Below are 60948 nucleotides of genomic sequence, written 5' to 3' on the forward strand. Positions count from 1 at the left end.
GGAAAACAAGCAGGGGAAAAGGTATTACAGGCAGAGGCAACATGTGCAAAGACCGGAAGGAAGGAGAACACCCAAGTGGCTCAAAGAACCCTCAGGAGTTTGTTGGGACTAGAGGAGCTTCAGGTCCAAGTTAGGACCTGATGAGAAACAGGACTAGGGAAGCAGGCTGGGGCTGGTCCAGGAGTCTGTCAGACTAAGACATTTGTATGTAAGTGTTGCAGAAAAATCAACACAGGGAATAATATGTGTAAATTTATACCTCATGTTGCTGTAGCAGGCAACGTAAAAGGTGGACTGGAAGGAGGAAGGATAGCTGGAAGTAGTTAGCAGAATCAGGGAGAAACAGCGAGTGTGTGAGCCAAGTGGGGCTGAAGGACATCAAGAGATTTGGGAGACACGCAGGACGTAGAATCAATAGGGCTGGCGGCTGATTGATCTGTGTATTAGTGAGAATTCAGAGGAGACCCCACATTTCTGGCTCAAATAACTGGGTACACACAGTGCCTCATGGTGAGAAAGTGAGTAGTAAAGGCAGTTTTGGGGGAGAGGGGATGGGTTTGATCCAGGACAAGGAGATTCAGCGTCTTTGTAGAACACGTAAATGCATGTTCCTTGGAGGCAGAAGTCAGGAAAGTGGTCTGGGCGGAAGATGCTGATTTATCGTCTCCAAAGCGGTGATGGTTGAAGGCTCTGAGATGGACGTGCACACCCACCCCAGGGAGAGTGCGGAGCCCAGTGCCTTCACCATCTTTGTGAGCCCTCTCTTGTCCAGAAAGAATGTTACAGTGAAGGTTTTAAAAAAATAAAGCAATGTGAAGTTATTTCTATGTAAACTTTGCAAATCAAGCTAAAAGTGACCTTTTTAAAAAAGATTTATTTATTTGAAAGAGTTACAGAGAGAGGGAGGGACAGTGAATCTGTGGATTCACTCCCGATGTTGCCACAATGGCCAGGGCTGGGCCAGGCTGAAGCCGGAAGCCAGGAGCTTCATCCAGGTCTCCCACATGGGTGGCAGGGGCCCAAACACTTGGGCCACCTCCCACTGCTTTTCCCAGACCATTAGCAGGGAGCTGGATCAAAGTGGAGCAGCCAAGACATGAATCAGTGCCCACATGGAGTGCCAGCACTGCAGATGGTGGATTTACCTGCTGTGCCACAACAGCAGCCTGGAAAAGTTACGTTTTTAATCAGAGGACTTAGGAAGGTAAAGCCAGTGGGTGTGGAAGGCAGCCTCCCAGACAGCTCTCAATGCTGTGCACCTGGGTGTCCCACGCTGTGTTGTGCTTTCCTGCATTCTTAGGGGAGACTAGGGCAGAAGAGAAGGCATGTCCGTGGCATCATCTACCCTGGGGAAGCAATGTCAGGGGCAGCCCAGAGACAGGCCCACATAATGAAGAACCCAGACCTCCAGCCAACAGTCCTATGTGTGCCCGTTTTGGAAGCAGATCTTCCAGCTCCTGTCGAGCCTTCAGATGAGACAGCCCCTGCTGACCTCGGATGGCAGTGGGGCGAGAACTCTGGCCTGCAACACCCGGCTCAGGTGCTGGGACTGCTGCCACTCAAACAACAGGTGAAACAATGAACGAATCCTCAGTAAGGCAACGAAGCACTCAGCTTTGAAGCCACCGAGTTTTGGGGTAATTTGTTACACAACTATGGAGAATTATGTAAACTAGGACACAGTAATTTGTATAAAGTAATTTTATGTCTTATTTTCATGAAAGTAGAATTCTTTATGACTATTTCAGTCCTTTGATTTAATATTCTAGTTGCTATCAAAATAATTGTAGATTTTATTGCCATTCTTGGGACATAGCAGATCTTAAGTAAGTTTCAAATAAATTTTAATTTTGTGAAGTTCTATTCCGTGGTGTGGAGAAATAATTCAGTAGCACAGCATCCTAAATGTTTATCATTTAGAACAATATATAGTAGCAAGCTGCTGAATTTTAATAATAGCTAAAAAATTGTACTTGTGACAATTTCTTAGCTAAAATGATGATTGCTATAAAGTGCCTTATCATTACTTAGTTATTTCTAATTTATTTCACTATAATAGTTACTTCTGTTAATTATTTACGATAAATAACTATGGGTTGTTATGTCACAATTGTGGATTTAAAATGTGAACTCAGCAATGTTATCCCCATAGAGTAAAATGAGAAATGAAATGAATTGCAGCATGAAACACCAGATGTAACCAGTACATAATATCAGGAAGGGATTTGTTGCTCACTTTGTGCCCATCACTGATTAACTCAGTCACCCATGAAAGGAACAACTTATTTTGAAACTCAGATCAGTTAAGGCCAGATAAACAGTCCCTTCCTCCTTAATGAATTCAGCTGGCATTGTTTCTGTTTACCCTGTTAGAACAAGGCACTTTACTTCCATGTGCTGGGAACATTTTATATCAAGGGAACAAATTATCATCTTTGGAGGAAAAATGCCAAAAAAAAAAAAAAAAAAAAAAGCAAGCCTAAGGACTAAAGGTGTGTCTGATGGGACTAGCATGGTGATCATGCAAGATACACACCAGAACTCGTGTACCTGGTGGTCCTGAGGGTACAGGCTGAGACAAGGTGGAAAGCTGGGTGTGCTGCCCCTTGTCCTGTGGGAGGGGTTAGAATGGCAGTGGGACTCAGCCAGATCTTGAGCTGGGGCTGTGAGCATGACCCTCTTGACCCAAGATCACTGAAAAGCCAGAAGCTCCTGCTGACCTTGAACCCAATTAAAAAAAATATTTATTTCTTTGAAAGGCAGAGTTACAGTGAGAGGAAGAGAGACAGAGACAGACAGAAGTCTTCCATCCCCTGGTTTACTCCCTAAATGGCTGCAACAGCTGGGGCTAGGCCAGGCCAAAGCCAGGTCCCCCCGTGTGGGTACAGGGGCCCAAGCACTCAGGCCATCTTCTGCTGCTTTCCCAGTTTCATTTGCAAGGATCTGCATCAGAAGTGGAGCAGCCGGGTCTTGAACCAGCGCCCATATGCCCATATGGGATGTTGGCATTGCAGGCCGAGGCTTAACCTGCTATGCCACAATGTTGACCCCCCTCCCTTTTTTTTTTTTAAGATTATTTATTTGAAAGGCAGAGAGACAAAGATATGCCATCTGCTGGTTCACTCCCCAAATAGCTGCAATGGCTGGAGCTGGGCCATTCCAAAGCCAGGAGCCAGGAACTAGGCGTCCCATCCAGGTCTCCCACATGGGTGCAGGAGCCCAAGCACTGGGGCCATCTTCCGCTGCCTTCTCAGGCCATTAGCAGGGAGCTGGATCAGAAGTCGAGCGGCGGGGACCTGGCCTGGGTCTCACATGAGATGCCAACTGTTGCAGGCAGGGGCTTCAGCTGCTGTGCCACAGTGCCAGTCCCACCAAATTCTTCAAAGGGACAATTTGGGTGTCTTAATGAGAAAGCACCGCAGTGCTGGCCTCTGTGAGGCTCGGGGAGCAACTAACAAGGCACTAACAAGCTTTGGGGAGCCCCGCAGAGCGCTGGGCCAGGCTCCGCGTGGTCTGGGGGCTTGCGGGAGGCTGCAGAGCTACATGCGCAGGCGCACCCCGTAAGGGAAGGCGCACACGGGTTGCAGCCAGTATCCCACGCAGCGCCAGGCAGCCCTGCCCACTGAGCTATTCCGGGCGCCAATTCAGAGAGGAAGAGGAGGAGGAAGGGAAGGAGGAGGTATTTTCTTGAAAGGAAATCCCCTGGGAAATAAACTTAACATGCAGTCTTAGTGCAAACCAAAGTGGAAATGCCTTTTCCAGAAGTTGGTCAGGCCTGCGACACCTTGGGGAAGTGAAGGCTTGTGCCTGGCGACGTCAGGGCTTGGCACCCAAGAGCTGGGCAGCAGGCACCTGCCCGGAGTGAGCACCTGTGAGTGCTTCCTACCCACAGACAGCAACGTGTGGGGGACTCCCAGTCCAGAGAGGACGCAAGATGGTGACAGGACATCTGGGGCAAGTGAATTAGCAACATTTAGTACAAAGGGGAAATGGATGGAGGTTTCCGATTGGTTTAAGGTCAGCCAGAGGGACCAGCGTTGTGGTGCAGCAGCTGCCACGCTGTGAGCTGCCAACTGCATTACCAGCATCCCCTATCGGAGCGCTGGTTCAAGTCCTGGCTGCTCTGCTTCTGATTATCCAAGTGCTTTGGCCCCAGCCGTCCATGTGGGAGACTCAGATGGAGTTCCAGGCTCCTGGCTTCAATCTGGACCAGTCCTAGCTGTTGTAGCCATTTGGGGAGTGAATCAGCAGATAGAATATTCTTTCTCTCTCTCTCTCACTGTTACTCTGCCTTTTAAATAAATAAATAATTTAAAAAAAAAGCCAACCAGAACATTCGAGGTTGCTTTTTTTTTTTTTAAAGATTTTATTTATTTATTTGAGCGGTAGAGTTACAGACAGTGAGAGGAAGAGACAGAGAAAGGTCTTCCTTCTGTTCATTCCCCAACTGGCCGCAGCTGCCAGAGCTGTGCTGATCCAAAGCCAGGAGGCTGGGGCTTCTTCCGGGTCTCCCACATGGATGCAGGTGCCCAAGGACTTGGGCCATCTTCCATTGCTTTCTCAGGCCACAGCAGAGAGCTGGATTGGAAGAGGAGCAGCCGGGACTAGAGCCAGCACCCATATGGGATGCTGGTGCTGCAGGCAGAGGATTAACCTACTGTGCCACGGTGCCAGCCCCCTTGAGGTTGCTTTTTTTTTTTTAATTTTTATTTTTTGACAGGCAGAGTGGACAGTGAGAGAGAGAGACAGAGAGAAAGGTCTTCCTTTGCCGTTGGTTCACCCTCCAATGGCCGCCGCGGCCGGCGCGTTGCAGCCAGTGCACCGTGCTGATCCAAAGGCAGGAGCCAGGTGCTTCTCCTGGTCTTCCATGGGTTGCAGGGTCCAAGCACTTGGGCCAACCTCCACTGCACTCCCTGGCCACAGTAGAGAGCTGGCCTGGAAGAGGGGCAACCGGGACAGAATCCAGTGCCCCGACAGGGACTAGAACCCGTGTGTCGGCGCCGCTAGGTGGAGGATTAGCCTATTGAGCCACGGCACGGGCCCAACTTGAGGTTGCTTTCAACACTCTCTTTGTATGTCCTAACCTTGGGTGTATTAGGCGTTTGATAAAACTCAAGGGATTTGTGGATTTGGAGCCAGGTTTAACTGTGACCCCGTGAAGGTGAGCATTGAAGTAGACACGGGTGTATCAGATGCCTTTTTTGTATCCTCCACATTCCTTCAGGCTCGACCCTGATGTCACTCATGGCTGGAACATAGTTGTGTGTGGGCTTTGACTCATATCTTGCTGACAGCACCTCTCTGCACGTGTGAACTGTGTGTGCGCCTCTTTCCTTTTCTGCTCAGGCCTTCTCAGCGCATCGTTTGGGATGATAGCAGGTGTTGGCTCTGCATGCACCAAGGTGAAACCTACTGGCGGAAGGAGGCGGGCCTCCTGCATCACCCTGGGGAAGACTGCTGCCTGCCGAACAATGTAACTGGTCCATGGAGTGCGTCAGAAATGCATCCCTGATATATTGAGCCAGTGAGATTTAGGGGGTGTTTATGTACATGCGAGCCTACCCCAATTAACATACCACTGTGCACCTCTGGGGGGACCTGTTATGTAACTAGGATGTGAATGAGCCCTTTTGTAGCCGCCTAAGACGTAGCCTGCATTGCCTCACAGTGCCCCCTCTTGCCTCAGGGAGAGAGAAGCTAGAAATTCATTTTCCCAGGTCCCTTGCAGTTAGATACAAAACCTAGCCTCTGCTCTGCAGGTAAACATGTGCCAGAAGCTCTGGGAAGTGAGACCATGAGGGGCAAGTGCCATTTTTCTGATGTTGATAGTGGTAGAGACAGCCAGGTTCAGGGACAGAAGTAACAGTACTTTTAATACCTAATGCACGGCCGGCGCCGCGGCTCACTAGGCAAATCCTCTGCCTTGCGGTGCCAGCACACCGGGTTCTAGTCCCGGTCGGGGCGCCGGATTCTGTCCCAGTTGCCCCTCTTCCAGGCCAGCTCTCTGCTGTGGCCAGGGAGTGCAGTGGAGGATGGCCCAGGTGCTTGTGTCCTGCACCCCATGGGAGACCAGGAATAAGTACCTGGCTCCTGCCATCGGATCAGCGCAGTGCGCAGGCCACAGTGCGCTGGCCGCGGCGGCCATTGGAGGGTGAACCAACAGCAAAAGGAAGACCTTTCTCTGTCTCTCTCTCTCTCACTGTCCACTCTGCCTGTCAAAAAAAAAAAAAAAAAAAACAAAAACAAAAACAAAAACAAAACAAAACAAAAAAAACTAATGCATATAACTCAATGTGATTGGCAGGGTCTTTGCTGGTATGGTTCCCCTATGGTTTGGGGCTTTGCTCCTGATTCTATAGGCTCCAAGCCTGATCCTCATCCTACAAATTCTGTGACCTACATTAGAGACCATAGTAAATTAATTTTCTTAACAATTAATTTTCTTAATAAATCAATTTTCTGCTTAAATAGCTAAATTGATGTACTACTTAGAGTTTAGGTTCAGAAGTTCCACAGAGAAGACTAAAATTTTTTCTGTGATAGTATGGGTAGGGACTGGCGTTGTGGCACAAAGGGTTAGACCATAGGTTGTGATGCCAGAATCCCATATTGCAGCACTGGTTGAGTCTCAGCTGCTCTGCTTCTGATCTAGCTCCCTGCTAACACGCCTAGGAAAGCAACAGATGAAGGCCCAAGTACTGGGACACTGCCATCCATGTGGGAGACTCAGATGGAGTTCCAAGCTGGCTATTGCTGCCATTAGGGAATGAACCAGAGGTCAGAAGATCTCGTTCTCTCCCCCTCCCCCCTTCTCTGTTACTCTACCCTTAAAATAAATAAAATCAGTCTTTCTAAAAAAAATAGCACAGGGTTGACAGGGTGGTTCCACGGTGTTGGCAAACTTGCTGAGTCACCAGCCCTAGTCTGTTGCTGTTGTCTGCCAGCACAGTGCACGAACGTTCCGGTGTTCCCAGGCAGAGAAAGGAGGGGACGTTTGCCACCTGCCTTTGAGGGCACGACTCAGAAGCTAAGTGCATCACTTCCCCTTACATCCCACTGACCAGAGCACAGTTAGACGGCAAACCTGCCAGAGAGTCTGGGAAACAGGGTCTTTATTTTAGGTGGCCACAGACCAGCTAAAATCTAGGAATGTTACCACTGTGGGAGAGAAAGGGAGAATGGATGCTGGAGGAAAACTAGCCATTACTGCCCCAAATATGTTTCATTGTTTGCCACTAAAAACGTGGATCACTTAGAGAACATCTGGTGATTTTGTTAAATTATAGAACTCAACTAAACTCTTAGGCTTACCTTTCTCTCTTATTATTTTAAATAAATTGATCTTCAGAGAAGAAGCAGACTAGATGAAAATAATTTGTTTAGGATTATTAGTTTATTCCCTTTCAATCATCCTGCATATTTATGCCTCACTTATTTAATTGTATCTCTGATGACCTCACTGCCTTCAATGTTTACAACTCTTCATTGGCTTTGCAAGCCTTCCAGAACTAGCATTTGCAAAGGGTCTAAAGTAAGGAAGGACATAAGAACTTTAGGTCTTGGCAAATAACTCGGTGTGACTGCAGCATAAGTAGGTCTTGGCAAATAACTCGGTGTGACTGCAGCATAAGTGGGTGAGAAACACACTGGTGAGAGGTGGGTCTCCCATGTGCATGGCAGGGAGCAGGTGCTCTCCGCTGCTTTCCCAGGTGCATTAGCAGGGAGCTGGGTTGGAAGAGGAGCAGCCAGGACTTGAACTAGCGCTCTCATATGAGATGCTGGCATTGCAGGCAGCCGCTGAACCCACTGCACCACAATGCCGGTCGGTACTCTAAACAACTTTAATATGTGTACTTCCAGGTTTAAATGGGTATATCTCAAATACACAGTGGCACTTGCCTCCTTTTTCACTTTTGAAGGCATTCTGTGATTTGCAAACTGAGGTCATCTTTTTCTGCACATTCAGAAAAATCAATACAGTATCAGTGTGCAGCAGACAGCATTATCAATCTTTGGGTCCCCAAGGTTACATAAATGTTATCTATTTCTAACCCATTGTTATCTATGTCTCCTCTGTTGATTATTCTTCCTCCAGATGATCCAAGTTTTCCTTTTTGCCTTCAAACACACTATTTTCACCTAATTCATTTCTCACCTGCATTACCATAAGCATTGCCTCTTTGGTCTCCCTGAGTCTCTCCATTTAAACCGTCTTGACTGTTGATGCGAGACTGTTTTTTTTTTTTTTTTTTTTTTTTTTTTTTAATTTTTGACAGGCAGAGTGGACAGTGAGAGAGAGAGAGAGAGAGAGAAAGGTCTTCCTTTGCCGTTGGTTCACCCTCCAATGGCCGCCGCTGCAGCCGGCGCACCGCGCTGATCCGATGGCAGGAGCCAGGATCCAGGTGCTTTTCCTGGTCTCCCATGGGGTGCAGGGCCCAAGCACCTGGGCCATCCTCCACTGCACTCCCTGGCCATAGCAGAGAGCTGGCCTGGAAGAGGGGCAACCGGGACAGAATCCGGCGCCCCGACCGGGACTAGAACCCGGTGTGCCGGCGCCGCAAGGTGGAGGATTAGCCTATTGAGCCACGGCGCCGGCCTAGAGACTGTTTTTCCAAAAATGCTGTTTTCCAGCTGTTAGTAAGGGAAGGTAAGACAAGCACATTGAACAGAGAGCTTTGACTCTGGCTAGCAGAAGTACATACTCCAGAGAAATCTGTCCTTTCAGTGAGAATACGCCATCTCCCTTTCCTCATCTAACCTGTCACAGTGAAGAGAATATGATGCAAGTCACTTAAAAAAACAAGACAGAGCCCAGGCTCTCTAAGAAGGGCTGCGGGCAACTCTGGCCTGTCTCTCACATCAGTGCATAGCTGCAGGCCACAGAAAGGAGACAGAGCTACACCTCCAGGCTGCAGTGCAGAGGGCAAGACAAATGGGGCCCAAATGAGAAGCACTCACGCTCAGGCAAAAGGAAAGGCAGGCCAGAATTGCCTACATTAAGCAGTGAGAGGATGAGAAAGATACTGTACTGTGAAAATGGGAAGTTACCTTTTGTCAAAGGAGACAGAAGCAAGTGATTAAGAGAAAAGTGATGTGGAGCCCGCTGTGGAATAAAATGTAACTCAGAGAAGAGAAAGAAATTCTTTAGAGGGACTTCTCTTTACGACAACTCAATGAAAATATGAATTCTACAAAATAAGAACCAAAAAACAAAATTAATACAAAGGAATGATAAGGAAAAAAGAAGACTTCAATTCTGTTAAAAACCAGAAGAATGCTATGGTAACTGATAAATTCTGTTTCTTATAGAGGCCCGTTCTCATAGCCAAAAGAGACCAGGGCCCTGCTCTTCAGTGGCCCCGGGATTTCCCAGGGCTCAAGCAGACAACCTAATGAAGAGCACTTGGACATCGTCAGTGCTCCGTGCTAGCCCAAGGACACCACAACCCTAAAATCTGCTCTTGGAAATAACAGCTCCTGGGCCCCAAGGAAGCACACAGAAAGCTGGGAAGGTTTGGTGCCCCTGCCAACATCAGAGGTGGACACTGAGGATGTGAGCTGAAGCCCTCAGGAAAGATGGAAGAGCAATTAATTAGCGCATCAAATCCTTAGCGCCAGTTGGCATAAATCCAATAGTTTCTTGGCTAACTACATATCGTTTCCCAGTAGGCCTCTCATCCATTCTGCCATTTCTCTTTGTATCTACTTTGTTGGCTTTGAAGATACTAAAAAAGTAGATCATTATTCACAAGTGTTAGGCATGTGATGCTCAATATTTTGCAATATTAAAGAACATATGACATATTCTTAATATGTACAGACAAGATATAACATAGGCAAGGCAGGATTCCAATTCCTTACATTGGTGATGATATGGACATTGAATATTAAAACTACAAATTAGGGGCAGGTGTTTAGCCTAGCAGTTAAGGAGGCCAGTTAAGATTCGCGTGTCACTGTGATACCTGCCTCCATCTCCTGTCTGTAGCTTCCTCCTAGTGCAGACCGTGAGAAGCAATGGTGTCAGTTCAAGTAGTTGGTTCCCACCCCAACCTGGGGGACCTACACTGAGTTCCTGATTCCCGGCTCTGCCTGGAGCAGCCCTGGCCATTCGGGGCATTTGGGAAGTGAACCAGCAGACAGATTGGAGCACTCTCGATCTCTCTCTCAATATCTCTGTGTGTGTGTGTGTGTGTGTGTGTGTGTGTCAAATAAATTAATTAAAAACATTTAATACCTATAAATTAACTTTGCAATATAAAAATATTTGCTATGTATTAAATTTTAAATATAAGATGTCAACTTTAATTTTTATATAAAATTATCATTTTTTCATTGTAATTATTTTGACTTTTAGTTAACAAATTCTAATGTAGACGAAAAATATAGAACATTAAAGTAATTTACATTTTTTATATTTACTTTTTATGTAAATTGTTTAAATTTTACTCAATTTTTAAATATCTTTTAGATATTTCCTATCCTAAGAAGAAAATTTTCATTATGCCAACATAATTAGTGATTTTGCTGACATTAAGGGAAAAATGTAATTGCATGGGATAGATGAAATATATGAACTACAAAAGTTTTTATTTGATTTGATTTTTTATTCTTAAAGGTTTGTTTTATCCTTAAAGATTCATTTATCTGAAAGGCAGAGTGGCAAAGAGGGAGAGACAGAGAGACAGGGTTTGCTCTCCAAATGGCTGCAACAGCCAGGTCTGGGCCAAGCAGAGACAGGAGCCAGAACACCATCTGGGTCTCTGATATGCTGGCAGGAACCTAGGTAATTGGGCCACCGTCTGCTGCTTTCCCAGGTGTGCTAACAAGGAACTGGATCAGAAAGTGAGAAGTCAGGACTCAAACTGGCACTCCGATATGGGATGCTGGCATCCCAAACAGCAGCTGGCATCCCATAACAGAGTGCAGGTTTGAGTCCCGGCTCCCTGCTACTGCACCTGGGAAGGCAGCAGAAAATGGCCCAAATCCTTTGATTCCTGCCACCCATGAGAGAGACCCAGATAGAGTTCAAAGCTCCTGCTTCGGCTTGACCCAGCATTGGCTGTTGTGGCCATTTGGGAATTGAACAAGGGGATAGAAGATCCCCTCTTCTCTTCACTCTCTCTCTCTCTAACTGCTTTTCAAAATAATAAACAAATCTTTAAGAAAAAAAAGGAAACGTGGACTCCACAGGTTGAAGGGAAATTTCTTTTTCAAGTAAGATTTGTACGGAACGAAACACTTGAGGAAGAGAACTGGGTGCTCCCAGCCATTCGTGAATCCTCTGCGTTACCGTGGCACTGGCCAGTGGCGGGATGCTGCCACCCACCTTGTGCTCTACCCTAAGCTTTCATTTCTCACAACCCCTCCCTTGTAACAGTTGGTCCTTATCTGATGGGACTGGTGGACAGGCTAATGTGTTTAACAGTATATGTAAAAGAAGCGTAAATACGGCTCAGCGTGAGTGTCTAGAGGCCTTTGCTGGCGCAGGTGTTGTCATGCTGATAACACCCAGAGGTAGCCTTCCCTTCCAGTTTCAGGGCTGTTTCCTCAACCCTGAACTTGCAGCAGTCTGACTTCCACCTAAAGGAAGAGGGAGGGAACCGCAGAGAGAACCCCTCAGCGTCTCTCAAGTTCCCATCTCCGTGCTCAATGAGCAGAATTCTCATCAAGACTTCCCCTCCTGGGGAAGGGAGGAGCAGGAGCAGCCCTCTTCCTCTCCTACTTTCTTTTTCATGGATTTAAAAATTATTATCATGGGGGCCGGCGCTGTGGTGCAGTGGTGTAACATCCTAGCCTGAAGCGCCAGCATCCCATATGGGCACCAGTTCAAGATCCCGCTGCTCCACTTCTGATCCAGCTCTCTGCTATGGCCTGGGAAAGCACTAGAAGATGGCCCAAGTCCTTGGGCCTCTGCACCTGCATGGGAGACCCAGAAGAAGCTCCTGGCTCCTGGCTTCGGATTGGCGCAGCTCTGGCCATTGCGGCCATCTGGGGAGTGAACCATCAGATGGAAGACCTCTCTCTCTCTCTCTGCCTCTTCTCTCTCTGCCTCTTCTCTCTCTGTGTAATGCTGACTTTCAAATAAATAATCTTTTAAAATTATTATTATGAAACATTTCAAGCATACAGATAAGTGTAGAAGTGATGGAGCAAACACCTACCTACAAGCATATTTCAAAAAATTCTTAGATAATGGATTGGAAAGATAAATTTATTTTGGTGCAAAAAATTTTGAAATCCATGCATACAGGGGATCTTCAAAAAGTTCATAGAAAGTGTGTATCATGAAAAGAATATGCATGGATTTCAAAGGATTTTTTGCAACAAAATAAGCTTACCTGTTTTTTAAAAAAAAGATTTTTTTATTTATTTGAAAGTCAGAGTTACACAGAGAGAGAAGGAGAGGGAGAGAGAGAGAGAGAGAGAGAGAATGTCTTCCATCTGCTGGTTCACTTCCCAATTGGCCGCAACAGCCAAAGCTGTGTCAATCCGAAGCCAGGAGCCAGGAGCTTCCTCCAGGTCTCTCATGTGGCTGCAGGGGCCCAAGGACTTGGGCCATCTTCTACTGCTTTCTCAGACCTTAGCAGAGAGCTGGATCAGAAGTGGAGCTGCCAGAACTCGAACTGGCACCCATATGGGATGCCAGCACTGCAGGTGGCGGCTTTACCCTCCATGCCATAGCACCGGCCCCCAAAGTAAGCTTATATTTTAACTGAAATTTTCCACAAAGTTTTTGGAAGTATCTTTATGCCTGAGACTGAGCTTAAGATATAAAAAAAAAAAAATCCCTGTTTGGCTTCATCCAGATCCCCTTCCTTTATTCCCAAAGTTAGCTATTTTGGGGTGACAGTATTTCATGAGTTCAGTCACCAAACGCCCGCAACAGCCAGTGCTTGGCCAGGCCAAAGCCAAGAGGCCAGAGCTCAGTCCAGGTCTCCCATGTGTGTGGCAGAGATCCAAGTACTTGAGCCATTACCTGCTACCTCCCAAGGTGCACATCAGGAAGAAAATTGTAATCAGCGGCAAATCTGTGACTCCAACGTGGAATGCAAGTATCCCAAGCAGCATTGCAGCTGCTGGGCTCATCAGTGAACATCCGTGTTCATGATTCCTTGTGTATATGTAAGAGTTCGTTTTGTATATCAACTTGGGAATGAAGTGTTGGGGTTAAAATTGAATTCATCTCCAAGTTTAGTAGATACTGCTAACTTGTCCTGGGAAGTGGCTGCACCAAATAGCACTTTCATTAGCAATTCGCCGCTGTGGCCATTTTTCTGCATCCTTGCAAGACATGATGATACTCAAAAGTATGATGCTGTCACACGTTTGAGGCTTGACCCTTCTGATGAGTGTAAAGTGCTGGGTGTCTTTTCACATCTTCTTGGTCATTCTCCCCTCTTAGTTGCTGCTGATAGCCTTAACCCATTTTTCCATTTTCATGAGTTTGTAGGGATTCTTAGATACTCCTGACACTGATATTTTGTGTGCTGTACATGTACAAATAGCATCTACTCCCTGTGACTTGACTGTTCCTGTCTTTGTAGATGTTTCTGTAGCTTGCTGATTTCCAGTGGACTCAAAGGAGATCCACAGTGGTACTCAATAAAGCCAAGGGTCGCAGTAGTGATGACAACAAATTCTGGCTAAGTCATGATTCTTCCATAGCTGAGTGTCCTTGGAAAAGTCAAGTCACTTCCATCTGGGCTCCGCATTAATTAATGGAAGGGTCTGTTGGAGTGCTCTCCCTAAGCACGTGCCCAGATAGATTTGCCAACACGTGATCAAGGTCTTGTGCAGCAAGCAAGCAGGCATCAGCAGGGCCTCTCTGCCCTGCCGCACAGGCACCATGCAGGCTGACGTGTGTAATTGGCCCCGAGAACCTCGACTGCCCAGCTCTCCTCTGTGACTCACAGGCACATAAAAGGCGCTGTTGTAGAAGGTTCTCTTGCTTTTCCAAGGATTGCGAGTGAGCCTTCTCCCAGATGACTTTGCTGCTTCAGTGTGTTCACTGGTGTACTTAAAAAGATAGTTTTTAAGTGTTTTGATGCAATGAATTAAGCCACCACCTGTATCACCCACACCCATAATCAGAGTGCCGGTTCAAGTCCAGACTGCTCTATTTCCAAGGCAGCTCCCTGCTAATGTACCTGGGAAAGCAGCAGAAGATGGCCCAAATGCTTGGGCCCCTGCCACCCGCATGTGAGGCCTGGATCGAGTCCCACACTCCTCAGCTCAGCTCATGCCTAGGCTGTTGTGGCCATCAGGGAGTGAACCAGCAGATGGAACATAATCTGTTTTTCTTCACTCTGCCTTTCAAATAAATAGAAATAAAATTTTTAAAAGTCAAAAAAATAGGGGCTGGCGCTGTGGCTCACTTGGTTAATCCTCCGCCTGCGGTGCTGGCATCCCATATGGGCGCTGGGTTCTAGTCCCGGTTGCTCCTCTTCCAGTCCAGCTCTCTGCTGTGGCCCAGGAAGGCAGTGGAGGATGGCCCAAGTGCTTGGGCCCTGCACCCCATGGGAGACCAGGAGGAAGCACCTGGCTCCTGGCTTCAGATCAGTGCAGCACTGGCCGTAGCAGCCATTTGAGGGGTGAACCCATGGAAGAAAGACCTTTCCCTCTGTCTCTCTCTCTCACTATCTATATATCTACCTGTCAAATAAAGAAAAAAAGACAAAAATATTTTAAATTTTTTAGTTATTTTTAAATATTTATTTATTTGAAAAACAGTGACAATAATCTTCCATCCACTGACTCACTCCCCAAACGTGCACAACAGCCTGGCCTAGGTAAGGCCAAAGCCAAGAGCTGAGAACACCATTCGGGTCTACCATGTGGCTGGCAGGAACCCATGCCCTTGGGCCATCATGGCTACTTCGCAGGTGCATCAGCAGGAGGCTGGATTGGAAGCACTGAGCAGCCAGGATCCGAACCAGGCACTCCAGTATGGAATGCAGGCATCCCTAGCAGTGGCTGAACCTGCTGAACCACAATGCCTGTCCCAAATTTATTTAACTTTTATTAAATTGAAAGGCAGGAAGACAAGGAGAAAGATAGAAATAGAGATCTCCTCTTTGCTGGCTCACTCCCCTAATGCTTGTAACAACTGGGGCTGTACCAGGCCAAAGCCAGGAGCTGGGAACTCAACCTGAGTCCTGCATGTGGATGGCAGAGAACCCAGACTTGAGCCAACACCTGCTGCCTGCCAGGGTGCACATTAGCAGGAGGCTGGAATCGGGAGCACAGCCAGGACTCACACTCGGGATCTCTGAAAGGAGACGCAGATTTCCCAAGCAACATCTTAACTGCTGTGCCAAACACCCACACTGACAAAGGATATTTTAAAAGATACAAATAAGCAGCCAGAGGAAGAGAGATAACGGATCTTCCACAAGCTCATGGAAAATGGAATTACAAAGGATAAGTTTATTTTGATGCAAACATTTTTGAAATCCATGAATTGGTATACTTCAGTGAACCTTTAAAAAAATTTTTGTATTTAAAGACAGAGTTACAGAGAGAGAGAAAGACAGAGAGAGAGAGAGAGGGGAATCTTCCATCTACTGGTTCACCCTCCCCACCCCCCAAATGGCTACAACAGCTGGGAACACCACCTGAGTCTCCCATAGAGGCGCAGGGGCCCAGGCACTCGGACCATCTTCCACTGCTTTCCCAGGCGCATTAGCAGGGAGCCGGATCAGAAGCAGCGCAGCTGGGACTTGAACGTGTGTGGGTAGGAGCTGCTGGACTTGCAGGTGGGGCTTGATCCACTGTGCCACAGCACTTACCTCATCAGTGAGCTTTCTGAAGTAAAAAGGATGAGGCCTGGAAGGGTCCCAGGCATAGGAGCTTCCGACCCTGTGGAGTTGGTGTGCACTCACCTCTCAGAACACGGATGTGTGTGGTTCACCATCCTTGAAGCCCCCAACTACCCACAAGCTCCCCTCACCCTTTACTTTTAACCTATCTATTCCGTTAGAACTGATGTGAGTTTCTTGTAGACAACGTACAGTTAGGTCATGGTTCCTTCTTTTTGCTTGTTTTATTGTAATGCATTCTGACAGTCTCTTGCCTTTTCACTGGTACGCTGAGCACAGGACAGATCCACCCACTGCTTGTCTTTGAAGAAGTTTATAGTGTTTGCATGTGGTCTACAAAGCCAGAGTTTTACTATAAGGCAAGATTTAGACCATTTACACTTAATGTAATTATTGGTATGTTTGGGTTTAGGCTTATGATTTTAGTATTTGTGCTCGATTTGTTCCCTCTGTTTTTCATTCTTCAATTTTTCCTTTCCTGCCTCTTTTTGAGTTAATTGAACCTTGTTTAGTACTGCATGCTATCTATTATGTGTTTTGACTTTATCTCTTTATATTGTATGTTAATAGATTACTCTAGGAATTACACTAGGCATATTTAACTTTTCTAAATCTGCTTAAAATCAGTATTTTAATATTTCAAGTGCAATATAAAAACCTCACTACCGGCCGGCGCCGCGGCTCACTAGGCTAATCCTTCGGCTTTGCAGCGCCGGCACACCGGGTTCTAGTCCCGGTCGGGGCGCCGGATTCTCTCCCGGTTGCCCCTCTTCCAGGCCAGCTCTCTGCTGTGGCCAGGAGTGCAGTGGAGGATGGCCCAGGTGCTTGGGCCCTGCACCCCATGGGAGACCAGGAAAAGCACCTGGCTCCTGGCTCCTGCCATTGGATCAGCGCCATGTGCTGGCCGCAGCGCGCTGGCTGCAGTGGCCATTGGAGGGTGAACCAACGGCAAAGGAAGACCTTTTTCTCTGTCTCTTTCTCTCACTGTCCACTCTATCAAAAAAAAAAAAAAAAAAAAAAAAAAAAAAAAAAAAAAACCTCACTACCACATAGGTCTCTCTATTTTGTAGTTGTTGTGCTTTTATCTTGTAGTTGTTATTTATCTATAAACATTAAAAATGCCATGCAGGGGCTGGCAGTGTGGTGTAGCAAGTAAAGCCGTTACGTGCAGTGCTGGAATCCCATACGGGCACCGATTCTAGTCCCGGCTGCTCTACTGCGATCCAGCTCTCTGCTGTGGCCTGGGAAAGCACTAGAAGATGGCCCAAGTCCTTGGGCCCCTGCACCCGTGTGGAAGACTTGGAGAAAGCTCCTGACTCCAACGGATGGAAGACCCCTCTCTCTCTCTCTGCCTCTCCGTGGCTTTGCCTTTCAAATAAATAAATAAATCTTTAAAAATAAATAAAGTAAAAACACCAAGCATGTTATAATTTTTTTTCCATCATGATACTAGTCTGATTTTTGTACTGTGATGGTTTGCCCAAGGTAGGTTAACTTTTTTTAAAAAATATTTTTATTTTTTATTTGAAAGGCAAAATGAGAGGGTGAGGGGCTTCCACTCCCCAAGTGGCCACAACGGCCGGGCCTGAGCCATTCTGATGCCAGGAGCCGGGAACTCCGTCCAGGAGTTTTTTTGGCAAGTTTTCCACTGCTTTCCCAGGCACATGAGCAGAGTTGCATCATATCAGAGCAGCCAGGTCTGAAACTGGTGTTCCAATATGAGATACAAGTGTAGCAGGCAGCAGCTTTATCCACTCTGCTACAACACAGGGGTAGGCTGACTTATAAAGAAGAGTCTTATTTTGCCTGGGGGTTATGGAGGTGTTACCTCCAGGGGCCTTAGCTGCTGATGGCCTGTCGCTCCCCCTCTTCGTGGAGGAACGACACCAAGCCCTGCCTAGGCTTCACATCCGAGTCACGGCACCATTATGTCGCTCCCCCTCTTCGTGGAGGAACGACACAGGACCCTGCGCTGTTCTTTCGTCTGCTCGGCCCTCCCCGGGTTTGCTACTATCCCTTCCACCTCCGTGGAAGGGCAGTTCCCCCTGGCCACATTCCCCACTTCCGCAGGGGAGCGGCACACCGCCGGCCGGTTCTCTCGGGGGCTGCACCGGTGTTCCTTCAGCTAGATGTTCCCCTTAGATGTTTCTGGTGCATGCCGTCTCTCTCCTCCTTTATAGTCCTCCTCCGCCAATCCCAACTTGGCTGCCCACACGCCGAGTACGCTGCTCTCCAATCAGGAGCAAGTCCTACAGTTTATTGGTTGAACTGGAGGCAGCTGGGTAGAAGCTGTTTTCTTCTCTCCCAGCGCCATATTGTGGGAGAGCAGATGCATAGAATAAGTCCTAATTCCAGTAACTTAGTCCAGTCCGGATTGCTCCCCACAATGGCCTTCTGTGGGGCAGAGTCCCATGGTGGCACAGAGATGAGCACTCATGTCTATCAGTCTGTGGACTTCTTCTCTCTCTCCTTCTAAAGCCCCCCGGGATTCAGCCATGATGAGTCCATGCCATGACGAGTCCACCCAAATGATCAATCTGTTAGTCATTTCCCAAAGGCCCACCTCTCAACACCATAATTAGATTAAGTTTCATCCTAGTACCATTAATTTTTCTTTTCTTTCTTTTTTTTTTTTTTTTTTTTTGGACAGGCAGAGTTAGACAGTGAGAAAGAGAGAGACAGAGAGAAAGGTCTTCCTTTTCCGTTGGTTCACCCCCCAAGTGGCAGCTACGGCCAGTGTGCTGCAGCCAGCACGCTGTGCCAATCCGAAGCCAGCAGCCAGATACCTCCTCCTAGTCCCCATGCAGGTGCAGGGCCCAAGCACTTGGGCCATCCTCCACTGCACTCCCGGGCCACAGCAGAGAGCTGGCCTGGAAGAGGAGCAGCCGGGACAGAATCCAACGCCCCAACCGGGGCTAGAACCCAGGTGCCAGCGCTGCAGGCGGAGGATTAGCCTAGTGAGCCGCGGCGCCAGCCACTACCATTAACTTTTGACTTTGGGGTTTAGACTTCTGTATGAGTTTGGGTGGGGGAGGGATGGACAAATAATCAAACCAAAGCAATCATTAAATATATTTTAAAGAACTAAAGAGGAGAAGCTCTTTTAAAGATGCCTTTATTTACATGAGAGGCAAAGTGGTAGAGAAGAGACACAGAGAGAGAGAGAGAGAAATCTTCCATCTGCAGGTTCGCTCCACCAAATGGCTGAAATGGCTGGGGCTGGGCCAGACTGAAGCCAGGAGCCTGGCACACCATCTGGGCCTCCCACATGGATGACAGGGGCCCAAGTACTTGAGCCATCATCCACTGCTTTCCCAGGCTCATTTGCTGGGAGCTGGACCAGTAGCAGAGCAGCTGGGACTCGAACTGGCACGCTGACATGACATATAGGTGTCACAAGTAATGGCTTAGCCTGCTGTGCTACAACGCTGGCCCCAGGAAAAGAGTATTAACCTAGATGTTTACCGCTGGTATCACTCTGCCTCGTTCCTGATGCTCCAGGGTTCCTGGTGGCGTCATTTCCTTTCTCTCTGGATATTTCCTTTCGCAATTAGAGAAAGTCTGCTAACCAAGAATTATCTTGGTAATGACAGTGTCTACTTCATCTTCATTCCTGAAGGATATTTTTTGCTCATATAAAATTCTGACTTGAAAGTTCAGGCTAGGGAAAAGTTGGAAAAAAATGTGAACTCAACATTGATTTGGTGGCACTTTGTTGTTTTTGTTGTTGTTGTTGTTTTGACAGGCAGAGTGGACAGTGAGAGAGAGACAGAGAGAAAGGTCTTCCTTTGCCGTTGGTTCACCCCCACAGCGGCCACTGCGGCCGGCACACCATGCTGATCCGAAGCCAGGAGCCAGGTGCTTCTCCTGGTCTCCCATGTGGGTGCAGGGCCCAAGCACTTGGGCCATCCTCCACTGCACTCCCGGGCCACAGCAGAGAGCTGGCCTGGAAGAGGACCACCCGTACAGAATCCGGCACCCCGACTGGGACTAGAACCCAGGGTGCCGGCGCCGCAGGCGGAGGATTAGCCTAGTGAGCCGCGGCACCAGGCGATTTGGTGGCACTTTGAGTATTTGTCTTCTTCACTGATCACTGCCACTCTGATTTCAGAGCCCTCCAGCTGTCCTGTGCCTCTGCCCAGCTTCAACAGCTGGGGTCAGTTGGAGATACAGATCAGGTTTTTACTGTGTCTTGCCCAGAACTCAGTACTGTTCAGCAAAGGACAGTGGTAATGCGAGTGGCAAAAGCGAGATCCCCAGTGAACGTGTGCCACTAAGAGGCTCACTGTGAGCCGGCGCCGCGGCTCACTAGGCTAATCCTCCGCCTAGCGGCGCCGGCACACAGGGTTCTAGTCCCGGTCGGGGCGCCGGATTCTGTCCCGGTTGCCCCTCTCGCGCCAGCCGCGGCGGCCATTGGAGGGTGAACCAACGGCAAAGGAAGACCTTTCTCTCTGTCTCTCTCTCTTACTGTCCACTCTGCCTGTCACAAAAAAAAAAAAAAAAAAAAAAAAAAAAAAAAAAAAGGCTCACTGTGCTGGAGGCCACAGCCAGGAACACTCCAATTCCCTGTTCTTTCCTTTGCCTCCTTGCACTAGGGATGACGAGACCTGGCCTTTCTGCCACCTCCTGGCAAACCCACACAGAGAGGCCCTCAGCCATTCTCCATCTCTTCCCCTGATGTCACCCAGCATCAGTGAGGCTCAGCTACAGTTCTCCCCGACGGTGGTCTGCGACCCGACTCTGCTAATGGAAAGGCTCCAGGCTCAGATGTGGGGAGAGAATGGGAGTGCCCCACTCTGGCCCCATGTCCAAATGCATTCTCCAATCCAACTTTGGGGGCCAGTGTCGTGGCACAGTGGGCTAAGCCACTGCCTAGAATGCTGGCATCCCATATGGGAGCTAGTTTGTTTCTTGGCTGTTCCACTTATGATCCAGCTCCCTGCTAGTGCATCTGGGAAAGCAGTGGAAGATGGCCTAAGCGCTTGGGTCCCTGCTGCCCACATGGGAGGCCAGGATGGGGTTCTACGCTTCTGGGTTTGGCCTGGGCCAGCCCTGGCCATTGCAACCATTTGGGGAGTAAAGCAGCAGATGGAAGATCTCTCCCCCATCTCCCAGTCTCTGTCTCTCTCTCTCTCTCTCTAACTCTGCCTTCAGATAATTAAATAAATCTTTTTTTTTTTTTAATCCAACTTTGTTGAGAAATTCCTGAACCCTGAGAGCTGTCTGGCTCCTACCTGATCCTTGATCATTAGATTCCTATGTTAGTCAGAACAAGAGATAGAAACTCTTCTCTAGCTGGTTTAAGCAAAGCAGTTTATTGGTTCCCATAAATAAAAATGCCAATCTCGGGCTAAGCTAGAACCAGGAACTCAAATAGAACCTTTCCCTTCACCTCTCAGCTCTTTATTTTCTTCATAATAGCTTCAGCCTTAGCCAATGTGGTAACTCCAGGAGCTCAGGTTCCAATCATCCTGTATCCAGACTTCACAATAAACTAAGACCACCTCCTTTCCAAGTGGTCTTACATAAATTTTAGAATTGAAGCTCCTTTGTAAAAAAAAAAAAAATGTTTATTTTCATCTACTTAAAAGACTAACCAGAGAGAGAGAGGGAGAAAGACACATCTTTTCCATTCTCTGGTTCACTCCCCAGGTGCCTGCAAACACACAGGGCTGGGCCCGGCTAAAGCCAGAAGCCAGGAACTCCATCCAGGTCACCTATGTGGGTGAAGGGGCCCAAGCACTTGAGTAGTCATCTACTGCTTCCCAGGATGCATTTGCAAGACGCTGGATCAGAAGCAGAGTAACCAGGGCTCAAACTGGCTATGGATATGAGCATCAAAAGCTGTAGCTTACCCTGCTCCCCCCACCACCACCCTGAAGCAAAGCTCACTGACTGACTGGGTGACATGCCCAGGTCCACGGCCTGAGGAGAGATCCGCTTACTCAAACCACACAGACTGAGAGTAGGGTAGCTTCCCATGGAAACCCAGGGCACTGAGACCAAAAAATAGAATGCTGGCACTGTGGCATAGTAGGCTCACCTCCCACCAGCGGTGCCGCCATCTCTTATGGGCGCTAGTCATGTGCCAGCTGCTCCTTTTCTGATCCAGCTCTCTGCTTATGGCCTGGGAAAGCAGTGGGAAAAGGCCCAAGTGCTTGGGCCCCTGCAAACACGTGGGAGACCCAGAAGAAGCTCCTGGCTCCTGATTTTGAATCATGCGGCCATTTAGGGAGTGAACCAGTGGATGGAAGACTTTTCTCTCTCTCCCTCCCTCGGTAACTCTGCCTTTCAAATAAAATGGAAATTTCTGTTTATAAGAAAAGAAAGGCAAAAACAGTAACTATTACTGCATCATCCAAGGAAAAGGAAACGTTACGCTACCTGTAGCTAGAAGTGACATTTATTATGCTCCTACTGTATGCCAGGCACTATGTTAAGCCCTTTACCTGTATTACTGCACTCAATACTGATGACAGTAATAATCACATATGAAAAGTCACCCAACACCATTAGGCATCCGGCAGCTATACATTCAAATCACAATGAGATGGTATTCCACAAGGGCCGGAAATACGAAAACTGGACAAGGGTGTACAGCAACTGAAATTCTCACCCGTTTCTGGTAAGAATGTAAAAGGGGGAGATCTCTTTGGAAAAATAATGTAAACTACACTTACCACGTGACTCAGCAATTTGAATCTTAGTATTTTCCCTAGAAGGCATGAAAACACATGTCCACACAAAGACTTATGAAAGAATGTCCAAAGCATCTTTACTTATAATAGCCGCAAACTGGAGACAAACCAAATCGCCACCAATAGAAAGGATAACCACACTGTGGCCTGCTCATACGGTGGGATACGACTCAACAACAGAAAGAAAGGAACTAACTGCTGATACAGGAGCATGGGTGGAGCTAGCAGATACTGTGCTGAAGCCAGACACCAGACAATGCTTATATACAGTTGCATTTATATGAACTTCAGGAACAGTAAAACTAATCTGTATGACTGAAACAGAAAATGACCGCTTCTTGGAGGGCAGCAGACTAGAAAACTGGAAGAGGCGCAAAAGACTTGTAGAGTGATAGGAATGTTCTAGACCTTTGGGCCGTGTAAATGAGGGCATCTCAAAAAACATTCATGGGAAATGAAATTAGAGGATTTGTTTGGTGCGAAGAATGTGAAATCTGTGCATATTCATACAGTTGTTAACATCGAATTGGGGCTGCCACTGTGGCCAGAGGGTTAAGCGGTCGCCCACTGTGCCTGCATCCCATATGAGCACCTGTTTTGAGTCACAGTGGCTCTGCTTCAGATCCAGCTCGCTGTTAATGCCCCTGGGAAAGCAGCCGAGGATGGCCCAGGTGCTTGAGCCCCTGCCCCCACATGGGAGACCCAGATGGAGTTCCAGGCTCCTGGCTTCACCTGGCATGTTGTGGTCATTTGGAGAGTGAACCAATGGATAGAAGATCTCTTTTCTCTTTCTCCAACTCTCTCTTTCTTTCTCTTTTTCTGTAACTCTGCCTTTCAAGTAAATAAATAGAATGAATCTTTAAAAACAAGTCATTGACTTGAACACCTAAGATCTGTGGATCTTGACAGTATTGGCACTCTCGGGCTGAACTCCAGAGCTGAGTGTCTTGAGGAAATTCAAGCATATCAAAGGCTGTTGACACACATTGTTCAATTGCTTCCCTACCGGTTTTACAGATGCATACTTCCACTAACATTTTATGAAAGTGCCACACACTTTATTACTTTTTAGGGCTTTATATTTTGCTAGCCCTTACCTAGCTTCCACGACCGTCCCCTCTCAGGACCCCTGACACATTCTTCACCCTGTATGTGTACACACGTGGCTGTATGGCCAACATCTCCTAGAGACGCCCGACAATCACAAGGGTGCACTGCGCATTCAGCAAGTCCACTGCTGGTTTCAAATATCCTTTGATTACACCAGTAGGTCTCCTTTTAAACCCATGCCCCACGTTTCAAATCCCAGCTTGCCAGCGCTTCTCTTACGATGCTCTTATCTGGAAACAACAGCTCTGAGAGTTCAGCCTTTAAATGTAAGCCCGGGCTGGTGCTGTGGCGTAGCGGGTAAAACCACCGCCTGCAGTGCCAGCATCCCATATGGACGCAGGTTCGAGTCCCGGCAGCTCCACTTCCGATCCAGCTCTCTGCTATGGCCTGGTAAAGCAGTAGAAGATGGCCCAAGTCCTTGGGCCCCTGTACCCATGTGGGAGACCCAGAAGCTCCTGGCTCCTGGCTCCAGATCAGTGCAGCTCCGGCTGTTGCGGCCATTTGGGGAGTGAACCAGCAGATGGAAGACCTCTCTCTCCCTCTGTCTCTCTCTCCCTCCCTCCCTCTCTCTCATCCCCCCTCTCTTTCTCTCTGCCTCTCTGTAACTCTGCGTTCAAATAAATAATTTTTTAAATGTCAGCCCGTTCCCTTGGCCCTGTTAAAAATTCCTTCCCCTGCAGCCCAGAGACCCCGTTGGGGGACTTCGAACGGGCACAGTTAATCAGTAAAATCTAGGGCAGCCTGGCGACCAGGAACTGGAGCGCCGGGCTGACTCCTTTCTTTCCGAGAGCAGCAGCGCAATTAGCATGCAAATCGTGGCGGCAGCCGGCCCATTCCAGTTCCGGGAGTCCCCGCGGGGCCCTCCCGCGCGCGGGGCGGGCCTGCAGGGGCGTGGCGAGGCGAGGCCCCGCCCCGGGCCGGAAGCGGCGGGCCCGCGCTCGCTCCCGCGCGCCGACTCCGGCCCCGGGACCGCGCGCGCGGGCGACCAGCGCGCGCGCCCGGCCAATGACCGGCGCGGGGATGGACTGCGGTGTGATCGCCGGCGAGAGGCCGAGGCGCCCGCCCGGCCGCCGGCGGCTGCTGCTCCTCCTGCCCGCGGGCCGCTGCGGAAGCGCGGGCGGCCGCGGGGCCCCGACGCGCCGCTGCCTGCCCCGGCTCCTGGGCGGCCTGGGGGCGCTGCGACCCCGCGCCGCGGCCGCCCGCGGCGGTGCGTCCCGTGCCTCCCCGCTGCTCCTCCTCCTGCTCGTGCCCTCCCCGCGCCTGGCCGCCGCCGCCCCGCGCCGGCCGCTGGCCGACTGGGACCGCCCGCGCTCGGGGCGCGTCGGCGCGTGGCGGGGCCCGCAGCCCCTGGGCGGCGTGGGCGCCCTTCCGCTGGGCCTCGGACCGGCGGCCGCCCTCGCTTCCTCCAGGAGAGGTGAGGGGCCGGGGGCGGGCGGGCAGCAGCCGGGCTGGGTCCTCGCTGGGGAGGCCCGGGGGCCGGGTCAGCCCAGGTCCGCGGCGCCCCCGCGCGTGGGGCGAAGGTCCGGGCCCGCCCTTGGCCTCGCGGCGGCCTGGGCTTAGTCAGCCGAGAAGAACCCAGTGACCGGGAGTGCGGGCGCGGTGGGGAGGCCACGTGTGCGCGCCCGCTCTGGGGTCTGCACCTGTGCCCTTGCTGCAGGTGTGCCGCGTGCAGCGCTCGTGCCTGGCGCCTTTCTGGGTGTGGGGGGCGTTTCAGGCGGGACCTTTCCCCCTCTGGAGTTGAATTCTAGCGGAGGGGAGGCCGTCAGCATACGAGGAGACCCCCCCAAGTTCACAGCAAGGGGAAAGTAAAAGCTAAGTTTATTTGGGTGCAAAAAAATTTGAAAGCCACGCATATGCGAGATCTTCAGACGTTCGTGCACCTTTTTCTTGCGCCTGCAGAAACTTAGCTTTGGATTATATTTTCCCATGAAATTTCGAGCATTTGTTTATGCTGCTGAGAGAACTCCCTTAGGCTGGTTTACTCCCCCAAATGTCCCCAGCGGTGGGGGCTGGGAACTCATTCCAGGTGTCCTGCGTGGGCGGCAGGGACCCACCAACTACCTGAGCCTTCACCAATGCCCGCCAGGGTGTGCATGAGCAGGCAGCCGGAATTGGCGCCCAGGCACCCAAACCTGCCCCTTCTGTGTATAATGTATGCATGCGTATGTAAGCTTTATATATGCAAATTTAAATTTATGTATATGTAATTGGTAACCGCTATAGGAAAAAGTTAAGGGGGTAAGAACTGGGAAGTGGGTGGGCCTCCCCTTGTGAATTTTAGGGTGAGCACAGTGGGTTTTGGTGAGAAGGGAGATCACCGCGGGGCATGAGATGAGGAATGTGAACCCCTGCCGTTTACCAGATAGCAAATGTTGACAAAAATACAAAGATCCCTCAAAAAAAATCGTGGAAAATAGAATTAAAAGGTGAACTTGTGTTGGTGGAAAAATTTGAAAGCCACGCCCACGTCATTTCAGGTCATCACCAAACTTGGCATACTATCCACTTCCGGTAGTCCGTCAGTGTGTGTTAACAGCCGCAGGTAACCAGTGACCAGGATTGGGTTTTTTTTGTTCCATAAATTCTCAGCAGAAATGCCCAGCCAGTGTTGGGGTGCCTCTGACGCTTCAGAATGCCACTGGTAGGGCAGCGGCTGGTCAGCGAAGCCCAGAGTGGAGGGGCTTCGTACAGGGAGGGTGGGGATGAGCAGTGAGCGGTGCTGGTGGCTGGAGCGCGCAGTGGTATAATTTTCGTATTTTACCTTTCGTGTGCTCTCCTGGATGGAAGCCACCCCGTGCCGATTTGTTTCCCTGTAATAAATCAAGGTTATGGGGCAGCTCTGGCCCTCATCGGCTTGCACACTTATCCGGAAGGTGGTCCCGTGTCAGATGTAAAAACCCAGTGCTGTGCCGAATTAAGCAGATAGGCCCCTTGATGGGTGTTTATGCCCGCATTTTCGGTCACTGGGGTGGGAGCATGAAGTCGTCTGGTTTGGCCCTGCCAAGGCAGCCCGCAGGCAGGACTCAAAATTCAATAAATCTACAGCAGGCTAACTTGCTTTTCAGATTGATTGATTGATTTGAAAGGCAAAGTGGGGGAGAGGGGCAAGATAGTGAGCTTCCATCCGCTGGTTCACTCCCCACATGGCTGCATTGGAGCTGGGCCTGTCTGAAGCCAGGAGCTTCTTGTGGGTCTTCCACCAGAGTGGCAGGGGCCCAAGCACTTGGGCCATCAGCAGGGAGCTAGATCAGAAGTGGAGCACCTGGGATTCGAATCAGTGCCTATATGGGATGCTGGCATCACAGGTGGCGGATTTACCTGCTACGCCACAGTGCCAGCCCCTGGCAAGCTAATATTTAAGCTGATAATTTTGTATGGCCCGTAAATGATGTTATAAATACCTAAATGGACCTTGGGGAAAAAAAAAAAAAAGCTCCTGTAGAGAGGTTGGTTGGCACCTGAGGTTCTCAGTGGGTCTACATAAAGCTTGCAGTGGGAGATGTGTGCTTGGTTTCCTTACATGTCCAAGGCTAACGCTGAGCCCCTCCCCCCCTTTTTTTTAAGATTTATTTATTCATTTGAAAAAGTTACAGAGAGGCATAGGCAGAGAGAGAGGTCTTCCGTCCACTGGTTCACTTCTCAAATGGCTGCATCGGCCAGAGCTGTGCTGATCAGGAGCCAGGAGCTTCTTCCAGGTCTTGCACGGGGGTGCAGGGGCCCGAGGACTTGGGCCATCTTCTACTGCTTTCCCAGGCCATAGCAGAGAGCTGGGTCAGAAGTAGAGCAGCTGGGACTTGAACTGGTGCGCATATTGGATGCTGGCACCGCGGTGGTGGCCTTACCTACTACGCCACAGCACCAGCCCCAACCCTCTTGGTAGGCTGAAGGTTCAGAGAAAGGACAATTCTGTACTGCACTTCAGCGTAGTCATTTTTCCTGTCCCAGTGGGAATTTGGAGTATCGCTGTGTCCTGGGGTGTTCTTTTTCCGAAAGCAAGAGTGCAGGCCTTGCCTCTGCAGGGTACCAAGCGGGAAGTGGCAGCCTTTTCCGCTCGTTAGAGGCCAGTGTGTCTTCAAAGTGACGTTGCTGTTCCTGGTTCCAGTCATTCCTCTGTGCTGTCCAGATCTGCACTAGCTCTAGCTTAAAAAGTAGCGGGGTGTTTGCTTTGTTATGGGAGTGCGGAGGTAGGGGTGCGGTGAGGAGGTTGTTTTCAATCACGTGGATGATTATTTTGTTAGAAACAAGGAATCTGGGAGTGGAATACCTTGTGCTAACACTCTAGGCTTGGGTGTTTCCGCGCTGTCTGGCCCAGGGGCCGTGCTGCAGAGCTCTGGGCTGGGTGAGGCTGGGTGAGGGCCTCCCGAGGAGAGCCTTCGTTCACCTGCCCGCCCTTTCTCAACCCAGGTCACACACTCTGCTCTGGGTCTTGGTCTCAGAGGGAAAAGGAGGGCCCGGATGTCAAGAGAGCTCCTGTGTGTGGAAGGGAAAGCCCTGCGGTGAAGAGACCAAGGGGCTGATGTCAAGTTTTCTCTGTAGACAGTCTCATAATCTACATTTTACAAGTCGTCATGTCCATTATCTGTGTGTGTCTACCAGGGTCCTCCTGGGCTGCCGTGTGCCAGGCTCTCTGCTAGATGCTGAAGATAAAAACTGAAGTAAGGCTGACGGTTCTCGGGCAGCTTGGACCAGTAAGTGATGCCAGGACAGAAGTAACACAGTCACAGCTAAGAACTGTGCAGAGCTGACTGTGCTGAGCTAAACACGAGCCGGGGAGCAGTAAAGGCAGCCCCCTTACCTGGGTGCAGGCAGCAGAGAGAACCATAAAGCATGCAGTGAAGAAGGACATAAAAGGGTAATTAAAATTGATTGGAAAAGGCGAACTAGCCAAGCCTGAAGCGCCCCAGGTGCAGGAAGAAACGGGCCGCAGTAGGTGGCGCTGTGGTGCCTGGCGAGACCTTCGCACTATAGGCCGGGGGTTCTTTGAATCCCAGAGCTGTGTTGACCATCATACTCAACACACGTATGTCAGTCTGCAGACGGCGTGTCTTTCACTTAACCCGGCTGTGACCACGACCGCGCCGGCTCTGCTCTCTCCAGATTGCCAGTAGTCGGGCAACAGGTGCTGTAGGCTGCAGGGAAGCGTCTCCGTGTGGGATCTCGGCTGTGTCACGTTTCTCTCTCTGCAGCGTTCAGGAGTGGAGGATTGAGTGAAGGAGTGGCTGACTGCCCGAACTGCCTTTCTGGTCCTGAGGAGTCCCGAGGAAGGCGGTGCTGGTCTTGGAGTTAGGGGCTTGGCTCTCCCTTGCAACTCCTCCGCTCCACCTGGCCTCAGCCCAGTGCCCGGCCGTGGCAGAATTAGGAAAGGAAGAACAAGCTTCTAGGAAGATTTTCATATAGCCAAACTTACTACATTAAATGAAAGTTCTTTATTTTAAAAAAATTATTCATTTGAAAGCCAGCGTTACAGTGAGAGAGCTTCCTCCATCTGCTGGTTTGCTCCCCAAATGGCCGCAACAGCCAGGGCTGGGCCAGGCCAGAGCCAGGAGCCTGGAACTGTATCTGGTGTCCCATGTGGGTGGCAGGGGTCCAAGCACTGCCCTCCCGGGCACATTAGCTGAGAACTGGATTGGAAGTGAGCAGCTGGGGCTCCTACTAGTGCTCCTATGGGATGCCAGTGTCAGAGACAGCAGCTTCATCTGCTGGGCCACAGCGCCAGCCCCAAAGGCTCTTTTAATTTAGATTGTCCGTCTTTTTTTTTTTTTTTTTATCCTTTTTTAAATTTTGATTTAAGGTTAACAATTTTTTATTAGGATGAGGATATTTTATTTTTTTAAATGTTTATTTATTTGAAAGGAGTTACACAGAGAGAAGGCGAGGCGGGGGTGGTGAGGGGGGGTTCTTCCATCCACTGGTTCACTCCCCAGTTGGCCACAAAGACCAGAGCTGCACCGATCCGAAGCCAGGAGCTTCTTCCCAGTCTCCCACGTGGGTGCAGGGCCCAAGGACTTGGGCCATCATCTACTGCTTTCCCAGGCCACAGCAGAGAGCGGGATTGGAAGTGGAGCAGCCGGTACTTGAACCAGCGCCCATGTGGGATGCCAGTGATGCAGGTGGCGGCTTTACTCGCTATGCCACAACACTGGCCCCCCCCCTTTTTTTTTTCCTTTTTGACATCAAAGTGTCTTTTTTAGTCTGGTGGTAATAGTAAGCAGTTGGTACTTTAAAAATGCCTTTCTTGGAAAAATTAAAAATTGGCAACCCAAACGTTATTCAAATTTTTAAAAAGAAATTTTAGTACTTTGTGAAGTCCAAAAGCCAGGAAGCGATTATAGCTTTCGATACTGCTTCCCTCAAGTGAATACCTTGAAACAGGAAGTTCACAAAACGTGTTGGATTGGGACCTGAGTGCATCTGTCAGGATTGTTAGAATGTGTCTCACTAATGAGAGGCTTTGCAGAGATGTCACAGAAGACTACAGAAACATATCCTCTGTAAATAGAGATGCAAAACCCTCAACAGAACAGAGCAAGCCAAATCCAGCAACATATGAACGGTATTATCTACCGTGACAAAATGAGATTTATCCCAGAAAAGTCAGGTTTCATTTAATATCTAAAAATAAATTATGTAATGCAGCATATTCATAGAATAAAGGACAAAAGCCACATGAGAATTCAGCAGACATAGAAAAAGCATTTGTCAATTCAGCACCCTTTTATGATTAAAAAAAAGAAAAACAATCTCAGTAAACTAGGAACAGGAGGGGAGTTAATCTGATAAACAGCATCTTTGAAGAACCCATAGCAAATAACCTGTTTAATGGAGAAAGACTGGATGCCTTCCCCCTAATCAGGAACAAGACAAGGATACCTGCTTCTATTCTGTTGCGCAATAGGGTGGTTAAGCAAGAAAACGAAATAAAAGGCATCCAGACTGGAAAGAAGTGGAACTATTGCTATTCTCTGACGATTCTTAAAGCTCCAAACATTGTTGAAGATGTAAATAAAGGTGAACACAGCCCGTGTTCATTGACGTGGATGGTTTGTGTTGATGGACTTTCCAGAAGTCCAGCAGGAGCTGCAGCTTGCCCAGAATAACCAAACTCTGTCAAAGAACAAAGTTCAAAACCCACTTCCTAGTCTAGAACTTGTAATAACACCAGAAGTAATCAGTGTGGTAAGGGCATGAAGACAGACGTGGATTCGTGGACTAGAAGGAAGAGCCCTCGAACACGGGTGACGCTTCAGTGGAGAACATGGTGGTGACACAGCCGGACCCTCTGTCGCACACCACATGCAAAATTAACTCAAAATGAATCAAAGATGAAAATGTGGGTGTGAATCTTCCTGTTCTTGGATTAGCCAGTGGTGTCTTACATACGACACCAGAAGTACAGCAACAAAAGAAAAAGAAATTAGAAAGTTAGACTTAATCAGAATTAAACTTTCCTGCTTCACAGGATGCTATCAAGAAGTGAAAAGACCAGAGAATCAGAGAAAATATGTGCGGATCATAATCTGATAGGGAACTTGTTTGTAGAACGGATAAGGAACTCCTGTAGCTCAATAATAGACAAATCGCCCAATTAAAAATAGGCAAACGACCTGAAAAGATGTTTCTCCAAAGGAGACACACAGATGGCCAGTACTTGTAAGCACATCAAAAGACGCTCGACATCATTAGCCATCAGAGAAATGCAAATCAAAACCACAAGGAGGTACCACCCGGTGTCCACTAGGATGATTTTAACTTTAAAGACAGGCGACGGGTGTTAGCAAGGATGTGGGGAAACCGAACCCTCACTCACTGCGAGTGGGAATTCATAAATAGAGGAGTGCTTGTCTGGGATGAGGACAAGGAGAGTGCAGAAGTGCCGGGGAGCCGGAAGGTGACGGCCAGATGGTGCAGTTTCTTTTCGGGGCGGTGAGAATGTCCCAAGCTGACGGTAGGTAAGTTGCATAACTCCAAGTAGACTGAAAACCATTGAATCGCACAGTTGAAATGAGGGACTGTTAGGACACGTGAGTGTAATTCCCCGACGCTCTTAGGGAAGCCAGGCCGCTGGGCTGTGTCGTGTTGGCGCGTGTTCTGAGTTGCCTTGCTCCCCTGAGTCTGTCGTGAACTCCCTCTCCTTGCCGTCCTAGAGCTGAGCCTGTCTGCTGGCTGCCTGCAGCTGGAGCTCAGGAGGAGCGACTTCACCTCTTCTGGAAACAGGAAGCTCTTCTTTGACACCCACGCCCTGGTGTGCCTGTTCCAAGACAATGGTAATCCTCTGGCCACTCAGTGCTTTAGAAAGACCCCATGTCACTGAACTCTTCACATTTCTCCTTGACTTTTAACCCCAGAGATAACCTTTTGGTCTTTTTAAGTCCTCATTTTTTGTTTAAGGATAACTTTGCTAACTGTTTGACACATTTTATCTTTGTCCAAGTAAAGTGTATTTTTATAACACCCAGCATGGAAGTATAGTGTTACTGTATGCTTTTTAAAATTTTATGAAATTGAAATACTCAGTAGCAATTATTGTTAATTTCAATTTAATATATATAGGTGGTTTTTAATTTTTTATTTGACAGAGTTAAAAAGATTTATTTTATTTATTTGAAAGGCAGTTACATCAGGCCTGGTGCTGTGGTGCAGGCTAAGCTGCTACCTGCAACACTGTATCCCGTATGGGCACCGGTTCAAGTCCCAGCTGCTCTGCTTCTGATCCAGCTCCCCTGCTAATGCACCTGGGAAAGAGGCAGAGGATGGCCCAAGTGCGTGGGCCCCTGCACCAGTATGGGAGATCCAGATGAAGCTCCTGGCTCCTGGCTTTGGCCTGGCTCAGCCCCTGCCATTGTAGCCATTTGAGGAGTGAACCCATCGGTGGAAGCACTCTCTCTCTCTTGCTCTCTCTCTGCCTCTCCTCTCTCTGTAACTCTGCCTTTCAAATAAATTTTTAAAAAGAAAGGTATAGAGAATCTTTCATCTGCTGGTTCACTCCCTAGCACTGCTTAACCTGCTATACCACAACACTGGCCTCAGTTTGGTTTTTTTTGAGAGAGCGACAGGCAGACAGAGCTCCTTTCTGCTGCTTCGGTATCCGAATGCCTCCAGCAGTGAACGCTGGGAGCTGGGAACTCAGTCCAGGTCTCTCGCAGGGTGGCAGGACCCTCCTGCTGGCTGTCCCTGCTGCCTCCCGGGATCTGCATCTGCAGGAGCCAGAGCCAGGGATCCAACCCAGGCCCTTTGCTGTAGGATGCAGGAATCCTGTCTAAGACACCCACCCTGTACTGTGTTCTTTTCATGGTAGTTTTCAGGCTAACAGTTTTACTCATTGCTGAGCTACCATGTGAAAGATTGCCTGGCATAGGTGGCATTCGTCAGAATTGCACTCAGAACGTAGATGACAGTCTCAGAGTTAGTCAGGTTCAAACAGATGACACCAGCCTGCTTCTCTGCTGTGACGTTTTCAGATGTGTGTCTGTTCTTCTGCACGGTGTGGTTTCTTAACCAGTTGTGCACGTTCATCTCAGGAAGGTGCCTCACAGGCCTCAGACAAGGTGACAGCATGACTTACCCCCCGCTTGCGTCGGGGAGTCAGAAGCTCCGAGTTCAGGCTCACCATACTCACTTCTAGTTGTGCCAGCCTGGGAAGCCCTCTCCCCTGCCAGCCTCCGCTTGCTCCTCTGTGGCATAGCTGTGATGAGAATCCCAAAGACAGGAAGTGAAACAGTGTACTTGAGCGCGCTCTGGGAAAACCTCTAATGTTCTATGGGAATCTCCCCACTTGAGAGAGTGAAGTGGAAGTGAGAGGGGGCGTAGGTAGTTATCCTGATAACCAGACATCTTCCTGCTTTTCTGGGTTTCAGATCTTTTCCTTTTTTTCTATAGGATGTATTGATTTATTTGGATGGCAGAGTTACAGAGAGAGGGGGGAAAAGAGAGAGCCAGCTTTCATCTGCTGGTTCACTCCCCAGATGGCCTCAACGGCCAGGGCTGGGTCAGGCCAAAGCCAAGGGACTGGAATTACATTTGGGTCTCCCGTGTGGGCGGCAGGTGATTCAAACTGGTGCTCCAGCATTGCAGGCAGCAGCTGAACCTGCGGTGACACCGGGCAGCCCCTAGATTCCAAATCTTGGCTTGCAGATATTTGTCATTCAGTACCAGCAACATGAAGACCCCACCTCATGCGTGGTGGGGAGGGGCTTACCCAGCCGGACATGGATGAATCATGGGTGTCTGAGGTCACGGGCTTAGGATGAGGCCACAAGGGACCTCCATAGAATATTCTTCCCTTTTTTGATTTTATTTATTTATTTGAAAGTCAGAGTTACACAGAGAGAGAATGAGAGGCAGAGAGAGAGAGAGGTCTTCCATCCACTGGTTCACTCCCCAGATGGCCGCAACGGCTGGAGTTGCGCCGATCCGAAGCCAGGAGCAAGGAGCTTCTTCCATGTCTCCCACTTGGGTGCAAGGGCCCAAGGACTTGGGCCTTCTTCTACTGCTTCCCCAGGCCATAGCAGAGAGCTGGATTGAAAGTGGGGCAGCCGGGTCTCGAACTGGTGCCCATGTGGGATGCGGATGCTTCAGGCTAGGGTGTTAACCCACTGCACCAGAGTGCCGGCCCCTTCCCTTTCTTTATCCAGAGCTGTGTCACCTGTTAAGCAAAACTTCTGTGTGTCAGTGATCTCACTCTTGGTGTTGTGTTCTCTCATTCCTACAAGAAGTTACTTTGTATCTTTGTAACTAGCAGGCTCTCAGGCTCAGCCTCTTTTAATTCCTTCCTCCTCCCTGTGTGGCTTTGGGGTTTGTTTTGCATCAGCATAAGAGTCTTTCTATTTCTGTTCTTTTCCTTTCTGAACCTAATTATGTTTAACTATGAACTTTTCATAGCGATTTTCTAGAATCTGCAAAAGATGCTCATTTTTTTTAAATTAGGAAAAACAGAAAAGAACAACAAAACCCTCAGAGCCCTAGTACCCCAGAAGTAAACAATGTTGATATATTGGAGGGTGGCCTTTTGGATGGTTTTCTAGATGTGTGTAATGCACTCATTGAAAACCTAATGAATTTTATGGGCTACGTTGTGGTATAGCAGGTTAAGCCACTGCCTGTGAAACTGGCATCCCATGAGTGCTGGTTCAATCCTGGCTGCTCCACTTCCGATCCAGCTCCCTGATAATGCGCCTGGGAAAGCAGCAGAGGACCCAAGTCATCAGCCACCCATGTGAAAGACTGAGATGTGGCTGCTGGCTCCTGGCTTCAGCCTGGCCCAGCTCCGCCCATTGCAGCCATTTGTAAAGTGAACCAGTGGATGGAAGATATCTCCCTGTGTCTCCCTCACTCTCACTGTAACTCTACCTTCCAAATACATAAATAAATATTTTTCTTAAATTAGTGAATTTTATTCATTTATTTATTTTTTTGACAGGCAGAGTTAGACAGTGGGAGAGAGAGACAGAGAGGTCTTCCTTCCGTTGGTTCACCCCCAAATGACCACCATGGCCGGCATGCTGTGCCAATCCGAAACCAGGAACCAGGCACTTCCTCCTGGTCTCCCGTGCAAGTGCAGGGCCCAAGCACTTGGGCCATCCTCCACTGCCCTCCTGGGCCACAGCAGAGAGCTGGACTGGAAGAGGAGCAACCAGGACAGAACCAACACCCCAACTGGGACTAGAACCCGGAGTACCGGCGCCGCAGGTAGAGGATTAGCCTAGTGAGCCGTGGCGCCGGCCTAAAAATTAGTGGATTTTGAATAAAATGAGAGTAGGTCTTTGGGGGGCCATTTCTCTTTTGTTAAATCTGTGTCTTTGTTTCTTGTTTTAATTCTATGTTCAGTCTCCTCCAGATTACAAGCTGTGTTAATATGAATTCTAGAATGGGCTGGTGCAGCAGCGTAGCACGTAAAGCCGCCACCTGCAGTGCTGGCATCCCTTAGGGAACCAGTTTGAGATCCGGCTGCTCCACTTCCGATCCAGTTTTCTGCTATGCCCTGGAAAACATAGAAGGTGGCCCAAGTCCTTGAGATTCCCATGGGAGACCCAAAAGAAGCTCCTGGCACCTGTCTTCAGATTGGCCCAACTCTGGCTGGGAGGCCAGTTGGGGAGTGAACCAGCAGATGGAAGACCTTTCTCTCTGTCTCTCCCTCTTTCTGTCTGTAACTCTACCTCTCAAATAAATGTCTTTTAAAGAAAAAAGAATTTTCCTTTAAAAAATAACTCTACAAGAATCAATAGAACCGTCTAAAGTTCTTTTTTGTTTCTTTTTTAAGATTGATTTATTTGAAAGAGTAACAGAAAGGAAAGACGGAGAGACGGTCCATCTGCTATTTCGTTCCCCAAGTGACTGGGGCAGGGCCAGGCCTAAGTCAGGAGGCAGGAACTCAGATGTGGGACCGCAGCGTCGCAGGCAGCAGCGTAACCTACTGTGCTGTGACACCGGCCTGCGTAAGCTCTTACAGCTGGTAGCATGTAGGGAAAGACTGTGTCCCAGGAGCTAATGGGAACTATGAGTTACTAACCAAGCTGATAAAAAACGATAGTGTTGAGATGAACTCTGCAGTCATTTCAGTATCATTTATTAAAGATGAAAGAATAGTTTTCCCCAGTGCGGGTCCCCCAAACTAATGACGGAAAAGAGTGGTGGAGGACAAAATGAAAGAACGGGTTCTGTCTTAGCACTGAGTGAAGTAGCAGCTGGATTCCGGTTTATGTAATGAGTTATTTGACAGATTTACGCTGGATACGAAATAAGCTTTCCTATTCAAGAGAATTACTTTTTAAAAGTTTTATTTATTTATTTGAAAGAGTTAGAGAGAGGGAGAGACAGACAGCTCTTCCATCTGCTGCTTCACCCCCTAAATGGCCACAGTGGCTGGAGCTGGGCCAGTCCAAAGCCAGAAGCCTGGAGCTGCTTCCAGGTCTCCCATGTGTGTGGCAGGGCCGCACTGCTTTTCCCCTCTTCTGAGTCGCACGAGTTTGCTGTGGGTTGGTCCGCTTGTTTTCTGACGGCTGCAGTTCTGATTACGGTGGTTTTGTTTGCTGCTGGCTTAGGGTTTACGACTCAACAAGCAGAAGTCATCATGTCGGCGTTGGTCAAGATCGTGGAGGCCAACATGGACATTGTGTACAAAGACATGGTCACGAAGGTGCAGCAGGTCAGCGCCGAGGGCCCGGGGTGCATGCCGGGAATCCCAAGTGGGGTGCTGGTGGTGCAGTGGAATTTGGGGGGTAATATTCATTTGAAGAAGTATGTGGTCATGTAGCCTCACTGGGAAATAAAAGATTAAGGCGGCATAAAACAATTCATGTTCCTGTTGAGACAGCTCTCAGAGCGTCCCGTGCTTGCAGCGTGCTCGCTGTGCGCGCACTCGAGCCTCCTGGAGTAAGGGAGCTGTGGCCGGAAGGACAGGCTGCAGCTTCCCGTCGGAGTCCTCTGCCCACCCTCTTAGCCGCCGGTCACTCGGGAGTGATGCCAGACGTGCCGCTCTCTGCTGTGCTTTTCCTCCTCTCGTCTCTCAGCTGTGTTCTGGCTTTCTCATTACGGCGTTAGGAGGCGATTTCCTCGGCTAGACTGGCTGACGTGTTTTCTTGTCTCTTGCTAGGAGATCACCCTGCAGCAAGTCATGTCTAATATCGCCGCTGTGAAAAAGGATATGATCATTTTGGAGAAGAGTGAGTTTTCAGCCCTGAGAGCAGAAAATGAGGTAAGATGACAGAGCCACCCCCACTTCCCCAGATCTGTTACCTAAAGGTACCGGGGTGTAGCGCACACGCAAAAGGGCACAAGGAGGCGTACGTCACCAGGACTTTGAGAGTGCACGCGGCCAGACGAGAGGTGGCCACGCATCATCATTCCCCAGAGTCCTGCTCACTCACGGCCCCTCCGGCCGCTCCTGCACCTGGGGAGGAGCTGACCTGGGCAACATCCCTCAGCTGGTCTTGCCTGTGTCGGAACTTGGTTTGATGGGACTGTACAGGGGTCCTTGCCGTCGTCCGTGGTGTTAACTGAGTGTGCCGCATCATCCTGCTGGGAAGGGCGTTACAGTTGTTTCTGGTTTGGGGTTACTAGGAGCAAGTGCTGCCGCAGAACTGCCCTTCGACGTCTTTCGCATGCGGCACGTGGGGTCAGCGTTTAGATCAGTGCCGTCCCTGCGCCTGCCTTGTCTTTTCAGTCTGACTTGTTAGCCCGTACTGGAAGGCCGTTGATTACCTGTTGACCTTAGCCTTGAAAGAAACCTAGCGAAAAGGTGAAGTTTGAACCTCTCAAAGTTGGCCTTCAGATCACCCGAATAAGGGCAGAATGAATTAAAAGGAGCATTGAAGGAGGCTTACCAGGGTCCCTCAGGCCCATGTGTGTAGTCACAGCCGTCGTGTCACTGGTGTTGTGTAGTTTTAGCGTGAGAACGGGTTGCAGGATGCGTGCGCGCATCGTCGCGCCACTGTTGAGTTACTGTTGTGCTCTGAATGTGGCTGTTTGCGGTGAGGGGGAGGACTGGGGCATAAGGCCAGCTTCCCTCCTTCTCCACAGCACGTTGTGGTGGTCCCCACGGTTGACGTTTCTCTTCTGACTGTTCTGAGCATATCCTTGACTTGTTTCTTTTCTGTGTGTTTTTAGAAAATAAAACTTGAACTGCATCAGTTAAAACAGCAAGTAGTGGTAAGAGTTTCTCTCCTGTTTGTCAGCTTGTTTGTAATTTTATACATTTACTATTAAATAGAATGTGAAAAATGCATTGTGTCTTTTAAAAATTTAATTCTTCCTGAAATGTGTGTGTAATATGCCTCCAAAGTACAGATTGGGAGATTTACCTAAGAACATGGCCAGGGAATAAATTATTACTGTCTGTAACCAAATTCATTAAGAAAATTGTGTTCTGGGTGGTTTGAAGTCAAAATTTTTCTACAGTAGTCACATGGAACCTTTACATTCTGTTGAAAGAAACTTTATAGAATTTCACGTGGTTCTTGAATGCTTACTGTACTAGTTGTTTGTGTTTCTTTTTTAATTAGGATGTAGATGTTAGAAAAGAGTTTGATGAGTGTCAGAGATAAGGCTCTCTTTAAACCAGGGATTCTGCTGCTGTGAATCCATCTTTGCCTTGCAGAGTTGTCTAAGGAACTGGGTTTATTCATAAATGTCAGAACGGAGATGATATCAGGGTGGGTGCTGAGTTTAAACGCAACAATAACCACCCTAGACCAGCTAAAGCATCGGAAGGGATTACTTGGGATTACTTGTGTAGACCGGGGGAGCCCTAAGACAGGACCGACTCCAGAAGGGCCTTACCCTGAGCCCCCAGGTCCCAACCACCGGGTCCCAGCTCCGGCCCTGGAAGCCTCCGGCTGAGCCCTGGCCTCCGCTTCTCCCCTGGGACGGTTGGCAGGTGCAGCTGTCTGAGGCCTCACGTGTCCCAGAAGGTTTGGATTTCTCACTTTGTCTCTGTCTCTGTTGTTTACCCTCCTACTAGGATGAAGTGCTCAAAGTCCGGACAGATACCAAATTAGACTTCAATCTAGAAAAGAGCAGAGTGAAAGAGCTGGTATGTTCCTTCGTTAACAACAGACGATGATAATTAGTTTCTTTTCAGAATGGGACGCTCACTGAGGTCTAAGTTTATATACAAGTCACAGTACTGTTCAGTATTTATCCTTTCATCAATGTTAGACATAATGTTAGAATTTTACTTATATTTTGAATTACGGTTTAAATTTGATTCCGTCAAAGTAACATTAAAATTAAAATCTTGATCCAATTGAGTGGATCTTTTTTGTTTCAGACACTGGATCACATAGACATTAATAAAGAAGTTAAACACAGTCTTGATCTATTTAATACTGACTTAAAGCTCCACTCGGCCTTAATTTTACCTGTGAATAAAAAAGGGAAATTAGATTAATTATCTCAGACATGAATAATAGCATTATTAAAAGTCAAATTCTACATTGAAATTCAAGTTTTAAAATATTTGTGTGTGACCCTTTCAATGCAGTGAAAAGTCGTATGTTTCAATCAAGGTACATGTGGGGTTAAAACTGTGGTTTGTAGCCGTCCTGGTGATCGTGGCCTTGCCACCTTCAGGTTGGTTGGTGGCATTGGTTACATGACGCCTGTCTGAGTCTCAGCATGAGGGGGGCTAGGGCACGTGGAGCAGCTCGCTGCAGCTCAGAACCAGGGGCACCTGTCCTGCATCCCCTCCTTTTCCATAACTTGCTTCCCATCAAAATGTGCCACAGTGGTAAAGGAAGCTAATGTTGAAACTCAGACAGGTACTTGGCATTTCAAGAGTTAAGCCCAGGGCGGTGTGTGTGGTGCAGCTGGTGTATCTACCTTGCGTTAATGGAGGTGAGTTCCTGGGCCTGCTCATTATCTTAGTAAAGTTATCATCTTAAATTAAATTAGAAATTAGCTATGGTGATCTCTACACCAGTTTCAAAAGCAATGTGGCATATAAACATGGAGTACAAGGGGCTAGAGCACACAGGTGTTAACTTTAAAAATCATGGCAGGGGCTGGCATTGTGTATAGTGGGTAAAGCCACCCTCTGTGATACCAGCATCCTGTATGGGCGCTGGTTCATGTCCCAGCTGCTCCACTTCTGAAACAGCCTCCTACTAATGGGAAAAGCAGCAGGGGATGGCCCAAGCGTTTGGGTCCCTGCCACCCACGTGGGGGACCCAGATGAAGCTCCTGGTTCTGGCCAGCGCCATTGTGGCCATCTGGGGAGTAAACCAACAGATGGAAGATTCTCTCTCTCTCTCTCTCTCTCTCTCTCTCTCTCTAACTCTGACTTTCAAAATAAACAAATCTTTAAAGATAATCATGGCAATGACAAGAGATCTCTTGTCTCTAGCCAGTCAGTGTTGAGTGAGTGGAGGTTACAGCTGAGAGGTGTACAGGAGATCCAGTCCACCCTGCCCTCTGGTGGTGATCTGGTGGATGGCACACACCGGGTCTTACACCCTCATTGATACAGCATCGCTGTGGTCTCGGGATCTTCAGTTTGGGTGCTTTGACCTGGGTGGGTTTTTTTTTTTTTCCTCCTATATTTCATAGTTAGAAAGTTTGTACATACTTCTGAACATTAACTTTTTCCCCTTATAAAATGTTCATTTAGGGCTTAAAATTCTTCATTGAAATTACAGCTTGTCATATGCTCGGTGAAATCCCAGCACGCACCACTAAGGAGATAATGTCTGATTTTGATCTTGGTGTCAGCAAAACGGCACTAAATCTTTTCGCAGACGTTAGTAGCCAAAGGCAAGGTGCCGTTTTAATTTTGAGTCGAACCAGTCACTCCTGTTAGTAACCGGGTTGTGACTGCACTGAGTCTTTGCTCCTTGTATCTTCAGACCCAGCATGTAGGAGTAGACGTTTAGCCTAGCTGCTAGGTTGTCCCTGCCCCACGTTGGAGCATCTGAGTTCAACTGCGGTCTCCAGCTTCCTGCTAATGCAGACGCCAGGAGGCAGTAGTGACGGCTCGAGTGATTGGGTGTCTGCCAACCCCGTGGAGCGCCTGGATGCCGTCCACAGCTCCGGGCTCTGGGCTGGCCCAGCACCAGTCTTTTCAGGCATTTGGGGAGTGAATCGGGAGGTAGATGCTTGCACACTGTCTGTGTCTGCGTCTCAAATGAACACGTTTTTTAAAATGAAAAAGAACAATTGACTGTATTGTACCTTAAAATAGTGGTAGCTTAGTGTATTTATATTTATATATTGTTTCATGATCACAGTGTCTTTGCCACAGATTATTCCTTGTAGCTATTTTTTCTCCAGCCTCATATCTTTCCTGTAACTGAAGCGGTAACGTATTTTGCTTGTAGCCAAGATGGGTAGCTGCCCACTTGAATTCGTTGTCCACCATTTTCAACCCTCCCAGCCCTGAGAAGTGTCCACATTGGTGCCAGGGAATGCTGCTCTCATAGTGAGAGAGGCCTAGAACAAAGAGATAAAAAGAGAGAGAGAAACAGAGAGGGAAAAGATGACAAAAGAGAATGCGGATGTTGGAGCAGTGTGTGAGTACAAGAATCACAGCAGATACGAGGAACGAGGCAGGCGGGCCACTGCATCCCAGAGCTGATTTCTGGTGTTACGTATTCTCGGAAATACTGAGAATATTTATTATTTTTTTAAAAATCAATTAGTTTGGAAGGCAGAGTGACGGAGATCTTGGACCTGCTGGTTTACTCCCCAGAGGACCTCGATAACTGGGGCTAGGCCAGGCTGAAGCCAGGAACTCCATCCAGGTCCCCTGTGGGTGGCAGGGGCCCAAGTATGTGGTCCACCAGCCGGTGCTTTCCCAGGCACATTATAGGAAGCCAGACCAGAAGCAGAGAAGCCGGACTCAAACCAAGCACTGTAATAGGAGATGCCAGCATCACACGCAGTGGCTTACCCACTGTACCACAGTGCCAGCCATGGACTGAGATCCCAGAGCTGCCAGCACAGGAGAAGGCATCAGACAAGGAGGAGAGGGACCTGACTGCTGTCACGTGTTTGTTTTAGTACGCGCTGAACGAAAGGAAGCTGCTGCAGTTGAAGACAGAAGTGGTGGAACTGGTAAGAAATGAGACCTTTGACTTTGGTCTTTCCGTTCATCTTTGCTTCTCTTACACATGGAAGATACAGGTTTGGAGTTATGGGATTTTTAAAAATAGTGGTAACATGTGTGTAACATAAACATTACCATCTTAGCCATTTTTAGATGTCCCGCTCAGTGGCATTAAGTACATTGGCACTTGTGTGCACTTTGTCTGTCATGGAATTCTTCCTGTTTTCTGGAGTGGAAGCTCTGTATCCGTGCCCTCCTCCCTGCCCCTGGCAACCCTCATCCTACTTTGTGTATGGATCTGATACCTCACGTACAGGGAATCATACAGGGGTTGCCTTTTGTGGCTGGATTACTGCTCTGAGCATAGGGCCCCACGTTGTTGCCAGTGCCAGCACTTCTTCCTTTTGGGGGCTGCTCAGTATTGCACTGTGCGTACAGTCGCCACATTTTGCCCGTCCATCTGGTAGGGGGCACTGGGGTTGCTTCCCACTGTGGGCTGTTGCGAGTACCGCCGCAGGGAACACAGGTGTGCCAGTCTCTGCTGGAGGACCTGCTTGTGGTCTTCTGGGTGTCCATCCCGAAGCTGGGTGTCATAGGCTTTCTTTGCATTTAATGAAATATTCAGTTGTCTTATTGAAAGGTGAGGTGTTGATGACTAGCGGTTAGAAGGGGTGGGGAGGTCTTGCTGTGTGTTTAACCTGTAGCGTACTACATTACCCGGGCCCCCTGAAACATCGAAGGTGCTACCATGAGGGAATTCTGGGATACTGGACCTTTCTCTGCACTTTCCCACTCCTCAGACATTGATTTCCTGAATTGCTAGCCACGGGCTGTATTTGGTTGCTCTGGGATTTTTAGAGAAGCCCTCTTGGTGTTTTCATGCATTAATGTAGTTGCACAACCCCTTTAGGTTACCGGGCAAACCCACTGCCCTCTGGGGGTTAGTTATATCTATTTAATTGTGTGGGGAAGGACACAAATTGGCTTTTGAAAGCCAAGCACCGTATGGATGAAACACCTGACATTCGCTTCATGAAAGCGGAGAGCTTACCGGACCATGACTCGGGACCGTGTCGGGATGAGCATGTCGGGCTTCTAGGTCACATGAGGCTCCATTCATTTCCTGAAAGAGCTGTCGGGGCCATGGTGCGCCTCTCACCGAGGGGGATTTGCTTTGCCACCGAGCACACACGGGCTAGCTTCCTGGTGCCACGTGGTTTGTACAGCTGTGTGTAGTCCACGAGAGCGGGCATGTGCCAGTGACCACATCTGATCAGCCTGGGTGGAGGCAAGGCCAACCCTACTGTTTCCCCTTTTGTCAGACGAGGAGACTGGGGCCTGGAGAGGTTGGGGCCAGAGCACCACACGGTGGCCAGAGGGTGGCAGAACTGAGACTGATGTCCAGACTCGAGGCCGGGCGCAGGCCCCCGTGCGCCTGCAGCCTGCTGGGCAGGAGCTCCGGGACTGAGCGCAGCGGGGACAGCCCTGACGCCTCTGACACTCTGAACCTCTTTGTTCCAAAAGCACGCCCAGCAAGATCGGGCCCTCACCCAGACCGACAGGAAGGTAGAGACCGAGGTCGCGGGCCTCAAAACCATGCTGGAGGCGCACAAGCTTGACACCGTTAAATATTTGGCAGGTGAGCCGCTTCACGTCTTAGTGCCCGAAACAACCTGGAAGGAGTCAGGTTCATAAAACACCTCCCTGACAGACCGCACGTCCGTGTTTCTAACGCTTTCTTTCTTTTATATATATATAAAGATTTACTTACTTATTTGAAAGTCAGATTTAAAGAGAGAAAGAGAGGCAGAGAGAGAGAGCCGCTGGTTCACTCCCCAGTTGGCCACAATGGCCGGAGCTGTGCTGACCTGAAGCCAGGAGCCTCCTCCTGGTCTCCCTCACGGGTGCAGGGCCCCAAGCACTAGGGCTGCTTCTACTGCTTTCCCAGGCTATAGCAGAGAGCTGGATGGGAAGTGGAGCAGCCGGGACTAGAACCGGCACCCATAGAGGATGCTGGCACTGCAGGCGGCAGCTTTACCCGCTTCGCCACAGCGCCGGCCCCATTTCTAACACTTTTGTATGTTCACTTCAGAAACTGGAATTCATCTTAGAGTTTCCAGTACATGGAGGATACTTAGTGCAGTTGGCCTTTTTTCTTTCCTTGTAGTGAATAAACTAAAGACATATTTACAGTTGATGAAACCTTTAATTTGGCCAGGTAGCTGGTCGATGCCTGTCTGGGGCTCGAGTGAATCAAGACATGGAACGCTGTGTGATTCAGATGGAAGGCGTGGGAGTCGGTCTTCAGTGGATGACACTTTTAAAGCAGTGTTTTGCTTTTTCGCAATTTTTGAGCCAAAACACACAGTGAAGATTCATGTATGAAAAGAAAAAAAAATAGGCCAGCACCATGGCGCACTAGGCTAATCTGCCTGTGGCACCGGTACCCTGGGTTCTAGTCCCGGTTGGGGCGCCAGATTCTGTCCCGGTTGCTCCTCTTCCAGTCCAGCTCTCTGCTGTGGCCTGGGAAGGCAGTGGAAGATGGCCCAGGTGCTTGGGCCCTGCACCCGCATGGGAGACCAGGAGGAAGCACCTGGCTCCTGGCTTCGGATTGGCACAGGGCACCAGCCGTAGCGGTTATTTGGGGGATGAACCAACGGAAAAGGAAGACCTTTGTCTCTCTTTCTCTCACTAACTCTGCCTGTCAAAAAAAAAAAAAAAAAGAAAGAAAGAAAAGAACCACTGTTTCAAGTCACTTTGGATTAATCAAATATTTTAAGTTAAGAAAGTGCTTAGGTAGCAGTAGCTGCTAATAGAGGTGCCTTTAGCAGTGGCGTTTTTGCGTCCTGTGGCAGCGCATCTCCCTGTGTAGTCCGTGTGTGTATACTTTGTGACACAGGCGCTCTGTGAGTCTAAGCTTCTAGTGAAAGGTTTTCTTGAAGTTTGCATGCATTTGTGCTTTGAAGGTGATGATTTCAAGGTATGAGTTTGTTGTTCTTTTTAAATAAGACATTCCATGACATAGGATACATCAGTGAGCAGACGAGGTTTCTAGGTTTCCTTTTGTTTTCTTGATGGAGAGAGGTGAATGTGTGATTTTTTTTTTATAATAAAAAGATGTGCCCTCGAAGTAACCGTTGGTAAAACTAATAGTGCGCTTAACTGTTTTTCTCTTGCAGGGTCTGTATTTACGTGCCTAACAGTAGCTCTGGGATTTTATCGCCTTTGGATGTAATAAACTGCCTATTTAAAGAGATTTCTAGGGTTTTGCCTTAAGAATACCAGTGCATTGCCTCTTTTTTTTTTTCTTCTGTTTCAAATTTTAAAACTGATTTCGGCTTCATGCATATCTTTATGCAAGTGATGGTCGGGGAACCAAGGTGTGGATGTCAGGAACTGGGCAGTCATTCCTTGCATCTCTCCTGTCCGTGACTCCATCACTGGGTGGTGTGGACACCGCATTGACAACGCCACTCAGCGAGCCGTGGACTGGGTCTCACCCGTGGTGCCCACCGACACCAAATGTTTCTACAAGTCTCTACTACTTTGAAACAGAGAAGATTTGGTCATCTCCACTTAAAGGGCATACTGACTTCAATAAGTACCGAAGAATTACCAAACTAAACCAGGAGCACCAAGTCCTCCTCACCTACCCACCCTCACACTGCTGACCCGGTACCAGAGTACTGCTTACTTCAGCTGCAGTCTACAGCGAACAGCGGTTTTGGCTTTGGGGTTGGGTGGGTGGTTGGTTTGGTGTTTTTATTTCCATTGTCCTAGTAAGCTCTGTTACGGTTATTTTGATGTGCCGTCCTGCTAGAAAATCTTGTTGCCTGATGACGCTCTGGTTGCAATGGGGACTCTGTCTGACCTCCTAGAACGTGGCATTCCCCTCCGCCCTCCCATGGCTGGGTTGCCTGCCTGCTCAGCACGGTGCTCCGTGAGGTCTGGCTTGCTGGACAGCCTGCCTCGTCCCGGCGTCACCCGCTCTCTGACAAGGGAGCAGGCACTCGGCCGCACCTGGGGCTCTGACGCACACGCCTCTGCCTGCAACCAGCTGCCGTGGGCTCTGCGAACCAGACCCGGGGGCTGTCACGGCCGTCACCGCCCCAATGGCGGCGGGTTTTCTCGTCCCTACCCTAACTACCTCTGTGTTAAGACACGTCGTCCTCCGTCCCGCTGGGGTGGCCGTGGAGACGCGCGTGCCCGTCTGATTCACGCGAGAGGCGCGTGGGCGAGAGCAGGTGTGAGAGAAGCGGACGCTGGTGGAGCCTGCCCATGCTGCTCCGTGCACGCGCGTGTGCGCGCAGCCTGGCGCCCTGACCACCCTGGGAGAGTAAGTAGGTGCCCACTGCCACGGTTCCCGCCACACTGGCTAGTAAGTGCCCACCGCCACGGTTCCCGCCACACTGGCTTAAAGTTACCTTTGCTCTGTGGGGTCCGCTCTAGATTCTGGGACGTGCTAAGTCGGCGCCTTTTTTGGAAGCATTTGTGTCGTCCGGAGAGTCACGGTGCGATGTGACGTGGACATCGGGTACTCGTAGTCTCAGCGGTAGTGAGACTTGATCTGCTGCAAGTCCGTCAGGGCGGTCGTATCCTGTGGGCGTCTGCTTCTCTTTCAAAGGAGAGCCCTCGGCGGAGCTGCGTGCGCGGCGGCTGCCTCGGGTGTAGACGGAGCGTGAGGGGCGTCGCGCCGTCCTTCGCTGCGGCGCGGGGACACATCTGAGGTGCCCACTGCTGTCTGTGAGCACCCCCTGCTCTCTGAGGCGCCCCCTGCTGGCGTGAGGTGCCCACTGCTGTGTGTGAGCGCCCCCTGCTGTCTGAGGCGGTGCGGGGCATTCGCTGAGGATCGGCCGCGTCCTCCCGCCACTTCGCTGGGGCTTGGATTGTGCTGCAGAGTTCTCCGCGGTACTGTGCCGCCTTTTTCTTTTTTCTGGTCTTGGGAACAATGGAGGGTCCTTCTGATGGCGTGGGTGGGTGGGACGCAGGCCCGGAAGCTAAGGGTGGGTGCAGGGCCCCGCTTCTGGCCTCAGGGCCTGTGTGTGGAGAGCGCTGAGCGGGAAGCACAGGTGCATCTGGCCCAGCCGTCCCTGAGCGGGGAGAGCGCCCCTGGCCGCCGAGACTGGAGCCGGGCGTGGCGGCGGGGGCCGCCTGTGTGTGTGCAGCACGCTGCAGCCGCCCTGGGCAGAGCCTGGCGTTGCCTTCCCGGCACGGGTCGCCCTCCCTGCCCCTGCCCCTGCCCCGCCCCCGGCCTCTCTCAGGAGTCTGGGCGCCAGGTCCGCGCCCTTCCTGCCCCCTTGATAAGCAAAACCCGCTCTGGGCAGCTCTGCTGCGGAGCCTGCCCTGGCCTCGGTGGTGCCGGCGGGCGCCTCGGGCGGTTCTCGGCGCGCAGTCCGGCTCGACGGGGCCGGGAAGGGTCGGTCTGTGCCCTGGAAGTGTGCCCGGCTCCGCAGTTGGGAAGCCACGGGTTCCGGAAGGCAGGCGTCACTCACACCGGGAGCCTCGCTGCACTCCGTCTCCTGAACAACTGAGCCGCGGCCGGCGGTCCGCACGTGCCCTGTCGGCTCCTCGGTCCGCACGTGCCCGCGCCGTCTGTCGGCCCCTCTACCGCCTTTCCCTCCGCACCTGCGCCCCGCACACTGTCCCCTCTGTCCCCTGTCCCCTGCCCCCGGCCTCCCTGGGGCAGCCTCGCCCCACCCTCGCAGGCTGTGTTCTCGGAATCGTGCAGCAGGTAGACGTCTCGTCTCACGGCTGGAGGACTCGGACGTTAGCTCGAGTTCAATCAAACTTGCCGCAGCTTTCCTGGCACTAAACGCAAAACCGTGTGAACCAGCAATACTCTGTTCTCTCTATGAAATGTTTGAGAATGCCTAGTGTTTTATTGGAATTTTATTCAAGAAATATTTATCGTTTCACAGATACATGTTTATGTTCCTTTGATTAGAACCCAAATCATTTTAACCATTGTATTAAATATTCAATTACATTTTATTTACTAAGAGAGTGGGTTTATTATTTATTTCTAAAATAAAGTAATTTTATATGGCTAATAAATTTTTCTAATGCTTCAAACTAAATATGACAAACTAGAATAGCTGTTTCCTAAAACACTTCATCTCAACTATTAATTCCACGCCGTTGAATTAAGGATAACCCTACTGAATTATAAGTAAACCTAATACTTGCACATACATAGAAAATAAACTTGAGAGTGATTATTTGATTTACATAATGAATTTTCCTTGTTCAAGAGAATGTGTTAGTGTGCAGGTGTAAGACATTTTAACTCCTAATTCATGCCCACCCCTCCACCCCCCGCCCAGCTCGGTGAGCGCAGGGCTCACGGAAGGGGAGAACCCGGGAGGGGAGGGAAGCCGTGCTCCTGTCGCACGCCTCGCCTTCCCCAACAGCCTGAGAGCGAAGGTGCGGCCCCGGGCACAGTGTGGACTTGGCCTGGGCAGGCTCCCCTTCAGGCCAGTGAGTCTGCTCCGGGGGAGACTTCCTTCTCCCGCTTCTGTCTAGAGTGCCAGCAGCAAGGCTGCTTTTTTAAAAAAAAAATCTATTTATTTGAAAGGCAGAGTTAGAGAGGTCTTGCGTCCTCGGGTTCACTCCCCGGTGGCTGCAATGGCCACAGCTGGGTTGGTCCAAAGCCAGGAGCTTCCTCTGGGCCACATGGGTGCAGGGACCCAAGCCCTCGGGCCATCTAGGAGCTTCCTCTGGGCCACATGGGTGCAGGGACCCAAGCCCTCAGGCCGTCCTCCACTGCTTTCCCAAGCCCATTAGCAGGGAGCTGGGTCGGAGGAGGAGCAGCCGGGACTCCAGCCGGTGCCCAGATGGGCTGCCGGTGCTGCAGGCAGCTTTCCTCCCTACACCACAGCACCGGGCCCGGCGAGGCTGCTAAAGGGCACAGCAGAGGAGGAAGCAAAGGCCCTGAGTGGCGTGCAGACTTGGCGTTTGGCCTCAAAAACTGCCACATGCAGGATTTTGGCGACGCAACCACCTGTCTTCCCTGGGCCCCAGCTCACAGCAGTGGCAGACAAGCAAACGCAAACCCTCTTCTTGGCCTCGGCTATTGGGTTTCTTTAAGAAAATTATTTCCAGGGAAGGTGTTTTTCTAGAAATGCCTTCCCCTGGGCACTCAGCCTCGGGCATCCCCCAGCAGAGCCCACGTGGTTAGACGGCCGCTCTGGCCTCCACCGCGGGCCGGCAGCTTCCGCTGGGGGCTCTTGCCACGGAGCTGCTGTGGCCTGGGCACCGCGGGCAAGGGGCAGGAGCGGCCACAGCCCAGCCCCAGGGCCTGAGTGTCCTTAAATAGAGCGCCCTGCGGTTTGGTCGCGTTTTACCTATCACAAGAATGCACACAGCTATTTTTAGGCTAGCCCTCGGGAATGGGGAGCTGAGGTCCACAGGCATTTCAGAAGGTCCTAACTTGGCCCTTCCGTCTGTTTATAGATTTACGTTTTGCACATGTGCACTGGGACGTTTCGGTAAGGCCTGAGGAGTCCATGATTGAGGCCACAAGTCGGCTTCGTCTCCGCGGCTCACGGCCTCAGCGAAGGTTTTGGACGTCACGGCTGCAGCACCTCGTCCTCTCCAGCAGGACCTGTGTGGTCGCGTGAGCTCCACAGGCTCCCCAGGCTGCCGCTGACTGTGACGACCTCACCAGTCAGGACTCAGGAAGGGATGGAAGCCTGCGGGGTCCTGACACCCGACATCCGTGAGCCGTGGGAACCCCTGTGATTTTTTTTTTTTTTTTATGTCAGTTGAAGATTTCAACGGCAAGCGGTGCAGGATGAGGAGTGGCTTACACCCAGTGGCCTGCGGTAATGAAATGCAGAAACAGGTGATTCTCAGTGCTGGACTGGCAGCCCACCGGCGCTTCAAGGAGTAGGGCTCTTTTCATCTTGCTGCTCTTAACCCTTCTCTGTGCGTCAGCTTTCAGCTTCTGGCAAAAGGTTATCTGATCACAAGAAGGCTGCCACTGCTCCAGGCATCAGGCTGTCACATCATTGCATCCAAAGTGAGGGGGTTGGGGGTGGGGGTGGGGGTGGGCAAAAAGGCCCTTTTCATGTGTGTCTCAGCTTTAAATCTGGGGGAAATTGTTTCTGCCATAAAAATCTCTATGTCTGGACCAGGACTGGGTCACACAGACAGCTTGAAAAAGGCCTGGTTAGGGCCAGCGCCATGGCTCACTAGACTAATCCTCCGCCTTGCAGCGCCGGCACACCGGGTTCTAGTCCCAGTTGGGGTGCCGGATTCTGTCCCAGTTGCCCCTCTTCCAGGCCAGCTCTCTGCTGTAGCCAGGGAGTGCAGTGGAGGATGGCCCAAGTGCTTGGGCCCTGCACCCCACGGGAGACCAGGAGAAGCACCTGGCTCCTGCCATCGGATCAGCACAGTGCGCTGGCCACAGCACACCGGCCGTGGCGGCCATTGGAGGGTGAACCAATGGCAAAGGAAGACCTTTCTCTCTGTCTCTCTTTCTCACTGTCCATTCCACCTGTCAAAAAAAAAAAAAAAAAAGGCCTGGTTAGGTTTTTCAGCTCCTCTGACAAGCGAGAAGGAGGCCAGACGTGGTTATCGGGCCGGCACTCGGCATTTCTTCATGATACACGTTTCCATGAGCTTTCTGAAGAACCCTCTTAGGCATAGATTTCCATTCATTTACAGTAAAATAATCTTAAAAAAAAAAAGAGATGTATTTATTTGAAAGGCAGAGTTAGAGAGGGAGACAGAGATCTTTCAACTGCTGGTTCACTCCCCAGATGGCTACAACAGCCAGGGCTGGGCCGGACCAGAGCCAAGAGCCTGGAACTCCACAACCTCTGTGGGTGCAGGGGCCTAAGCACCTGGGCCATCTTGCACTGCCTCCCCAGGCTCATTAGCAGGGAGCAGCTAAGACTCAAATCAGCACTCCCACATGGGATGCTGGCATCCCAGGCACAGGCACCAATGGCACCAAAATAATCTTTAAATTCCATTTTATATTAACTTTAAAAAAAAAAAAAAAGATGTATTCACTTATTTGAAAGGCAGAGTTACAGAAAGAGGGAGAAACAAAGATCTTCCACCTGCTGATTCACTCCCCAAATGGCCACAACAGCCAGGCTTGGCCAGAAGCCTGGAACTCCATCCTGGTCTCCCACATGGGTGGCAGGGACCCAAGTACTTGGGCCATTCTCTGCTGCCTTCCCAGGTGCATTAGCGGGTAGCTGGCTCAGAAGTAGAGCAGCCAGGACTTGAACCAGTGCTCGTACAGTGGCTTCCCTGCTGGACCCCAGTGCCGGCCCCAACACATGAACTTTTTGAAGCACTCTCCTTCTCATACATTTCTCAGAACTTCTCGGCGTGGGGCCTGCGCTGTGGTTAAACTTGCACCTGCAGTGCCAACATCCCATATGGACACTGGTTCAAGCTCTGGCTGCTCCACTTGGATCCAGCTCCAAGTGCCTGGAAAAGCAGCAGAAGATGGCTCAAGTCCCTGGGTCCCTGCACCCATGTGGAAGACCTGAAAGAAGCCCCTGGCTCCTGGCTTCATTCTGGCCCAGCCCTGACCCTTGTGGCCATTTGAGGGGTAGACCAGCAGATGGAAGGTCTCTCTCTGTCTCACCTTCTCTCTCTGTAAATAAATTAATTAATTTTTAAAAAGCTCATTATATAGTTACATATCCTAGGATTCGCCATATGGTTTTAATCAGAGTGGCGCATTGCACATTCAGCTCCCTTCCCCTTCAAGGAGCAGGAGGGGAGTTGCAACCCCTCAGTTCCTTTGCCTCAGGAGCGTCAGACTGCGTGGCAAGTGCACCTGCTCCTATCTTCTTCCCCTTTCTCTCCGCAGCTTCCTGGTGGCATCGTTCTGTCTCCCACAAGAGTAACTCATGTCATACCCATGATCTGGATTGGCATGGCAACGAGAAATGTGGCCACAGGCCCGTGTCCGTCGGGTCTGATCTGAGTTGGTAAGGGATGGTGGGCCTCTGTCAGTGGCTTCTTCAGGGCGGGTGGGACCTAGAAGTCGCTCCCTTCTCCACCAGATGGTGAGCTCCCGGAGGGGTGCTCCCACCTGGGAACACACACACCTGCAGGCCATAGGGCTGTGATGTGGGTGCGTGAGGAAGTCGCACTGCCAGGTGCTTATGGGAACAGAAACAGCCGAGTTAAGCCTGGGCAGGTCTCCGTTTTCCCCAGGAACATGAGCATGATCGCCCCGGCGTGGCCGTGGACACCACTGGCCCTGGGAGACAAGCCATCACCAAGTCCCCGGAGTTTCAGAGAAGGCTGATGATGGAGAAACATCTATCTGCTAGCTTTCTGCTGTGAATAAAACCAGGGCGATGTCTTAGCAGCACAATCTCCCGTCTCTACAGGCAGATAATCTGACAGCCGCTACCATGATGAGTCAGGAGCCCGGGGTGGAGCTCTCGGCCTTGCCCTCTTGGGAAAACTGTTGACCCTTGCCAAGCCTGTGTCTTAGTCAGCCCAGGCTGCTGTTACAGAACACCACGGGCTAGGGGCTCGTTTAGTACTGTTCTGGAAGCTGGGGAGTCTGAACTAAAGGTGCAGGGGCCGGTGCGTGGCACCGCAGGCTCAGCTGCTGCCTGTGAGGCTAGCGTCCCTTGTGAGTGAGCGCTGCTTCAAGTCCCGGCTGTTCTACCTCTGATCCAGGGTGCTAATGATCTTGGGAAAGCAGCCAAAGGTGGCCCAAGTGCTTGGACCCCTGCCACCTACGTGGGAGGCCTGGATGGAATATTCTAGACTCCTGGCTTTGGCCTGGACCTGCCCCATCCATTGGCGGTATTTGGGGAATGAACCAGCAGATGGAAATGGAAGATATTACCCCTCCCCCCTTTCTCTCTCTTTCTCTCCCCCTCCCTCCCTCTGCCTTTTAAATAAGGGAACCTTTGTTTAAAAAAATGATAAACCCCACCATGCATAGAAAGCATTGCGGAGTCTGTGCAATCCCTGGAGTCGTTTACTGGTAATTACTAGTGTTACTGCTTGCACAGCCACTCAGACAAGCAAATTTCCCTTCCTTGGCTCCCTAGCAACCCTCCCAGAATTCCAAGGCAAATGCATCCATTGAGGAATGCAGCACCCTAGCCAGGGCACATTCTCCTTCGAACAGCTTGGGTAGGCAGTGGTAGGCACTGGGGAAGCAGAGATGACACACACACAGGAGGTACGCAGCAGCTCCGCGCTCAGCGCGCTGTCCCTTCGTACACATCCCAGGCTGCCCATCTGTGCGCATGGCTGGGGCGGGAACGGACTGATGTCGACACGGAGCCTACTGTTTAGGCCACGGATTCATCCAAAATTCCGGCCTGAAACAATTCCTGCCATTGGATGGCTTACCCTTTCCTAGCATGATCATGAACTAGGATAATCCTTCATCTTCCAAATCAACCGCCTGCAGCGTACATGACCGAATACACTTCAGCAGCTTTTCAAAAGTCACTCAGAAAGCTGGGCTCCCCACACGCTGAGCTGACCTCCTCCCTTGCAAAGCCCCTCCCCCCTGCTGCCTGCGGACCCGGGTGCCCATGGAGACCATGCATGCGTCTCCCCCTCTGCGGGGTTTCACAAAGGCAGGAGAAGGGGTATGCGCACCGTGGGCACAGCATCTGTCCACCCCAGCCTCGTGGGCGTTAAAACATTATGTATTTACTGTTCTGGGTTTGCCTGTTTTGGTGGCAAACACAGACAGCACACAGAGTCAGCAGGAAGTAGAGTAGCAGTTGCCTGGGGCTCAGGGTCTTGGGGGGAAGCTTTGTGGCTGCTCAGACTGCCAGCTCTGTTTCTGAGCTGCTGACACTGTTCTAAAATCGGTGGTGAGATTTTGTGAGGTTGCACACACCCCTGCACGTAGGATGCGGCTGCCTCCTGGTGAGCCCCGGGCGGAAAACGCACCACATGCACCTGACCTCCCGCACATCACACAGCTCTGCCACGCAGCGCCCTGCACAACACCAGCCCTGCAAAGATCCAAGTGCACTACCCCTTGGCTGCTGCAAAACCATTAGGCAGGACCTTCATGAGTCAGGGGCCACCTGTAGTTATGCAGCTCAGCGAATGCATTGGATATCATTAAGTTGCACACTTTAAATTGTTAAAGCACCCGACAGGCAGAGAGATAGCAAGGGGACGGAGGTAGGGGTTGGACCAGGACTTGGGAACTCAACCTGGGTCTTCCACATGGGTGGCAGGAACCCAGTTGCTTGAGCCATCGCCACTGCCTCTCAGGGTCTGCGTTAGCAGGAAGTCAGAGTCAGAAGTGGGAGCTAGGAAGTGAACCCAGGTTCCCCAAGGTGGGATGCAGGCATCGCAGCCTCAGCCTAACACCTGTCATGAATTGCACGATTTAAATGGCTGAATTGTGTATTGAATTACATCTCAATCACGATAAAAAAAAATAATCATACAGGGGCCAGCACTGTGGCGCAGGAGTTTAAGTTACCAGTTAGGGCACCAGCATCCCCTGTCAGATTGCTGGTTGGAGTCCGAGCTGCTCCTTTTCCCATCCAACTCCCTGCTAATGCACCTGGGAAGGCAGCTGAAGATGGTGCAGGTACTTGGACCCCTGCCACCCATGTGGGAGACCCAGGTGCAGTTCCAGGCTCCTGGCTTCAGCCTGGCCCAGACCCAGTCCTGTGGCCATTTAGGGAGTGAAGCAGCAGATGGAATCTCTACCCTCTTTCAAATAAATAAGTAAATCTGTTAGAGAGAAAAAACCACAGAAATCGTGGGTTCTCCACTTTGGTGCACAAGGAGGAGCCCCAGGGCCAGCCTGCAGAGGTCACACCTGGGGTCTCCAGTGCCCACTTGGCCCTCAGTGCCTGCTTTGCCCCACGTCTCCTGCCAGCCCTCCATGAAAAAACCACCCTTCCCTGGTTGCAGGTCAAGTTCAGAATCATCCCTGTCTCACGATGCTTTTGCCTGCTCTACAAGAGAGAAGCTCATGTCAGCCCCTACTGCCCTGGGGGCTCCCCTGCAGGGGGGCAGGTTTGCAGCAGTGGGGGGGCCAGGCCGGGGCTTGTCAGGACCCCCCACAGGGAGACCCGGTGATTAGTGTGCTGGGGATCTGGCCACCCCTGCCGGGTCCAAGCCCCAGGCCAGCCCTGGACCTCCTGCCAGGAGGACGCCTCTTGTCCTGACCCCTCATTTCCCCGGGCAGTGCATCCGGGAGGCCTTGGGGAGAGGCTGTGGGAAGCCAAGGCCTGGCTCTGAGGCTCGTCCATCCTGGAACTCGGGGCCAACGAGGCGCCCAGCACCCAGCCTTCATGGGATGAGCAAGTTGCTATGAATGGGAGGTGGCACGCCTTTGATCTGGAGCTAAGACCGGCATGGCTTGGTGGTCAAGTGCCTGGGCTCTGCTTAGACTCCAGCTCCCTGCTAATGTGCACCTTGGGAGACAACAGGTTCAAATACCTGGGTCCCTGCCACCCACCTGGGAGACCCAGATTGAGTTCCCAGCTTTGGCCACTGGGGAACACTTGGGGAGTGAACTAGCAGACAGGAGCTCACTCTCTCTTGCTCTAATGAATAAATAATTTAGCTAAAGCAAAAGCAACACCAGTGAGCAAATCGGTGAACCTTTTTTGTCCAGCTCATTCTCAGAGACCCCCAAACATTGCCCTGAGCTGCCAAAACTCACTTCCTCCAGGAAGCCATCGGGATGCCCCCTACCCACTCCCCCTCACTAACCCGCTGTGTCATGGGGAGGGGCAAGGCCCCCAGCGCCCGGCTGCCCTCATTTGAGTCCTGTGGGACCAGGGACAGGCGACGGAGCCCCTCAGAGCCTCTGTTTCCAGCTCGATGCGAGGAGGCAGTCAGTTGTCAGGCGCGAGCATCCAGGACTTACACACGGCTCCGTGTCGCCTCTTAGCCGTGGTGTGGTGTCGCCTGTCGCTCCCAGCATCAAGGAAGGACAGTTCTCTAGCTGGGGGCCTGCCCCTGCGGGAGCAGATACCCTGCTCACGCCGGTCTCTGATACACGTTCACAATCTGCTTCCCATGGCGGTTTCTTTCATATTAGGAGAAAACCCTCACAATTCTTACCAAGGATGGCCTGCCCTTAATTATTCGAAGTTGTGGTTATTCATTCCTTCATATGTTTGAAAGGTAGAAAGACAGATCTTCCATCCGCTGGTTCACTCCACGAATACCCACAACGGCCACAACGGCTGGGTCAGTCTGAAGCCAGGGGCCCAGAACTCCATCTGGGTCTCCCACACAGGTGGCCAGGGCCCAAACACCTGGGCCAACATCAGCTGCCTTCCCAGGATGCATTAGCAGGCAGCTGAATGGAAAGCAGAGGAGCCGGGATTTGAACCAGCGCTCCCACGTGAGAAGAAGGCATCGCCAGAGGCCGACTAACTGGGGACGGCACAATGCACCGGGCCCACCCTCCCCCGCCACCTGCCCTTGTTTTCAACCCTGAGTGCCTGTGGGAGGAAGGATCACCACTTTCCCGCTTGCCTTGTTTCTCAGAAGCCTTGTTGGATCTCTTGCAGCAGAAGCAGCCCTGGGACCTGCCTGACGTGGGTGGCTGTGGTTTATGGAACCACTTGGACCGCTCGGGCTGCTCCTCACAGGAACGTCGGCTCTCCACTCTTCCAGCGTGGGTCTTGCAAAACAGCATATTGTGGCCATCTGTTCTGGGGGCATGGAGAAGAGAACGGACGTCATTTGATGTAAGGGTATGAGGAAAGAGCAGAGCGTAGGGCCAGCCCTGAATAGAAGTGGGCAGGAGTCATCTCTGGTGTGTCTGCCCTCCCTCGTCTTGCTTCGGTGGTATCCCTCCTTTGCCAGCCACCTGCTGCCTTCAGAGGTTCTCTGTGCCCCAGCCCAACCACAGAAGACATAAAACCCTCTCCCCTCACAGCCAGCAAGCCTCGCCATGGTGAGTTTTGATGGCAGAGACCTGAGTTCAAACATGAGCTCCTCTACGTGCTCACTGTCTGGACATGTGCACGTTACCTAACCTGCCCCACATGAAATACAGGGCACCGTGTTCCTTGTGGCCGCTGGTGTGCTTTCAGCAGCAAGTAAGTGAAAAGCCAAGTAAATGCGTTCAACCAACAAGGAAAAAGTCATCAGTTCTATCATTTAGTTGAAAGAGAAACAGAGAGATCTTCCTCCCAGATGGCTCCCACAGCTAGGGCTGGGCCAGGCTGAAGCCAGAAGCCTGGAACTCCATCCGGTCCCCCACGTGCATGGCAAGGACCAGGTACTTGAGGCTTTATCTGCTGCCTCCCAGGGTTTGCATTAGCAGGGCGCTGGAATCAGAAGTGGAGGAGCCGGGACTCAGGCCAGGCAGCAATAGAACCACTGTGCCAACTGCCCACCCCACAGGGAGGAGAGATTTCACCCCCATTGTCAGAAATGCAGAGGTGGGGCCGGCACCGTAGCTCACTAGGCTAATCCTCCACCTGCGGCGCCGGCACACCGGGTTCTAGTCCCAGTCGGGGCGCCGGATTCTGTCCCGGTTACCCCTCTTCCAGGCCAGCTCTCTGCTGTGGCCAGGGAGTGCAGTGGAGGATGGCCCAAGTGCTTGGGCCCTGCACCCCATGGGAGACCAGGAGAAGTACCTGGCTCCTGGCTTCGGATCAGCACAGTGCGCTGGCTGCAGCACACCAGCCGCGGCGGCCATTGGAGGGTGAACCGATGGCAAAAGGAAGACCTTTCTCTCTGTCTCTCTCACACTGTCCACTCTGCCTGTCAAAAAAAAAAAAAATGTAGAGGTGGGCAGACTGAGTGAATCTCCTCTTTCTGCTCTGTGTCAGCCGCATCTTTTTTTTTTTTTTTTTAAAGATTTTATTTATTTGAGAGGCAGAGTTACAGAGAGAGGGAGAGACAGAGAGAACGATCTTGCTTCTGCTGGTTCACTCCCCAAAAGACTGCAATGGCCAGAGCTGTGGCAATCCGAAGCCCGGAGCCAGGAGCTTCTTCCTGGTCTCCTATGAGGGTGCAGAGGCCCAGGCACTTGGGCCATCTTCTACTGCTTCCCCAGGACATAGTAGAGAGCTGGATCAGAAATGGAGCAGCCAGGACACGAACAGGTGCCCATATTGGATGCTGCGATTGCAGGTGGAGGCTGAGCCCACTGTGCCGCAGCGCTCGCTGGGTCAGCCATATCTTGAAGCTGGCTCCATTCACAGGCAGAATGGCCGTTACTGGGACAGATGGCACCAATGCAGTGCTGCGTGCTGATTAGCTTGGGCCTGGGTCCCTAAGTCAGACACTAACAGGGCCGGGATCCCCACGATTGGAACAGAGACCCGTGGTTCTCTACCCTGAGCATGCACAGAATCACCTGAGCACTTATTAAACTGCAGGTGCACACCTCAGCCCCAGAGTTTTACATTCAGTCAGTCCAGAGAAGAGCCTGCTGTGATAGACTAAGGAGAGGGGCCCCCTAGAGTTTGGTCAGCTCCCCAAACTACACAGTGGGTGTCGGAGAGGTAATTATGAGACACAAAACCTTGCTGAGGGGGCTGCGCTGTTGCGTAGTGAGCTAAGCCTCAGCCTGCAGTGCCGACATCCTATATGGGTGCTGGTTCGAGTCCCATGTGCTCCTCTTCGGAACCAGCTCTCTGCTATGGCCTGGGAAAGCAGTGGAAGATGTCCCAAGTCCTTGGGCCCCTGCACCCATGTGGGAGATTCAGAGGAAGGTCCTGGCTCCTGCTTCAGATCTGCCCAACTCCAGCCGTTGTGGCCTTTTGGGGAGTGAACCAGCAGATGGAAGACCTTTCTCTGTGGCTCTGTCTCTCCAATAAATAAATAATAAAAAAAAACCTTGCCGTATAAATGTGGACATTGCTTCAGTAACCTATGGCTGTGTACACAATACTCCAAAGCTCGGTGGCTTCCCACAGCTGTCTGTGCATGCTTCTCATGGTCCCGAGGTCTGACTGGGCCTACCTGAGCAGGTTCCCTGTGGTGGAATGAGGTGAAAAGGTCATATCAAGATGGCCGCTGAGAACAGAAACTGCCTGGCAACTGGCCATGATTGGATGGTTTCAGAAACTGCCTGGCAACAAGAGCCTGACTGGCAACAGGCTGTGATTGGATGGCTTTGGAAACTGCCTGGCAACAGGCTGTGATTGGTTGGGGCATAGACCGCCCCTTGACCGGATTGGCTGGCATTGGCTATATAAGCAGCTGTAGCACCTGAAATAAACGAGTCTGCGGGTTGCTCGCCTCTGGCCCGCTTTGACCCGACTCCTGGGGTCTGTGTGGTGACTCCGCGCCTCTTGTCCCCACCACGCTTCTCATCTCAGAACGAATCCTCTCAGAACAAATCAACTGTAACAGTTCCCCTTGGGGTCTCCCAGGCAGCAATGGTCAGAACCTCCAAAGGCTGCGTCCGAGCTGTGGAGCCAGACTGCACCAGGCACGTCTTTGTCCACTGAGCTCCTCCACGTGGTAGCTCGGGCTTCCTCACAGTATGACAGTCTCGGGAGGGCAGCTGACTTTCTCCAGAGCCAGCATCCCAAGAGGTCAGGCAGAAACATGGCCTTCCAAACTCACACTGCATCAGCGCCCGGTCCTGTCGGCGACAGGGAGTCCGAGAACCAGCTCGGATTCCAGAGAGAAGCGCCTCTGTGCAAAGGCTAGGGTGACGGGTGGCCAGCTGCCACAGGCGTTAGAGATCATCTGTGTGACAGCTCAAGGAGGCACGGAAGTCAAGTATTCACCTGATAAGTACGCAGGAAATGGGTATTCCTGAAACTGAGGGGAATTTGCTTATTATACTTTTTGTAAGCTTTATTTATTTGAAAGGCAGAGGGACAGAGAAAGACAGAAACACGAAGGGAGAGGGAGATTCCATCTGCTGGTTCACTCCCCAAATGGCCACAACAGCCAGGTCTGGATAAGGCAAAGCCGTGAGCCAGGACACCCCATCCTGGTCTCCCGTATGCATGGCAGAAACTCAACTATTTGAGCCATCATCGGATTCTCCTGAAGGCACACTGGATGCTGAGTTGGAAGTGGAGTAGCCAGCACTCAAACTGGCACTGATAAAGACGCAGGCATCTTGCTTCAGGAATTCTGAAGACCCCTCGTGTGCCTGGATTTCAAACTTTGTTGCATCAAAATAAATTTGTCTTTGGGCGAGGGAGGGTGTAATGTATGCAATATTCTTTTTTAAAAAAAAGTTTTTTAAGATTTACTTATTTGAAAGAGAGAGAGAGAGAGGAGAGGAGAGAGACAGAGAGACAGAGATCTTCTATCCACTGGTTCACCCCTCAAAGGGTCCACAGCAACCAGGACTAGGTCAGGCCAAAGCCAGAAGCCAGGAACTTCTTCCAGGTCTCCCACATGGGTGCAGAGGCCCAACTACTTTGGTTATCTTCCACTGCTTTCCCAGGTGCATTAGCAGGGAGCTGGATTGGAAGTGGAGCAGCTGGGACTCGAACCAGAACCCACATGGGATGCCAGCGCTGCAGGCCACGGCTTTACCCATTACACACAGCACTGGTCCCCCAAAATATTTTTAAATGATAGTTTTATTTATTTGGAAGCACAGGGAGTGAGAAAGAGAAAAAAGGGAAGGTAGGAAGGTAGGAAGGGAAGGAGGGAGGAAGGGAGGAGGGAGGGAGGGAACTTGAACCCAGCACTATGAGATGGATGTGGGTGTCCCAGCCGGTGTCTTCTTAACTACCAGGCTAAACGCCCACCATAAGTTATCTTTTAATCCCATTTTCTAAGAACTTTTTGACATATCCTCATACACCTTCGAAATTTGAACTCTCCTATGCACCACTTAATTTCAGAATGGCCTTGT

The 60948-nt window shown here is 50.5% G+C and overlaps 1 protein-coding gene and 1 long non-coding RNA gene across 5 annotated transcripts; both read left to right on the forward strand.

Moving 5' to 3' along the window:
• Positions 1-24541: 24541 nt before the first annotated feature.
• Positions 24542-48241, forward strand: MCUR1 (mitochondrial calcium uniporter regulator 1). Of its 4 annotated transcripts, XM_070074383.2 has the most exons (9): positions 24558-25043; positions 31774-31893; positions 36667-36770; positions 37218-37319; positions 38231-38272; positions 39084-39155; positions 42119-42172; positions 43689-43803; positions 45344-48241. In XM_070074383.2, the coding sequence occupies exons 1-9, from the start codon at positions 24635-24637 to the stop codon at positions 45397-45399; spliced, it is 1074 nt and encodes a 357-aa protein (XP_069930484.2). In that variant the 5' UTR covers positions 24558-24634; the 3' UTR covers positions 45400-48241. The 4 variants fall into 4 exon arrangements, with proteins under 4 accessions (XP_089190561.1, XP_089190560.1, XP_069930484.2 ...); XM_089334434.1 differs by lacking the exon at positions 31774-31893 and having other exon boundaries at positions 24557-25043; positions 45344-46004; XM_089334436.1 differs by lacking the exon at positions 24558-25043 and having other exon boundaries at positions 31799-31929; positions 36666-36770; positions 45344-46004.
• A 1409-nt stretch (positions 48242-49650) lies between these two features.
• LOC149126820 (uncharacterized) lies at positions 49651-60344 on the forward strand. Its single transcript, XR_016234808.1, has 3 exons — positions 49651-50007; positions 52000-52120; positions 56672-60344. It is a non-coding gene; the product is annotated as an uncharacterized LOC149126820 (long non-coding RNA).
• Positions 60345-60948: the final 604 nt, after the last annotated feature.

Source organism: Oryctolagus cuniculus, chromosome 5 (genome assembly GCF_051225735.1).
Source record: "Oryctolagus cuniculus isolate XC-2025 breed Fujian yellow rabbit chromosome 5, ASM5122573v1, whole genome shotgun sequence".
Classification (NCBI taxonomy): Eukaryota; Metazoa; Chordata; class Mammalia; order Lagomorpha; family Leporidae; genus Oryctolagus; species Oryctolagus cuniculus.

What these genes read in the sequence shown, in the direction of transcription:
- MCUR1 (XM_070074383.2), top strand. Translation starts at nt 24,635, where the DNA reads ATGACCGGCGCGGGGATGGACTGCGGTGTGATCGCCGGCGAGAGGCCG. An exon ending in TGGTCACGAAGGTGCAGCAG is followed by an intron (nt 36,771 to 37,217) that starts GTCAGCGCCGAG and finishes GTCTCTTGCTAG; the next exon opens with GAGATCACCCTGCAGCAAGT. An exon ending in CACCGTTAAATATTTGGCAG is followed by an intron (nt 43,804 to 45,343) that starts GTGAGCCGCTTC and finishes TTTCTCTTGCAG; the next exon opens with GGTCTGTATTTACGTGCCTA.